At 41.4% G+C, this 72,089-nt stretch overlaps 1 protein-coding gene across 1 annotated transcript; it reads right to left on the reverse strand.

Moving 5' to 3' along the window:
- Positions 1–9,186: 9,186 nt before the first annotated feature.
- On the reverse strand, positions 9,187–47,373 carry LOC124716857 (serine/threonine-protein phosphatase 6 regulatory ankyrin repeat subunit C-like). Its single transcript, XM_047243409.1, has 3 exons — positions 47,368–47,373; positions 29,307–29,405; positions 9,187–10,917 (listed from the first exon to the last, which is right to left on the reverse strand). The coding sequence occupies exons 1-3, from the start codon at positions 47,371–47,373 to the stop codon at positions 9,187–9,189; spliced, it is 1,836 nt and encodes a 611-aa protein (XP_047099365.1).
- Between the last annotated feature and the right edge of the window lie 24,716 nt (positions 47,374–72,089).

The following is a 72,089-nucleotide window of genomic DNA, read 5'->3' on the forward strand; positions in this document are numbered from 1 at the left end:
GGTTTTCATTTGACTCACCCTCGTACAGTTATTAACAAAGTCACCGTTTTATCGCCTTTCTTTATATTGTTTGTTATCTTACCATTGTATATTTATCCCTTCTCTCGGCTGTAGAGCACCGTATTAAGCTGCTGTCAGCCCACCCCGCTCCCCTCTGGGAGGGGAGGGGGCGGGGAATAGAAAATCAATAAAGGAAAAAAAGGGGTCGTTTTTATAAATTCAAAAGTTGCTGTAAAATACATGAAGTTGTGAGAAGTCAGCACTTATGGGGATGAGTGTTTGTGTGTGCCACTAACTTTTTGTCCATTTTTCCTTTGTTATGTAGAGTATACACAAGAAGTGTTGGAGGATGGCAGTATCGCAATTGAACAGATGAACAGCTACGCCTAGCATTGGAGAAAATAAAGAATAGAAAGAATTCCATCACTGAAGCTCTAAAAAGTGCTTCAGACGATATTTTAATTTCATTTTTTCATTGGGGCCCTTATTATTATTATCTTTGAAACACAAGCTGTGACATGGTCGTGAATTGAACAGTGACCCAAATGTAGAATAAATTTCGTGTAGTTCACGTCTACAGTAATAAATTTTTTGTCATCAGACTACCAGTTTCGGTCTATGATGACCATCTTCAGATCTGTTTTAAAAGATGTCCCAATATACTGGAGCCATAGTGGCATCGTCAAACGCTAAACACAAAATCCACGCCAGCATCGTCATATATGAGGTCTGTCTAAAACGTATCCGACCTTTGATTTTCCCGCGCAGAATAGACACGACAGCACGGCGCCACTGTACACAGTAAAGGAAGAGACCTTTATGCGCACGCGTGGATTTCGTCCCTGCCTTGCAGCGCGTCAGTCTCTGCCTGTCGGTCGCTGAGCGAGTTTCTACACAACGTGTTCGTCGGATTGCCGAGTCTCTCAAGGTGACTGAACGTGGTGAGCAAAGATACTGCATCAAATTTTGCCAAAAGCTTGGTGATTCTCAAAGCGAAACAGTTCACAAGATTCAGCAGGTGTTTGGAGAAGTTGCGATGGGTGTAACACAAATTAAGGAGTGGTTCAACCGATTCAAAAATGGCCGCACATCAGCGGAGCGTGACCAACGTTCTGGCAGGCCGCATACTGCTCGCAGAGCAGCTATTGTTGAGAGGGTGCAAAATTTGATGATGGCATATCATCGTTTGACCGTGCGAGAGATTGCCCAAGAGGTTGGAGTGAGTAAAAGATCTGCACATGCAATTTTACGTGATGACTTGAACTTGCACCGAGTGGCTGCAAAATTCGTGCCAACGTTGTTGTTGCCGAAACAAAAACACCTCCGTTTTGACGTTGCACAGGACATTGTGGACACCACCAACACTGATCCTGGGTTTATGAACACCTTGATAACTGGAGATGAGTCATGGGTGTACGGACACGACCCAGAAACAAAAAGACAGTCGTCTCAATGGAAGCATCCCGATTCTCCAATGCTGAAGAAAGTGCGGTAGATGCGAAGCCAAATCAAGGTGATGCTGACTGTCTTCTCTGATGTCCATGGAACTGTGCATCACGGATACGCACCAGAAGGACAAACAGTGACAAAGGAGTACTATCAAGATGTTCTCCGGCGACTCCGTGACGCAGTTCGCCACAAAAGACCAGACAAGTGGACGGCGAAAAACTGACAACTGCATCACGACAACGCCCCCGCACATTCATCCCACTTCATCCAAAATTTCTTGTCCAAACATGGAATTACAGCTTTCGCCAACCTCTCTACTCTCCAGACATGGCTCCTTGCGACTTCTGGTTGTTTCCAAAATTGAAGACGCCACTGAAAGGATCCCGCTTCGAGAGTAGAGAAGAGATAATGCGGAACACGACGACAGAGCTGAACACCATTCCAAAAGAAGACTTTCAGAGGTGTTTCCAGCAGTGGAAGAAATGGTGGGCTAAGTGTGTGCAAGCACAAGGGGCCTACTTTGAAGGGGATTAGGGTCCCAACCCTGTCAGGTATTCGAAATATTGTTTCTGGCCAAAGGTCGGATACTTTTTAGACAGGCTTCGTACATGTATATTTGACGATGCTGGCGTTGATTTTGTGTTTAGCATTTGACGATGCCAATATATTGCGACATGATTTTATAAAACCGATCTGAAGATGGTCATCGTAGACAGAAACGGGTAGTCTGATTACAAAAAATTTGTGACCATAAACGTGAACTAAAGGAAATTTATCTTTGAAACATACTTGTAGGTGCCTAGGTATGTGTGTTATGCGGTACCTATTTTGTTAGATGAATGGTAATGTTAGGTGTGTTCCATTTTCATCTTAAAATTTGCTAGCAGGTACCTATTGCCACTGACAGAAATCATTTTTATGTGTGTTTGCAGGTATGGCGTACACCATTACATCCACAACAATAAAGTACTGAAATAAAAGTAATTTTCGTTCCTGACAGTGAGCTACAAAATTATTTTCTTCCCCCACAATTTCTGGCAAATGTTCAAATGGAAATTGTTTCCTGGTGAGAATGTGCCACTGATTTGCTTCCATTCGTTTAAGTCTTAGATGAGCAGTGGCACAGTCTGACCCCACACTGGGGTGAGAATTTTCCACATCAAAAGCTGTACTCTCCTCGCGAGACAAAAATTTCGTTGACCCACATTCTGCAAGAGGATGTACGTAGCAACGTTGCAGCAAAACGTGAAAGCCATACAATCAATTATTTCGAATGTGTGTAGAAAAAACCATAAAATTTGGCACATTCTGAGCCTATTTGGCGGTACGTAAATCGTTGAGTTTGTAAGTATAGTACACTGCTCGCCATTAGAAGTGTAACGCCGTAAGAAGTAGCAGATAAGTGAATTTCACTTATCCTGTGCAGACATCGAAGCCGGAAAAATACTGGATATAGTTTGTAGCTGATATGGACCCTGTACATCCACAATGTGTCCATACTCTGCAAGCCACTGCGAAGCGGATGGCAGAGGGTACGTCCATTTGTACCAGTTGTCAGGGATTTTTCCCGTTCCTTTCACGTATGGGCCACGGATATAATTACTATTTACATGCCTCTACGTGTGCTGTAATTAATGTAATCTTTTCCTCACAATCCCTGTGGGAGCAATACCTAGGCGGCTGTAGTGCACTCCTGGGTCCATCACTTACGGTTGCTTCTAGAAACTTTTCCAGTATACTTCCACGGGTCGGTTTGCAATTCTCTTAGGACCGATTGTATGAACATCGCTGACTGGAGATCAAATTTGACATTAGATCAGCAACTGAACTACGTACAGGACTAAGCTGCAATGTATAACGCTAAACTTTGGTCCAACGAAGCAGGTTCGGACCTGATCTATGGTAGCACCTAACATGCTTGGCAACAGGGTTCAAATCGGTTATCAACACGATTACTGCGCTTCACGAAGGTGTCGTACTATGAGCATGGAAGCAAGTAAACAGAAAATGGGGCGATCCTCAAACTTTTCTCAGTGCGAGAAAGATTGGGCGACGGAAATTGTGTTTGAGCAGTATAAATATATAATTGAGTGAGAAAAGATAAAGTCACTGCGGCCAACAAGATAAGGACAAGGAGAGAAGTTGCCGTTGACTATAATTCGCGTAAAATCGGGACAAGGAGTGACTGGAAGAGTTTGAAAATGTGTTACGAAAGTTTTAAGAAAAGGACCACAAAGAATTTGCGCATGACAATGTATATTTTCAAGACGTGCTTTCTAAGTATTACGTCCCATTTTTTTGTATGTGGTATGAAAACTGGAGCAAAAACTGAGTCAAAACTTCTCAGAAAATGAAAAGGAAAGAGAAAATGGTTACACTGAGTTAGTAAGAACGGCAGTGCACTAAAATGCTGTACTAACTTTATTCCGACAGTACAACATGGCATATTTTGCACGGAAAATAACCTCTAATTACAGGCAGATGTGCAACACGCCACCCAGGATTCTGTTATAGTGTCAGAATCTCGTCACAAAAACAAAAGAACACGAAATGTTCTCGCTAAGAAACACCAGTTTTACAAGAGAAGATTACAATGCCTCGAGTGTGAACATAAAATCGAAATAATGTGCGTACTTGTAGAACTGAGATAAAAATGAAAACCCTCAAAATATATAAATAAATTAAATAATTGGAACTTAAAGAAATGAAAAGCCGACCAGACTTTTAATCTAATACATTGTAAATTTTTCCAATCCTGAAACTTTTCTCAATCATTGGACTGTGAATGCTATTACCTTCGTTTTCTGTTTGTATGTATCCTACTGCAATTTTATCGTGGACAGATTTTCATCCCGAAGGTATAACAAGTGTTTTGTATTCATTTTAATATTTGATTAAGGTTTTGAGACGAATTTGTCGTGTAAATGGTAGTTTATAATATTATTCGTGGTGTTCTTGTTCTGATACAGAGTTCAATAACCAGGAGACAGAGAAGTAACTAGAACTAAAAGAAAGGAAACTGACACTCTTGTACATTTATTCCAATTTTTTAACTTCTTCTGTGGATACGTTGTTAATGAATGTTGCCCTCACTGCATTATGACCGCCGTTGATGTTCTGGAGTTACTGGAACAGCTACATACACTCTCTTCTCCCAGCAAATACATTGTCATCAATTTCAGGCTCCTCTTCTGACGCGTTGACAGCCATATTGTGCATCACGAATGCTGCAAATATTATAATTATATGCAAATGATTAGCTTTTCAGAGTATTCGCACAAGGTTGGCTCCGGTGGCGACACCTACAACGTGCTGACATGAGGAAAGTTTCCAGCCGATTTCTCATACACAAACAGCAGTTGACCGGAGTCGCCTGGTGAAACGTTGTTGTGAAGCCTCGTATAAGGAGAAGAAATGCGTACCATCACGTTTCCGACTTCGATAAAGGTCGGATTGTAGCCTATCGCGATTGCGGTTTATCGTATCGCGACGTTGCTGCTCGCGTTGGTCGAGATCCAATGACTGTTAGCACAATATGGAATCGGTAGGTTCTGGAGAGTAATACGGAACGCCGTGCTGGATCCCAACAGCCTCGTATCACTAGCAGTGGAGATGACAGGCATCTTATCCGCATGGCTGTAACGGATCGTGCAGCCACGTCTCGATCCCTGAGTCAACAGATGGGGAAGTTTGCAAGACAGCAACCACCTGCAGGAACAGTTCGACGACGTTGCAGCAGCATGGACTATCAGCTCGGAGACCGTGGCTGCCGTTACCCTTGACGCTGCGTCACAGACAGGAGCGCCTGCGATGGTGTACTTAACGACGAACCTGGGTGCACGAATGACAAAACGTCATTTTTTCGGATGAATCCATGTTCTGTTTACAGCATCATGATGGCCGCATCCGTGTTTGGTGACATCGCTGTGAACCCACAGTGGAAGTGCGTATTCGTCATCGCCATACTGGCGTATCACCCGGTATGGGAAGCCATTGGTTACACATCTCGGCCACCTCTTGTTCGCATTGACGGCACATTGAAGAGTGGACTTTACATTTCAGATGTGTTACGACCCGTGGCTCTACCTTCATTCGATCCCTGCGAAACACTATATTCCAGCAGGATAATGCACGACCGCATGTTGCAGGTCCTGTACGGGCCTTTCTGGATACAGAAAATGTTCGACTGCTGCCCTGGCCATCACATTCTCCAGATCTCTCAGAAATTGAAAACGTCTGGTCAATGGCGACCGAGCAACTGGCTCGTCACAATACGCCACTCTTGATGAGCTGTGGTACCGTGTTGAAGCTGCATGGGCAGCTGTACATGTACACGCTTCCAAGCTCTGTTTGACTCAATGCCCAGGCGTATCAAGGCCGTTATTGCGGCCAGAGGTGGTTGTTCTGGGTACTGATTTCTCAGAATCTATGCCCACAAATTTCGTGAAAATGTAATCACATGTCAGTTCTAGTACAATATATTTGTCCAATACCCGTTTATCATCTGCATTTCTTCTTGGTGTAGTAATTTTAATGGCCAGTAGTATATTTCTGCTCATGAGACGACGGATGCTGTAAGCAGTTTCATCGGTGTTTATTTTATTGTAAATCTTTGGAGGCAACAAATGCTTCAACAGTTGATGGACATAAGGTACTCTGTCCTGCTGGTGTAAAAGGTGAGAGGGTCCTATCGATGTACATAGATGCCAGCTCCATAGGTGTTGAGGGCGGGGAAAGCGCTTAATGTATTTTATCCAAACCTAATGCATGTTACATGTATGGCTCATACATTGCAATGAGTGGCAGGGACAAACATCATTTCCCAGAATTAGATGCACTGATATCGCAAGGAGGCAGGTTTTCTTGAAACGTTCTTATCATGTACATCCCTACAAGCAGTAGCTACCTTATGTACCTCTGCCTGTGGAGCCAGTGACACAGTAAGAAGGTGGGCAGCATGGACTGAAGTTGTGATTTTCTACAGTAAGCGCTTCACAGCTGTGAAGACAGTGACGGAGAAATTTTCTTCTGATACTGCAGTGTCTGTCAGTGAATCCTTGCCAATATTGAACTGTTATAAAGAGCTCAGTTCAGTTTCATAGATTGCAAGATCGAAGATGCAGTCTGGAAAGCCAGTGTTGTACCAGCTGAAGTGGGTGGTGTAGTTTCCAGCAAACTGCAACATATGCTGAATAAAACCCCTGATTTTTTTTCTAGTCAAGTTTCTTTAGTGACGAAGTTGTAGAACCCCCTGAGAATATTATTTCTAGCATAATCGCTCTATATAAATATGCACCCTTGATTTCTTGAGCAACTGAGCGATCTTTCTCCATATGAAAACATATTGTCAGAGACATTACTATGCACGGCAACAGAACATTTGGAAAAGAATATTATAGAATGAGATTTTCACTCAGCAGCGGAGTGTGCGCTGATGTGAAACTTACTGGCAGTTTTAATCTGCCAGGAAGTTTCAAGAATATTATAATTAATTTTGCATCCCGTTCCAGTGTAACTTAAATGCTTCAAGAGGCGACACTTCAGTATTTTGTAGCAGAAGTGAAATGGTTAAGAATTAACATACTTATTTGACTAGCCTACCTGCGAACTTGTATTTTGTGGCAAATGAAACAAAATGAAAATTTAGCCTTTACATATAATTTCTTCAATACATGTTTGTTTACATATTTCACAAATTTTAAAAACACATTTACTACATATTACTTAATTTGATACTTCAAAGGTGTTCTGATGAGTCTGGTAAATTCCCATGAAAAAATAGAACATTGTTGTTGCACCTTGATGGTTGATAAGCTTGATATTTCCAAGGATCGTATAAAGAATTTCAACAATGTACAGTGCACAGTTCGTTGTTGGCAGCCATATGAATTGGTCAGTGAGTCGACTGTGACTGAAAATGGAGAAAACCGAGTTTTATGCTGTTTTAAACATTTTCATTTGAAGGGTTGGACTGCTGTACAAATCAAAATAGAACTGGCTAAAGTTCGCACGACCTCTACACCATCATCGAAGACCATTTACTTTTGGATTTATGAACTTAAATGTGGTCGGACGAGCACCAAAGACGAAAGATGCTGTTCAACTGAGGTCACCACAAAGGAAATCACGGACAAAATCCATGATATGGTAATACAAGACCGCCGGATAAAAGTTCGTGAGCTTGCTGAGACTGTAGGTATCTCCACTGAGCAAGTGCGTAATATCCTGCACGGAGGACTGGCTGTGAAGAAGCTGTGTGCGAGGTGGGTGCAGCGATTGGGCACAGTCCACTAAAAGCGTATCCAGTACATTATTTCAACACAATGTCTGACTATTTTTAATACCAGTAAGTAAGATTTTTTTCCGCCTATTGGTCACTGTTATTGAAAGCAGGATCCACCATTTCACACCAGAGTCAAAATGGCAGTCAAAGCAATGGACAAAGGGTGGTGCAAGCGCACTAAAGAAGGCAAAGACAATTTTGTCAGGTGGTGAGGTGATGGGATTCTCAGGAAACAACACTCATAGACCATTTGGAAGAAGGCTGAACCATAACTGGACCCTATTATGCTTCATTGTTGGATCGTTTGAAACTTGCGCTTGCTGAAAAAATATCAAGGTTGGCACGCAAAGCCGGCCGGTGTGGCCGAGCGGTTCTAGGCGCTTCAGTCTGGAACCGCGCGACCGCTACGGTCGCAGGTTCGAATCCTGCCTCGGGCATGGATGAGTGTGATGTCCTTAGGTTAGTTAGACTGAAGTAGCTCTAAGTTCTAGGGGACTGATGACCTCAGATGTTAAGTCCCATAGTCCTCAGAGCCATTTGAACGATTTTGGCACGCAAAAAAGTGGTCTTTCACGAGGATAATGCTCCATCCCACACATCAGCGATGACAATGACGAAAGGGCATTAGCTGGGCTTTCAGTTGGTTGCTCATCGACCCTGTTCACCAGACTTAGCTCCAAGCGATTTCCTACTGGCCCCTAACTTGAAACTTTGGCTTGCTGGGAAGAAATTATCGTCAACGAGTATTTTGCAGAGTTTGACAGAAAATGTGGTGTCACCACCAGACACCACACTTGCTAGGTGGTAGCCTTTAAATCGGCCGCGATCCGTTAGTATACGTCGGACCCGCGTGTCGCCACTATCAGTGATTGCAGACCGAGCGCCGCCACACGGCAGGTCTAGCCTAGAGAGACTCCCTAGCACTCGCCCCAGTTGTACAGCCGACTTTGCTAGCGATGGTTCACTGCCTACATACGCTCTAATTTGCAGAGACCTTCAGCTACGTCATTTGCTACGACCTAGCAAGGCGTCATATTCAGTTACTTTGAATGTATTCTGAACTGATAATATTGTGAATCATGTACCGTCAAGAGCGACGTTCATCATAATGGATTAAAGTTAAGTATCAAACTAATTACGTCCGCTTTCTGAACTCTCATTCATTGTCATGTTCCAGATCTCACGTTAGTATAGTTCTTCCCTCCTCGCGCCAGCCTGCGTGAGCTAAAACGCGTGCATTTCGGCCTCCTCTAGTGTTGGCTCTTCTGCCAACACAACAGAACCTATTTTTCCGATGGGATGAGAAAGCTGGAGGATCGGTGGACCAAGTGTAATACCCCTGAAAGGAGAAGGAAGATAAGTCGGTTACGAAGCAAACATTTTTTGTTGCCTTTTTACCAGGCTTAGCAAACCACTCTCGAACATAAAATCCGGGCTCTACTTATTACCCACTTCTATCTCCAAGATGTCGAATTTGTGGCAAGAGAACGTAGCAGCAGAGTGAAGCATATTGAGTTGTCTGCTCGTACAGCACAGTGCAGCGGTGCATCGCCACTTTTGTCTGTGGCCAGCACATCACAGCCAGCATCAATAAGAAGCGCCACGCAAGCCAAATTCCTGGCAGACACGGCGTAGTGCAGCGCAGTTTTCCCTTGCTCGTCTCTGGTGCCCGAATATGCGCGCGATGCCAGCAACAACTTGATACATTCCGCCGCACCGTCAATTGGTCCATCCTTGCTGAGAGAAATCGCCTTGTCTGACATGGCTGCATAGTGGAGTGCCGTTGCGCCCTTCTTGTCTCGTACATCCACACTCGATCCAGCGCGTATGAGGAACAAAATGCATTGTGGGTTAGGTGCACGCGCTGCATAGTGGAGGGCTGTCAGGCCGCCTGCGTCCTGGATGCGAATGTCTGCGCCGGCGCGGACGAGGAGTGAAGCGCAATCGGTGTTACCGGCACGTGCAGCATAGTGCAAAGGTGTTGCGCCATCCTTGTCTGGCGCGTTCACGTGTACGATATCTCTGATAAGCAGCCGGGCATCTTTTGCGCTGCCCCGAGACGCAGCATAGTGCAAAGCTGTTACCCCGTGCTCATTGCGGCTGTGCGCACGTGCGCCGGACTGAACCAGTAGCTCGATGACGGCCGTGGCGTTTTCCTCCGCCGCATAGTGCAGAGGGGTGGCACCAGCTGTGTCGCGCACGTTCACATCTGCTCCCGCACTGACCAGCACCGAAGCGCACTCTGCCCCACCTTTATGTGCCGCATAGTGTAACGCCGTCTTACCGTGTGTGTCGCGTACCTTCAGAGACGCACCAACATCGATAAGTAACTTGGCGACGCCTGCGGCATTCGCTTTTACCGCGTAATGGAGGGGTGTTTTGCCGAAGTTGTCTTGCTCGTTCACGGCTGCACCGCTACTGACGAGCGACCAAACGCATTTTGCGCTGCCCTTATCCGCAGCATAGTGCAAGGCCGTCATTCCGTCTTCGTCGCGAAGATGCAGTCGCGCCCCGGCCTCGAGCAGTATGTTGACCACATCCGCGACCTTTCCTCCCCCTGCGTAGTGAAGAGGAGTTGCACCAAACCTGTCCTGCCTGTGTACACTCGCACCTTTGCGAACGAGCAACCGAGCGCATTTGACGCTTCCCTGGAGCGCAGCGTAGTGCAGCGGTGACATTCCATCGTTGTCGCGCGCCTTGAGGTCTGCACCAGCTTGAGTGAGCACTCTGGCGACTTCGTCAGCATCTGCTTCCGCCGCAGCGTGCAGTGGTGTCGCGCCGGTGTGGTCCCGAACGTCCAGCCCTGCGCCGCCGCTTACCAGCAGCCGAGCACATGCCCCACTGCCCTGGCGCGCGGCACAGTGCAGAGCTGTCCGTCCACCGTCATCTCGGGCCTCCAGAGATACGCCAGCCTCAATGAGTAGCTTCACGACATTCGAGACTCCAGCTTTCGCTCCGTAATGCAGAGCACTCTGTCCATTTTCGTCCTGGACTTCGAGATCTGTACCTGCACGTATGAGCTTTCTGGCTTTCTCTTCGTCTCCATTATGTATTGCACTGTGCAGCTCTGTCCTTCTTCTCCAAGACTTGCTCTTGTGATCTTTGGAATCCTCAGAGGCCTCATCGTCCACATCTGCACTTCTTCTTTCTGGGCCACTGTAGATATTCCAGAGCATATTCAGCACCTGAAAAACACCATATCTCATAAGACACTTACTACATAAACCACATATCTTTTCCATGTACACAAATTATACACTACTTGACAAACAATGAAGAGTCCGCCAGATAAATGTATACACTCTGTTATGTACATAGTTCCACGTAGTCAGCGCGTACACAACTTTCCCACTAGAGCGCGCCCCGCTAAGCACAACACCACAGGCGCAGTGCTCGTCTGTCTCCGCTCTACGAGATGGCGCTGCCGTAGAGACGGACCAAATTCTGCTTCCACCAATCTGCGTATTAATATGTAATGCAGCCAATGAGATAGCTGCTAATGTAGAACCTTTTCTCCTCGTGGATCACACTTGTGCAGTGACACATGAACGCGCGAGGCATTATAACAAGTGTACAGACCTCTGATTAATCAGTCTGCATTTGTCTGCACCAGTCTGTAGCAGTCTGCATTAGTTTGTACCAGTCTGTACGAGTTCTACATTTGTCTGTACCAGTCTATAGTCAAGCTTCAGTCTGCGCCTAATAAGATTACCATATTCCTGTACATGGCTGTGAAGATAAATGTATAGACACTTTTGGCAAGTATCAGAGATATATGTGAGAATAAGATTAACGTACCAATACTAATAGAACTTAAGATTGTCAATTGTAAACAGCATCCAGAACCAAGTTGAGTAATTTTTATGCTTGTTATTATTTTTAATAAATGTGAGTGAAAATTTTCAAGTTCTGTTTAAAGTTGGTCACCGTCAATCTGCTACTCTAAGCATGCAAGTGGCATTTCTATCGTCTGACCTAATGGCAGAAGATAAACACACCACGATAAGACCACGAGACATATTGCTGACACTCGCTTACTTCATTAGAACGACCAGTCAAATAATCTGATTGTGTGTGTTTGAAGGTCTTACAGTACGCACACCACACACTCTTTGCAGGCTCTATCTATATGTCGATATTGTCATTCGAATTGAGTTACAGCTGTGTTGTAGTATGGTCTTTGGCTCAACAGATGTTAGTACTTTCATCTCAGTATTGAGAAAACAAGATGGCTGGAGCACACATATGAGCAACGAAAATGTACTTTGAAGTGGTTTTTCAAGTTTGATAGTGCAATTGAAGTGCAATGTCAGTGGAGGCGTAAGTTTGAAACGGAACCGCCAACCCGGCTAAAAATTAAACATGTCATTGATAAGTTTGAATTGCATGGAACGCTTTGTGATATTCACAAAGGAAGATTAGGAAGGCAGCGTACAGCTACAAGCCCTGCTTTGTCGGCCCTCGTGTTGGAAACGATCGTTAATTCTCCACAGAAGTCTGCTGTGCAATGTGCATGTGAATAAAGTGGAAAGTTTGCATTCCACAATTACTGCACGCGATTAATGAAGATCCTGATCGCTGAATGTAATTTAGTGAATGGTATCAGCAAATGTTAAATGATGACGAACAATTTGTGACGAAGGTAGTGTGGAGTGACGAGGCAGAATTTAAACTTAATGGAACCGTGAATCATTGTAACAGTGTGTACTGGGCACCGGAAAATCCGCAAGAGCAGGATGATTTTGTATGTTCTGGCTCACTAGCTCAATTTTATAAAACAAAAAATTGCTCATTAGCACTCACTTTTTTATTTTTCAAAAAATTGATCTTATTATCCAGAACATACAAACTCATCCTACTGTCCCTTTCACCTAATAATAATGTAATATAATAAAATATTATAATAATAGCTATAGTAAAAAATCATTTATCTTACATAGATTTCCCATAGATGAACGTAATAACTTAAATAAAATGAATTAGTTAGTAAAGTACATTATTTTAAAAAATCGCATTGTGAACATAAGTAAATAATTAAAATGTATTACTTAACAGAAGTAAATTTCTTTAGATTTATGAAATTCATTATTTCCATTTTTAAGGTTTTTCATTCCTTTATGTTTCAGTTTCATTTGCCCTTTTCTAATTATTTCAAGTTCCCAAGGATCAATTAATTTGTAATATCTATTTGGTAAAATTACTTTAAAATCATTACCAAGCTCTGTACAAATTTTTTCTCCATATCTAGTATTTAAATATTCACAATCAGTAACAATGCATAAAATATTTACCTCTAGATCAGTTATTTATTTAATCTCTTTCGAGACACTAACATCATTGAGTTTGTTGATTATAGTCTCCATTTATATAGAAAATTTTTTATTAGATTTATATATAATATTTATTTATTGAGTAATGACCATATGGTAATGTATCTATTTTACTTTCCAATAGATACATTTTATTATCATTAGGACTTAGTGCTTTTTTGTTTACTTGAATAATATATATTTTATGATTTTCACTTTTAATTAAATTGAATTTTCTGTATTGTTCTATATTGTTAAAAAAACAATCTTCTAAACTTATTTTGTTTTTAACAACACATTTTTTAATTCCTTTTGATTTCTTTTCTATTTTGTCACCAACTTTATAAGCATACATCTTGAACTTTATCCGTACTGATTTTGCATGTTCATAATCTTCGTCACTTATGTCACAATCATTTAATTCACTATAAAATTTATCTTTTGTTGGTAATTGTGTTTCTTCAAATTTTTTCAAGTATCCATGTAATCATATGGATAAACAACTTTTCTAATTACTAAATTATATTATTCTGTAGAAAAATACTATTTAATATTTTTTAGTTTATTTTTCTTTAAGTTTCATGAAAGTATATCAAGTGAAGAAGCCATAAATCTAAATGTATCAACAAATCACAATTTTAATTTTTTGTATATTTCCTAAAACTAAGGTATTAATTTTCATTATTTGGTATTAATTATATTTCTTCATTATCATAAACAAGTTCTTTTACAAAAAGATGTGAATCATAACCAGATAAATTATGTAAATTATGTACTTATGTAAATAAATAGAAACAAAATTAGTTTGTTGTAGTTTTAAATTACAACTATTACATAATGAAGCAATATATTTCCCAGTTAAATGATCATGAAGATGAACCGTTTTATTCTTTTTCGTATAATGACATTTACATAGTGTACAAACTGTAGATTTATGATAAATTTTATATTCATCAAGTGTAAGTGGTTTCATTTCTTCAATTTCAGAATATATTTTTCCAATTTCTTCAACTTCTTGTTTTATACATTCTATAAATTTTTATGACAATTTGGTCCTCTATCAACAACAGAATCATTATAATTTTCATATATATATATATATATATATATAATAACAAAATCCACTTGGTTCATGTCTTTGACAAAAAATTTAAAAGATGGGTTACTCATGAAATTTTGCCATCAATTAGAAGACATAGATAATATAAAACTAAAAGTTTTACAAGGATCAAATAAAACATAAAGATAATTGTATAGAACAACTGAAAACATTAAATAAATTAAACACAGAAATAATTCAACTAAAAGATGTTCAAATTCAAAATTTGATAGTTACACTTCACACGTCTTCTGAAATAATAGGTAAAAAAATGAAGAAATAAATAGTTTATTACCACATGTAGTTCCTAAAACAATTAACAAAAAAATAAGACCAACATTCATTATTTAAAATTATTTGATGATGAATGTTAATATAACTATTATGTCATTAGAATACAAGAAAAAAAATTATAGAAACAACTATTTAAAATCAAAGATAGACATCCTAATTGTGAAGAAATGTTATGATTGAACTATAATCCTAATTCAATAAATCTGTATCAAAGAATGAAAATTTAAGGATTGTCTGTCATTCGAAGTATTCAGTATTTTGAATAACTATACACAAGAACAGTTGATTAATAATATAATTAGTCTTCATCAAACTCAACTATTATAAAATTACTTAATCATTATTTATCCAACTATTGTGTGAATTATCAAAACCTAACCATTTAACATAAACTTTGTTATCTTTCTTTTTTAAAACTTTTCCACTAAGCATACAACTGGATATTTTGTTTTCTGTAGTTCTTGATCATAAAAATTACCTTCTATATGTTTTAATTTATATGTAATTGTATTAGAATTAATAACACCTTCAATGTCAAGTATTTCTGTTGAACAATTAGCTATATATTCTTTTTCAAAAAGACATTTAAGTTTACTAATTCTAACTCTATCACCTTTTTTAAATCTAGCTTCGTCATTAGATACAATATTACCTATTTTTAAATTTTTTTCATTTACTTCTATTGGATTCATTTTTATTGTAGAATGTTTTGCATTTTTATATTTATCAATTAGATCTTTAACTAAATTTAACAATTTATAGTTTCTGTGTAAAGCAAATTTCTTCCACATCTCTCCTTTGAGTGTTCTGTTAAAATCGTTCAACAACAGACGCTTTTAATTCTTTGTTATAGAATTCTGTACCATTATCCATTTGTAAATTATTTGGTTCTCTATCTATAATTTTTTTTTTCTAATGTGTCAACTACATTCTTCCTTGTTTTTTCTTTAGTACGAACAGCAAATGCATATTTTGAAAAAACATGAATTATTGTTAATAAATATTTATAACCTTTATTTATTTTTGAAATTTCTTTTAAATTACCTGAATCCATTTCTACTAGATCAGCTTGCCATAAATCATCTATATTAAAAGAAACAACATTTCTTCATTTAAAATTCTTTCTAATTGGTTTATCTAGTTCATTAATTATGTTTTCACGAATATTATTAGTATTATTCAAACCCTCACCATTAAAAATTTTTTTAAACTAATTTACTTCTTTTGCTTTCACATATTGTACAAAGACCTTCAATTCTTTTTCTTCCATTTTCATTTGTTACTCTGAGTGGATTATGTGTATCAGTAAAATTTTTACACTCTAAACAATAAATATGAGAGTCATATGAAGTATGATTTTCCATTTATATAGATAGAAATTATTAAATTTTAAATTTTAAATTATTTCACCAAATACAATTATATTTACATCTACAGGAACAGTTTAAACAGAATCTTACAATTTTACAGTTATAAACTTTGATTTGTGTACCATTATTGATTGATTATTATTATTTATTTGACATCGGTTTTTCACCTACACTTACTGTTTTATCAAAATCATCAAAGTTTAAAAACTATGTATATGTAATAATCCTTTTAAGTATGAAATCATATTCAAAATTGTATGTTTTTTGTTCACCACCTGTCATAAAAGTAAATTCCATTATTTTTTACCATATACATTTTCTTTAAGATTACTTCATTGTTTTAAGTAAGGAGTTAAATCTACCATTGAAAAATAATCTGAAAAAGCTTTTGCTACTTCTTTTTTGGTAAAATAATTATTGAACAGTGTTAAAAATGCTTGTGTATTCAGTTTTTTAACATATTCTATTTCCAAGTATTAACTACATCTTTGTCATCAGTTGGATCATTTACATTAGCAAGTCTTCTATTTTTGAAACCAATATGTTCTTTAGTTATTTTAAAAATAACATTAAATTCTTTTTGAAATTGTTTAATTGCATTAGTTCTCTTTGGATCTATTGTTGACTGTAGTTGTTTAATAATACTTTCAATTCTTCAATTTTTTCAAATTTTTCTAAATTTGATGTAGTTGTATTAACTACTTGTTCGTTTTCTTTAAATAAATGTTTCGTATTTCCAACAATGCCCATTCATTAAATGTTAAATATTATTAAAATTATAATTATCACAAGGCAATTTTAAAACAAATATACATCAATGACCACATATTAATTCATCAAAATTTTGAATTCTTTCCGTATTGTAGTATAATTTTCTTTTTCCTAAATAGTTAACTAATTGTTTTGGTATATTACCAGAAAATTAATCAAAAACAAATATTTTATATTTATTTTTATAATAACCAATCCAATGAGTACCAGGATTATCAGATATATCTCAATTTACTATACCACGTTGAATTTAAAATGGTTTATTTGGTAATTGATCAATCATGTATGGACCACGAAAGTCTTTAATTTTTAATTCTTTAATAAGTTCTTCTATATCAAAATTACTTAATGCATTACGATATTTATCAATTACTTTTTGAAATTTATTTGTTTTCTTTATTCCAGTTCCTGCTTTCTTTTTCCATTTCTAATTTATGTCTGTTTGCTCTTCTAATTGTATGTCGGCTTTCTTCTTATCATAGCTGCATTTCCAATTGCTGCAGATCCACCAGCCAAAGAACCTATTGTTGCTAAATAAGGTAATGCAGCTAATAATAATGGTAAAAATCCGCCTTCATGTTGTGTTAGCTCTATACTATCTTTCTTTTTTGTTAGATATACAATAATTTTTGAACAACATGAATAGCTTATCTAACAAGTAAATTTCCACCAACTTTCTTTTCTTTTTTCCTTTTTTGAACATCTGTTAAAAATGGTTCAATTCCATTTAATTGTTCATTATCTAACTATAATTTGACTGATGATCTCCAATGTAAGCCCCATAGTGCTCAGAGCCATTTGAACCATTCTTAACTTTAATTTAATTGACTTTTGTTTAGTTTTGCTACTAGGTAGCAAAGTATAATCAATTGTAAGTAATTCATTTATATAGTTAAAAATTTAATAAAGATTTTTTGTGTAGTTTAAAGATTTTTATAATCCCCAACCACTTCTATCAACATCAATTCCCATTCCTAATTTTCGTTTTCCATACATTATCCCACTAACTTTTTCACCAAATGAAGCATCATTTGCATACATTCTTTCTTTTGCAGTTAAGTGTTGTTCTTTATCAGCTTCATGCTTTTTTTGTAAATATTTATTGTCTCTATAAGCAATATCATGTTTTTTACAAGCTTCATCTAATGTATTTATTCGTTTATCACCTTTATCTAATCTTTCTTCTAATTGTGTACCTGTACTTCAATAATTATAACCTGGAAGATGCATTTCAAATGTAAGTTGTTAATTACTTACCATATTAATCACTTTTACAAAGTGTATGTGGAAGATTATTTAAAAATCTAATTAAATAATTAATTAAGTTTTGGATTATCAATAATAAAACCACTAAATATATTTGTTAACGTTTTTGGAATACTAACTTTTCATTATTATAATTTTTATTTCCAGTTAATTCTTCACCATGAATTACTGCTAATCTATCCATTAATTGTCAAATATCATTCATCCAAACATAGTCGATTGGTTTATCTGAATATTTTTGAACTAATCCTTGACCCATTTTCTTAGGATTCGATTTCTTTATTTTCTCCCATATTGGTTTGATTATTCGTTCATATTTCTCACTTCTACTTGACTTACATTTATTAGAATTTGGATCATTATTTTGATATATAGCATTTGTCTTCGTAATCATCAGAGGCATTTGTTTCATATTCATTTTCAACATTAGTTTCAGTCAAGAGTTTCATTAAGTCATCAGTTACTTTATAATTTTTTGGTTTGATTAAGATGTTGTCATTGTTAAATTTAACTTCAGAATCTCCTATATAGTGTTTGCCATTTTCAAACCATAATCCAAAAACTTTATCATTGATAGAACCAATATACTTTGTTATTGTAGGACCAATATATGTCATTTGAGGTAAAATTTGTTTTTTGTGTCAATTTTAGTTTCTCCATTTCTTCTGTATTTTTCAATATTTCTTCAAGTCTTTTTCGTGTTTGTGGAGATGGACTTTAGTATTAAATAATTTTTTTTTCAATTGAAGATTCTGAAGCTATTGATGCAATTGGAAAAATCATTGTAATTTTCTTTATAGTGATAAAGAACCATTTCTTTTTCATTTTCTCTATTTTCTTCTATTGCTTTTCAAACATTATCACCTAAACCTTCAATACCTTATTTTACTTTTCCAATAGCATCAATAACAGGTTGATCTTCCTTTTTATATTTCTCATATTCTGTTCTTGGTTGCTTTTCGCAAAGCTTAAATTGTTCTTTTAATTCTTCAGTTTTCTTTCTATTTCATTTAGCTTTTTTAAAACTTCTTCATCATACTTTGCCAACATTTACTAGGGAAGAAAAACATTAGTTATGTTTATGTTTGATGTTCATGTTTACATTTACATTTGCAATTATGTTTATGTTTAATGTTAAAGTTAAAGTTAATGTTAATGTTTTTATTTAATGTTTATGTTGTTAAGAAATGTATTTTATTTCTAAATTTACCTTCATTTGGTTTTCTAGACATCTATTGTGAAAAATACAAAGTCATCATTCCAGCATTTCATTCACATTTCCTTAAAATTATCAAACTTTAAATCTCCACCAACAAACTCATTGTAAATATGATTTAAATATGCATCATCTTGTCTAAATATTTTTAAAGAATTTAGATTGTCTCTAACTGTTTTGGTATTTCTGAATACGTTTGAGATAAATAAAAACAATCTACTCTTTTATGTGTTCCTCTAGTAAAATATTCTCTTACAATGTCTTGATTTTCTAAAATAAAATCATCAAATACAACGACTGAATTTTCTTCACATTCGTCTACTCAAATAATTTCTTCATTAGTTTCAATAAAACTAACAATAATTTCATTAATTTAGCTTCAATTTTGTACATAGTTTTATAAATTCTTGATACTTTGGTTGATCTAAGGTTTTTGAATGAATATATAAATGTTTAATTTTATTCCAATTTAACGATCCTTGAGGTAAAATATAATTATCAATCATTAATGTTGTTTTTCCACAACCACTTGGTCCAATAATTGCACACATAGTAGAATTTGGTAAAAATTTACAATGTATGTTTTTTAATTTATTTTTTGGAATTCTTACTTTTGATTCCCAATGTGTTTTGTTCATTTATTTAATAATTTTTTTCAGTAGTAAACGAGTAGATTATTTCAACTTGGTATAAGTCTTCAACAAGTATATAAAGATTAACTGTTGCAATTTGAGATATTTATACTAATGTTTCCCTAGTTGCTTTTTTTTCAACTTTTTTTAACACCAAATATTACAACAGAAACTAATAAACTTTATTGTGATGGAGAAACGATAGAAATTCCCATAGGTTCATATAGTTTTAAAAATTTAAAATAATTTATTCATTTGAAAAAACGCAATATACACATTAAAGCAGATGAAACATTAAACAGAATAACTAATGACAATGACGTAAATTTGTATATGGACATGGAAGATAGTATTGGAGGTTTACCTGGTTTTAAAGTCAAGTTGTTTTACCTAATGAAAAAGCTGTAGCTAAAGATGTTCCAAAAACAGTTCCTTTTGAATTAATAAATATAAATTTTAATCTTGGTGATGGAATGTATGTAAAACATAATAATCATTTTCATAAAAAAACTAATATTATTGCTTCATTTAAATTCAATGAGGAGTTCGGTGGACCACTAAGTTATGAACCAAAATATCCTGTAAATGTTCCAATTTTTGATACAATTCAAGATTTAGAAGTGACTATAACTGATGAAAATGATGATTTAATTGACTTTAATAGTGCTACTGAAACAGTTATTTTAGAAATATCTTAATAATTTTTTCCTTAATAAATAAGTAATTGCGAAAACAATCATGAATAAAAATGAAAGTTATCAGTTTTACTCATTCCCTGTGAATGAGAAAACTAAAAATAATTTAAATGTTCCTAACAAAGATACAGAAATTGAAATAAATATTGGTTGGCTTCATGCAAATCATGCAGAATTATATATGAATTTTATTATTATTGGAAATGATGGAACAGATTATTGAACTTATGATGGAAAACCAAACAAAAAATTAATTGATAATTATGTAGCAAAATTGTTTGACTTTGTAACAATAAAGAAAGAAAATAATATTTTATCTAGAATTGAACATTCTTCTATTTCTTCATCAATTTTACTACATCTAACTTCATCTGTTACTGACAAAATAAGTTTAGAGGGACATATAATTAATACAGGAAAAATAAATAGTAAAAGAAATGAAGTTCTTTATCCATTGTCAGATTATAAAGAAATTATGTGAGAAGTAGATTTAACTATAATTTTTACACATAGTTCATCTTCTGGAGAGGTAATTCTTCGTTGGGCTGATAAAAATGATGATGGAATTGAAATAAAAGATACTCTTCCTCAAGATGATAAAATTGTTATAGAATCTATGGAAATTCGTGTACCTGTTGTTAAATATGATCCAAATTATGAACTTGAACAACGTGAAAATATCCTTAAAAATCGGAAAATACCTATTTCTTATTATGAACTTCAAACAGAAGAAGTTGCTGGTTTATATAATAGAAACAGTTCTAAACTAGATTTTAGAAAGCGTGAAAATAATCAATTAGTTGATATACCATTATTTGGTCATGTTAAACTACAGAATATTTATTTAAAAAACGGTAGTTATGATGTTTTGCCTCAAGAAATGTGGAATATTATTCTGCCAAATAATTTTCTAAAAGTATATGATGCATTTTTAGATTTTAAACGAATTACTATACTGTCGTTGTTGTTGTTGTGGTCTTCAGCCCTGAAACTGGTTTGATGCAGATCTCCTTGCTACTCTATCCTGTGCAAGTTTCTTCATCTCCCACTACCTACTGCAACCTACATCCTTCTGAATCTGCTTGGTGCATTCGTCTGATGGTCTCCCTCTACGATTTTTACCCTCCACACTGCCCTGCAATGCTAAATTGGTGATCCCTTGATGCCTCACAACATGTCCTACCAATCGATCCCTTCTTCTAGTCAACTTGTGTCACAAACTTCTCTTCTCCCCAATCCCATTCAATACCTCCTCATTAGTTATGTGATCTACCCAAAAAATCTTCATCATTCTTCTGTAGCACCACATTTCGAAAGCTTCTATTCTCTTCTTGTCTAAACTATTTATCATCCATGTTTCACTTACATACATGGCTACACTCCATACAAATACTTTCAGAAACGATTTCCTGACACTCAAATCAATACACGATGTTAACAAATTTCTCTTCTTCAGAAACGCTTTCCTTGTCATTGCCAGTCTACATTTTAGATCCTCTCTACTTCGACCATCATCAGTTATTTTGCTACCCAAATAGCAAAACTATTTACTACTTTACATGTCTCATTTCCTAATCTAATACCCTCAGCATCTCCCGACTTAATTTGACTACATTCCATTATCCTCGTTTCGCTTTTCTTGATGTTCATCTTATATCCTCCTTTCAAGATGCTATCCATTCCATTTAAGTGCTCTTCTAACTCCTTTTCTGTCTCTGTCATCGGCGAACCTCAAGGTTTTTATTTCTTCTCCATGGATTTTAATATCTACTCCGAATTTTTCTTTTGTTTCCTTCACTGCTTGCTCAATATACAGATTGAATAACATCGGGGTGAGGCTACAACCCTGTCTCACTCCCTTCCCAACCACTGCTTCTCTTTCCTGCCCCTCGACTCTTATAACTGCCATTTGGTTTCGGTACAAATTGTAAATAGCCTTTCGCTCCCTGTATTTTACACCTGCCACCTTCAAAATTTCAAAGAGAGTATTCCAGTCAACACTGTCAAATACTTTCTTTAAGTCTACAAATGCTAGAAAGGTAGGTTTGCATTTCCTTAATCTAGCTTCCAAGATAAGTCGTAGGGTCAGTACTGCCTCACGTGTTCCAATATTTCTACGTAATCCACATTGATCTTCTCTGAGGTCGGCTTCTACCGGTTTTTCTATTTGTCTGTAAAGAATTCGTGTTAGTATTTTGCAGCTGTGACTTATTAAACTGATAGTTCGGTAATTTTCACATCTGTCAACGCCTGCTTTCTTTGGGATTGGAATTATTATATTCTTCTTGAAGTCTGAGGGTATTTCGCCTGTCTCATACATCTTGCTCACCAAATGGTATAGTTTTGTCAGGACTGGCTCTCCCAAGGCTGTCAGTAGTTCTAATGGAATGTTGTCTATTCCCAGGTCCTTATTTCGACTTAGGTCTTTCAGTGCTCTGTCAAACTCTTCACGCAGTATCGCATCTCCTGTTTCATCTTCATCTACATCCTCTTCCATTTCCATAATATTGTCCTCAAGAACATCGCCCTTGTATAGACCCTCTACATAGTCCTTCCACCTTTCTGCTTTCCCTTCTTTGCTTAGAACTGGGTTTCCATCTGAGCTCTTGATATTCATACAAGTGGTTCTCCTTTCTCCAAAGGTATCTTTCATTTTCCTGTCGGCAGTATCTATCTTACCCTAGTGAGATAAGCCTCTACATTCCTACATTTGTGCTCTAGCCATCCCTGCTTAGCCATTTTGCACTTCCTGTCGATCTCATTTTTGAGACGTTTGTGTTCCTTTTCGCCTGTTTCATTTACTGCATTTTTATTTTTTCTCCTTTCATCAATTAAATGCAATATTTCTTCTGTTACCCAAGGATTTCTACCAGCCCTCATCTTTTTACCTACTTGACCCTCTTCTTGAAACTCTGTACAACCTCTGGTTTAGTCAGTTTGTTCAGGTCCCATCTCCTTAAATTCCCACCTTTTTGCAGTTTCTTCAGTTTTAATCTACAGTTCAGAACCGATAGATTGTGGTCACAGTCCGCATCTGCCCCTGGAAATGTCTTACAATTTAAAACCTGGTTCATAAATCTCTGTCTCACCATTATATAATATATCTGAAACCTGTCAGTATCTCCAGGCTTCTTCCATGTATATCACCTTCTTTTATGATTTTTGAACCAAGTTTTAGCTACGATTAAGTTGTACTCTGTGCAAAATTCTACCAGGCGGCTTCGTCTTTCATTTCTTACCCCCAATCCATATTCACCTACTTCGTTTCCTTCTCTCCCTTGTCCTACTACCGAATTCCAGTCACCGATGACTTTTAAATTTTCGTCTCCCTTCACTATCTGAATAATTTCTTTTATTTAATCATACATTTCTTCAATATCTTCGTCATCCGCAGAGCTAGTTGGCATATAAACTTGTACTACTGTAGTAGGTGTGGGCTTCGTGTCTATCTTGGCCACAATAATGCGTTCACTATGCTGTTTGTAGTAGCTTACCCACATTCCTATTTTTTTATTCATTATTAAACCTACTCCTACATTATCCCTATTTGACTTTGTATTTATAACCCTGTATTCGCCTGACCAAAAGTCTTGTTCCTCCTGCCTCTGAACTTCACTAATTCGTATTATATCTAACTTTAACCTATCCATTTCCCTTTTTAAATTTTCTAACCTATCTGGCCAATTAAGGTATCTGACATTCCACACTCCGATCCGTAGAATGCCCGTTTTCTTTCTCCTGATAATGATGTCCTGTTGAGTAGTCCCTGCCCGGAGATCTGAATGGGGTACTATTTTACCTCCAGAATATTTTACCCAAGAGGATGCCATCATCAATAACCGTACAGTAAAGCTGCATGCCCTCGGGAAACACTACGGCTGTAGTTCCCCCTAGCTTTCAACCGTTCGCAGTACCAGCACAGCAAGGCCGTTTTGGTTAGTGTTACAAGACCAGATCAGTCAATCATCGAGACTGCTGCCCCTGCAACCACTGAAAAGGCTGCTGCCCCTCTTCAGGAACCACACATTTGTCTGGCCTCTCAAAAGATACCACTCCATTGTGGTTGCACCTACGGTATGGCTATCTGTATCACTGAGGCACGCAAGCCTCCCCACCAATGGCAAGGTCCATGGTTCATGGGGGGGATTACTTTACTAAAATCAGATATTGACATTAGTCCATTTAGTTTTATAAATATCCAATTTATATAATTAATATGACACATAGAAAGAATGTTGTAACTTCACAAAAAACAACTATGAAACTTTGTGCAACTTTTAATGGTAAAATTCCAAATGATGCACTTGCTTACATAATTATGTATGGTAAAAAGATTCTTACATACCGTGCACAACATAGATTACTTACTGAACATTTTTAATTATTAACATTTGCTTCTATATAAATGAATTAAAAACTTAAAAAATTTATAAAAGTGTTAACTTCATGCTTATACAAATTTCTGAAACATTTTAAGAGAGGTAGAAAAAATGAAAATGAAAATTTTAAATATAATTTACATTCGTTAACTAAGTCATTTTAATTATTTACTTTTGTTAACTAACACATTTTAATTATTTACTTTTGTTATCTAATACATTTTAATTATGTACGTACATTCAAAATGCGATTTTTTAAAATAATGTACTTCGTTAACTAATTCATTTTATTTATTATATTGCGTTCACCTATGGGATATGTATGTAAAATAAATGATTTTTTATTATATACTATAGCTACTATTATATTATTTTATTATGTTATATTATTATTAGGTAAAAGGGAAAAAGAATAATTTTGTATGTTCTGGATAATTAGATCAATTTGTGAAAAATAAAGAATGCGAGTGTTGATGAGCCTTTTTTTATTTTTTATAAAATTGAGCTAGTGATCCAGAATATCAAAATCATCCTACTCAAATGTTTATGTGGAAAAAGTGGTCAATCTACCAGGGGTTCATATGTGGTGTGGACTATCATCTAGGGGCTTAGTAAGACCCTTTTTCTTTGATGCTGCTGCCACTAGAGAAGTGTACCTAGAAATGTTACGCACATCAATTTTTCCAGGTATATGTGCACTTTACGGAGCTGATGAAGAGGTCTTCTATCAGCAGGATGGGCCACCACCACACTACCACCTAGCCATATGAGCTTTCTTGGATGATAATATTCCGGAGCATTGGATTGGATGAAGAGGGCCCATTGAGTTCCCTCTACGGTCGCCAGATCTAACTCCTATGGACTTTTTCTTGTGGGGAACTGTGAAAGTTAATGTCTATCGACTTAAGCCCCCACGCTGGAGCAACTTTGTCAGGAGATTACAGCGACATGTGTAGTGATCTCCACTGTAACATTGACTGACGTACTTGCGATGACCGCACGTCGTTCTGTTATGTGTATAGCCACCAACATGGAACATTTTGGACATTTAAAGTTACCATGTGCTAAACTGAAGACTGTACAACATGTGTGACCAGTTATTAAATGTAAAATAAACACATAAGTAATACTTTTCATTCTTTAAAGTGTGTATATAGTTTTCTGGTAGACTGTAGAAGCACTCAGAGAGAGTGGGGGAAAAGAAATGAAACTTCACGGAATGAGAGGGTATGAATTCTCATTCCAGTCATTATGAAATTGGGTGAAATTTGTAAATTACTTAAATATACTACAATTTTGGAGTTTTCAGCTCAGTTCTTGTTCTTGCAGAAAAATAACAATGAGTTAAGAGCATGGGTCCATTCTTTCTGCTTTCCTTTTTGCATATTATGCAGAAGCTGACATTTTGTTTAAAATAACTTTGACATAGTTAGGAATAACAGTTAACCTGCAAAGACTGTGATTCAGTATACATCAGACAGACATGACACTGAGAACATTTAAGAGCACTGAAAAGTGATAGGACACATTTGACATATGCAGACCATCTCATTATAAACAACTACATACCCTGTGGCGTAGAGACAGGCCTTAAAATCCGTAACATTTTGTACCAAATTTTAACAATAGAAAAAAAATACTACATACAAAAAGCAATCACACAGCGCAAAAAAGTTATCAATGACCAACAACTCTATGTACCAAAACAGTATTCAACAGTCTAAACAAATTATTGGAAAACACAAAATAATATGCACACACACCTACCCATCCACCCATCCACGCACCCACCTCACACACACACACACCACACACGGACCCATACACATACCCACCCACCCACCACACACACACACACACACACACACACACACACACACACACACACACACACACACACACACACACACATACACACACACACACAGATATATATATATATATATATATATATATATATATATATATATATATATATATATATATATATATATAGACATGACTAACCTCATGGCAACTGCACTGATGGGAGGCAGTGTTAGGAATAGGACACTGACCATTTACACACTATTTCCTCCTCCAGCTGGAGGATCCAACAACTCTGTGATATTTCTAGTGTGTCACTTTCATTCCAGCATGTTTTAGCTATGTGTGTTAATTATATACCAACATCACAGCAATGTGCAGTTTGGCTGGAGATGTGTCCACTACCTTTGTTGATGCCAACACCAGTGCATTTGAATTTCTGTGACACGCCTCATCCCTAAAGCAGGGAGGTAAGCATCCTCTGAATGTGTAAATCACCGATGGAGCTTAACGTTTCTGTTATTCAATTTTAACTGTCATAGTCTGTTGTAACACATGATGGCAGTTTTTGCAATTTCTAGATGGGTTTTAATGTTCATTGGTGGACAAGATTAAGAAATGGATACCTCTTTCTCTCATTTCTCCAAATACGCTCACACAAATCCGGTACCATAGCATGCCATACAAAAACACTGTGGCGCTGCTGTTGTGTGGGTGGTCTAGTGCCAGTAGGAGGTATAAAAATATGAGCAGCGACATCCGGTCCACAGTCCATTGGTGATTCTTGTTGCATTGCATGAATAATGGTGTTTTCTCTCTGTTTGTTTTGGTGAAATGAGTACACATCACCGCTTATACGATGGTGTGAGATGGAGAATCGCCAGTAGGTTCGAGGCAGGGCAGTTCTGATTTCAGGTTGCAAGAGAACTGGATATAATAACGAGCTTGATCTCGAATTTGTGGAAGCTGTTTAAAACCAGTGTGACAGTGACCAGAAGACCAGGACAAGGTTGCTGAGAGCAACAATGCCTAATGACGACCGATATTTGAATGATTCCAGATTCAGTCCGCAAACTTATTCTTAGTGAGTCTTTATATGGAGCGAACATGGGACATGACATCATTCCACAACGTCACGAGAAGGGACACATATCAGCATATGTGTACCTTCTCGTGATGTTGTGAGGATGATGTTATGTCCCACGTTCCCTAAATATGAAGACTCGCTAAGGATCAGATTGCATACAGAATCTGGACTCATCCATGAAGAGAATACTAGCCATTTGAGGCTGTGGATATAATATATGCTGATTTGGTCAGGGATCATGTATGATACCCACACTCCACTCCATGCGTTTGACAGTGGTTCTGTGAATGCCCACAAGTGCAGGCAAGAAATCCTAGAGCCCTAAGGGCTATCTCTCGCGGATGATATTGGGCTTCAGTTCATCTTTATAGATGACAACGCTAGATTTTACAGGGCCCAACTGGTCAATGAATATCTGTAAAGCGAGGATTTTCACTGTATGGCTGGGCCAGCTGACTCACCAGACCTGAATGCTGTTTAACATGTTTGGGATGCTCCTGGCAGGGCAGCTGCAACAAGTCACCCCCCCCTCCCACCCAAAATCATTCAGGAGTTAAAAAATGCTCCATAGGAGGAGTTGGTGTGACCTGACCAGGCACTCTTCTACTCGCTTGGTAACAGTATGGCCACTCGTGCATGCTGTGTGTCTCTCCGGAGTGACCACACATCGTATTAGCCACGTTTTCACAGCCATTATGCAACCTCTAATTTGGACAGCATTGGACTCTTGGCCATTACTCATGCTAATTAGTAGCGTTTCAATTGTTGTTATGTACAAATGATTGTCATACAATACATTGAGTCCATACTTATTTTCCTTTGTGTCTCTCCAGTATTTCCCGCATTATTAGGGTAATGATACCCATCTCTTAATTTTGTCCACCATCGTATTGCAATCAAATCTGCGTGCGGTCTCAGCCATCGTCCTTCGCCCCTCACACGAGATTGTGATGCTGATACCTTGTTAGGGTGCTGATGATCATGCTATTGAGCACCCCACATCCGACAGCACCATCATCGTCATCCTGAAGTGCTAGTCCAGCAAAGTATCCAAGAGAAGGTGTGTGAAGTTTGAAAGGCAGGAAAGAGGAACACCCCCATCTCTGAAGTTTCTCTTTCTTAATGGGACCTACAGAACATTATGCACGAATATATGAATGAACTAATGTAGGTAAGTCGTGCATTATGTCTGGATATCTGAATTAGTAAGAGCAGTGCCCTCAAAAGCCAAGAGTTTGTATTCGAATCCTCGCCTGGCACACAGGTTTAATCTCTCAGAGAGTTCCATACCACTCTGCTACGGAATGGGAGATTCATTCTGATGGAACCACCTCGGGTTACCAGCCTAGCACTAGCGTTGTCCTTATCCTGTCACTATTGTAAGAACGACAAATGCTTAGCGGTATCACCTTTTTGAACCTGCAGTGAGTCTCCTTTGCATAGGTGTCTACCATATTTCCAGTTGGCTGATAACCCAAGAAGATGTAATGAGGCGAATCACTCGTTTCACACAAAATGATGCTGTTACGTTATGGGTACTGGGTGCTTCAATCATTCATTTTAATAAAGATCTTTAGTTATTACAAGACACAGCAGTTAGAAGCACCGTGGATCAGCTGTGAGTAAGTTTTAGGAATCAATTGCACTCACCTTCGAATGACCGTATTTCTCTGCAATTCTCACAAGCAAATCCTGTACAACAGCACTGACCCTCAAGCCGCTCTTCAGCAGGAGCAGAGACACAGCATCCTGTGAAGAACAGAAGCTTGCTGTAAACAAAATACCGAATTCTTCATGCTAACAGTACGCAGTTTAAAAATAATGGTGCTAAATGCAGATGGGAAATTGGCTCATACAACAGCAGTGACAAACACTTTAACTACATTCGATTCCATTCTTCAAGTAAAAACCGAAGTTACAGTTAAAAATTTTGTTTTATAGCTTAGAAAATGCTTGAAATCCACTAAAATAAGTGAAACAGTCTGGTACAGCACTAGAACGTCAATGGCGTTGCTGTCGCCGTCATCTTCAGTCCAAAGGCTGGTTTGGCGGAACTTGTCATCCTAACTCGTTCAAGTCTTTTCCCATGCGCATATCGACTGCATTTTACATCCATTTGAATCCGTTTATTTCAGTGGAGCCTTTGCATGCCGTTACGATTTTATGCACCCTCCCCGCCCCCCAAGACATCCCACCATTTCCCAGATATCTATATGTCTCAGAATGTTTACTATCAACCAAGCTTTTCTTTGAATCAAATTGTGCCATAAATTTCTTTTTTCCCCCGTTTGGTTAAGTACTTCCTGATTAGTTATTTGATTTACCCATCTACTCTTCAGTGTTCTTGTTTATCACCACATATCAGAACTTTATATTCTATTTTCGTTTGTGCCATGTATCATTCTCTTTTCACTTCTGTGTAAGGCTAAGCTCCACACAGATACTTTCGACAAAGTAATTTTTATTCGTTGTTAATACGAGGTGTGATTGGAAAGTTTTAAGAATGGGCTTATAATTGTACAATGGTGGTACTTACATGCTACTGTGATGCATCTTCTTCAGAATAGTCCCCTTCTGACCGAACACATCGACTCCAACGGTGTTTCCACTTTTGGAAATATTCCTGGAAATTTTTTCCCTGAAGTGTGTTAAGGACGCTATCCGTATTTACCTGGATGCCTTCAATCGAGTCAAATCGCTTCCCATTCAGTGAAAATTTTAGGTTAGGAAACAGGTAGAGGTCCGCAGGGTCCAAATCACGGGAATATGGCGGTTGTGGAAGCACAGGAATTTCGAATTTGGTCAAAAATTCAATGATGGAGAAGGCATGATGAGCCAGAGCATTGTGCCGGCCGTAGTGGCCGAGCGGTTCTAGGCGCTTCAGTCTAGAATCGCGCGACGGCTACAGTCACAGGTTCGAATTCTGCCTCGGGCGTGGATGAATGTGATGTCCTTAGGTTAGTTAGGTTTAAGTAGTTCTAAGTTCTAGGGGACTGATGACCTCAGATGTTAAGTCCCATGGTGCTCAGAGTCATTCGAATCATTTTGAACAAGAGCATTGTCATGGTGTACCACCCAAGTCCTGTCTCTCCACAATGCAGGTCTTTTCTTCTGCACCTTTTCGCGCAAATGCTCAAGGACTCATTTGTAGTGTTCCAGGTTAATTGTCTGTCCTCCAGGAGTAAATTCATCATGCATAATACCGATAGAATCGAAAAAAGTCACCAACATTGTCTTCACCTTCGACTGACTTCGCCGTGCTTTTTTCGGTCGTGGTGAAGCTGGAGTCTGCCACTGCGAATTCTGCACTTTTGTTTCAGGTTCATATCCATATACTCGCGATTCGTCAGCTGTAATTACCCTATTTAACAAATCTGGGTCATTTTTAGTCCGATTAATGAGTTCCTGGCACACTTCAAGTCGGTATTGTCTCCGGTCACTTAACAACACTTTTGGAATGAATTGGACACTCGACATATATTAAGATCTTCAGTTAAAATTGTCTGGACTGTATAGAAACTTAAATTAAGTTCATCTGCCATCTCCCTAATTGTAAGTCTGAGATCAGAGCGCATTAAGTCGCGAACCTTGACAACATTTTCATTGGTTTTTGAGATGGAAGGGGAGCCAGACCGTGGTTCATCTTCAAATGATTCGCGGCCATGTTTAAATCTGTTGAACCAGACAAAGGCATTTGACTGGCTCATACAATTATCTCCAAATGCTGTTTTTAATAGTTCGTAAGTCTCAGAAGCTGATTTCCCGGTTTTAAAACAACATTTCTCATAAACTCGTTGATCCGTTTTTATGTCCATTTTTATTCAGACAGAATCTGGCAACAAGCCCCTAACAGACCCGCACTCAGCCAGCTGCCACAACGAACTGAATGCAGGAAATACAGTTTCCTCTCAGAGGGCGTTCAAGGACAAGGCACAGACTCACTGCCCACCCTCCGTGTACCTGCCCGCCAAACCAATAAGCAGTAGCGGATCCATTCTTAAAATTTTCCAATCACACCATGTACATTCCTGCTTTGCAGAAAAGATTTTCTTGTTATTGCAAGTCTGTATTTTACGTCTTTATTTTTTTCCATTTTCCTTCCCAATTAATAAAACTCGACTAATACTTTATGTGGTGTCACACACCGTCGACAGCATACCAGGTAGTCAACATCAAAAGGGTGAATGGTTCAGATGGCTCTGAGCACTATGGGACTCAACTGATGTGGTCATGAGTCCCCTAGAACTTAGAACTACTTAACCCTAACTAACCTAAAGACATCACACACATCCATACCCGAGGCAGGATTCGAACCTGCGACCGTAGCGGTCGCGCGGTTCCAGACTGGAGCGCCCAGAACCGCTCGGCCACACCGGCCGGCAAAAGGGTGAAGCAACACATATGACTGCCCTGACAATCTGCAGCTGGCTTTAAGGCCCAGCCTTTGCTGCATGAGCAAGTAGCTACACCATACAGCCGACTCACCAATGCCACTCAGTCGAAAGGTGGAGTTCACTCGATGCCTGCCGGCCGGAGTGGTCGAGCGGTTCTAGGCGCTACAGTCTGGTACCGCGCGACCGCTACGGTCGCAGGTTCGAATCCTGCCTCGGGCACGGATGTGTGTGATGTCCTTAGGTTAGTTAGGTTTAAGTACTAAGTTCTAAGGGACTGATGACCTCAGCAGAGCCATTTGAACCATTTGAACTCAATGCCTCGGAAGCCTACTTTTTCTACAGCTATTTGTAGTTATCTTTTTATAGTTCCCTCTTTGCGTTGTTGTCTACGACAAACTGGCTCCTGTCAAGGGACTGTTGGAATTCAATTGGACCTGCTGAACTGAAGTTAACTAAACCAAATTGACATGCATATTACTCCGGCCGGAGTGGCCGAGCCGTTCTAGGCGCTACAGTCTGGAACCGCGCGACCGCTACGGTCGCAAGTTCGAATCCTGTCTCAGGCATGGATGTGTGTGATTACCTTAGATTAGTTAGGTTTAAGTAGTTCTAAGTTCTAGGGGACTGATGACCTTAGAAGTTAAGTCCCATAGTGCTCAGAGGCATTTTTGCATATTACGTGTGCTTCTCATTATCTCGTTCTCTGTCCCAGCACCTACCTATTCCTCGGCGTCCAGCCCTCGACTAACACAATACTTCCAGTCTCTCATTTGATAATCTACACTCATGTTGTTCAGAGAAAACAGAACACCTTGAACGACTGGAGAGGGGGCGTTCACAGTCACAGGACATGCACATTAGTATGTCTGTAGAAATGATTAGCATTTCAGTAACTATGGTTCAGGATGTGTGCTGTTGCCTCGTAGACACAGGGTCTGCCATGGACCCTGATAACTTGCTCCACGCATGATGGCATCGATGCGTGTAACCTCTGGTACTGCCATCCACGCTGCATTCAGCTGGTTGCAAACTTCATCTGTAGTACTGTCATTAGGTCACAGCACTGCACCTGTCGTTTCACCACATCCCACACATTTTCGATTGGCGACAGGTCTGCTGATCTGGTGGGCCAGGACGAAAGGCTGACATCCTCTGACACCAAGAAGGCATGTGTTCGTGCAGCAACATGTGGTCGTGCATTGTGTTGCTGAAAAATGGCGTCGGGGGTGTTGTGCAGAAAGGGTATGGTTACAGGTTTCAGGTAGTCATTCACGTACGTCAAACTGGTCACAGTGCCCTGGACACGCACCAACTGTGATTTGTGGCTGTGCCCAATAGCACCCCACACCATAAGGCTTCGATTTGGCACTGTACAGGGTTATTACAAATGATTGAAGCGATTTCACAGCTCAACAATAACTTTATTGTTTGAGATATTTTCACAATGCTTTGCACACACATACAAAAACTCAAAAAGTTTTTTTTAGGCGTTCACAAATGTTCGATATGTGCCCCTTTAGTGATTCAGCAGACATCAAGCCGATAATCAAGTTCCTCCCACACTCGGCGCAGCATGTCCCCATCAATGAGTTCGAAATCATCGTTGATGCGAGCTCGCAGTTCCGGCACGTTTCTTGGTAGAGGAGGTTTAAACACTGAATCTTTCACATAACCCCAAATCGCATGGGGTTAAGTCGGGAGAGCGTGGAGGCCATGACATGAATTGCTGATCACGATCTCCACCACGACCGATCCATCGGTTTTCCAATCTCCTGTTTAAGAAATGCCGAACATCATGATGGAAGTGCGGTGGAGCACCATCCTGTTGAAAGATGAAGTCGGCACTGTCGGTCTCCAGTTGTGGCATGAGCCAATTTTCCAGCATGTCCAGATACACGTGTCCTGTAACGTTTTTTTCGCAGAAGAAAAAGGGGCCGTAAACTTTAAACTGTGTGATTGCACAAAACACGTTAACTTTTGGTGAATTGCGAATTTGCTGCACGAATGCCTGAGGACTCTCTACCGCCCAGACTCGCACATTGTGTCTGTTCACTTCACCATTAAGAGAAAATGTTGCTTCATCACTGAAAACAAGTTTCGCACTGAACGCATCCTCTTCCATGAGCTGTTGCAACCGCGCCGAAAGTTCAAAGCGTTTGACTTTGTCATGATATGTCAGGGCTTGTAGCAATTGTAAACGGTAAGGCTTCTGCTTTAGCCTTTTCCGTAAGATTTTCCAAACCGTCGGCTGTGGTACGTTTAGCTCCCTGCTTGCTTTATGCGTCGACTTCCGCGGGCTACGCCTGAAACTTGCCCGCACGCGTTCAACCGTTTCTTCGCTCACTGCAGGCCGACCCGTTGATTTCCCCTTACAGAGGTTCCCTGCTGTTTTGAGGTGGCATTATGTGGGGCCGCTGGTGGTCATGGAAGGCGCCGTAACGGCTGTACGATGCCATCCTCCGACCGATAGTGCAACCATATCGGCAGCATATTGGCGAGGCATTCGTCTTCATGGACGACAGTTCGCGCACCCATCGCGCACATCTCGTGAACGACTTCCTTCACGAGAACGACATTAGAATGGGCAGCATGTTCTGCAGGCATGAAACCTATCGAACATGCCTGGGATTTGCATCTTCATGCTTTCGCAGCCTAAAGACTGTTCCATTGCTGTACACACCGGTACCTCCAATGCCCAAAGCACGTCCTCTTTCATTGATGCATGCCTGTATTCGTCGTGGCATGCTATCCACAAGTTCATCAAGGCACTGTTGGTCCAGATTTTCCCACTCCACAACGGCGATACGGCATAGATCCCTCAGACTGCACGCCCGAAATTTTGTGGAATCCCTGGGATTGATTGAAAAGGGCTGCTCATGGCTGACGTGACCCACCAATCACTCTGACGGATCTACGCCGTCGAGAGGGATTAGCCGAGCGGTCAAGGGCGCTGCAGTCATGGACTGAGCGGCTGATCCCGGCGGAGGTTCGAGTCCTCCCTCGGGCATGGGTGTGTGTGTTACGATGATTTAGGTTAAGTAGTGCGTAAGCTTAGGGACTGATGACCTTAGCAGTAAAGTCCCATAAGATTTCACACCTTTTTGGATCTACACCGAATCGTTGTTGAGGAGTGGGACAATCTGGACCAACAGTGCCTCGATGAACTTGTGGATACTATGCCACGACAAATACAGGCATGCATCAATGCTAGAGGACGTTCTACTGGGTATTAGAGGTACCAGTGTGTACAGCAATCTGGACCACCACCTCTGAAGGTCTCGCTGTATGATGGTACAATGTGCAATGTGTCGTTTTCATGAGAAATAAAAAGGGTGGAAATGATGTTTATGTTGATCTCTATTTCAATTTTCTGTACAGGTTCCGGAACTCTCGGAACCGAGGAAATGCAAAACTTTTTCTAATGTGTGTATGTTCATCCTTGTAACAGATGGTTCAGTTGTTAACATTGAAATGAAAATTAAAACACCTGTAGCCATATCCTTTGCATTTAATTTATTAATTGGAGCAGTGTACCATTACACCATCTTCAGGGCCCCTGGGAACGTAAATTGGGAGGAACCCAGTCGCATGTGCAGCGGTAAGAGGAACCAATATTAAATAACCGGTGTCCATTTATCTCTGGTTTATGTGACACTATCCACTTCATTCACCAACTTTCATCTATGGATGACTTTCATCTATGGATGTTCCTGTTTGAATGTTGTCATAGCAGTGGTCTTTTGGTGAACGAAGCATACACTGTCATATAAATTTGAGATCTATGGACTTCCTAAGACTGTGAAAACTCTCTGAACAGTTGTCAGGTGAGCGAGAAAGTGAAAGAAAGTTTGTCCGTCTCGGAGAATTGTTTGAGATATTCTATTCTACTCCAACAGATGAATACACTAAGCAGATTCAGAAGGACTTAGGTTCCAGCAGCTACTCGGAGATCAAGAGGCTTGCACAGAATAGAGTAGCATGGAGAGCTGCTTCAAACAAGTCTGCGGACTGAAGGCCACATCAATAACAACTCATTTGTCACGGTGGAAGCGCCAGAATCATCAAACGATTACATACACTTTGGAAAACGTAACTCAAGTCCAAATAAAATTGATTTTGGATTTATGCGAACCTTGTAAACAAAAACACAAAAGTGCCGAGAAAGGGATTGTTTGTAAAGTCGATTATTTCATCGCATTTCAGTAGCAGATGCCAGATGGATGTAACTGATTACCAATCTCAGCCAGATGGAAAGTTTATGTTTCGTCTCGTATACCAAGATCTCGTAACAAAATCTATTGAAGCTGCTCACATGAAAACTGGCGGATTAAGTAGCCTATAATTTGCCTGATACTTTTCTCCTCTTGGGTGCTCGAAGTATTTTGAATTCTAACAACGGACGCGAATTTTGTAATAAAATCTTAACGAGTGTAGCATAGTTCTGGCCAGGAATCAAAATGATACATGGCAAACCTAGACACGGCTAAAGTCCAGGTAGTGTAGAAAGAGCGAATCAAGACCTTGAAAACATATCTCGTACTTGGGTAGCTGATATCCAAACTAACAAGTGAGTGGGGGCGTACGATTTATAAAGATTCGTGCTCATCATTCTGTAACTAAAGAAACTGAATACGAAGCCACATTCGACCGGCCCCCAAAAATGAGATTGTCTTCTTGTATTAAACCACAATGTGTATTACACTCGATAAATACTTAAGTGACCGTGAAAAATCAGAAGATTGACAATAGGCTGTGATTTTGGGCCATCAGTCAAATATTACTCAAGAGAGCATTTCTTTATCCCCTGCTTTAACAGAATTACCTATACAAATAGAAGAATTTTTCAACAGTGATCTTAAACTGCCTTCTACAGCGTTGATTAACGATGCAGCCATGAAGAATATTCAGTTACCCTGCACCTTCAAGAAATCGCTTCTACATGTTAAAGAAGTCATCACAGACTTACACTCAACTTCAGCAGAATCGCCATCACAGTTTCGCTAAGAGCCTGGAAAGAGGACTATACAAGAAATTGTCTGTATTGTTTGCTCAAAAGCAGCATCAGGTGCCAACAAGTGTAAATCGTGTGTTCTTTTTGTTCAAGTGCTTTGTTGTGAAATACGTGCTAAAGAGGAACGGTTTGGTAAGAATGTGTTGTGGAACAGCTTTAAACACAGTTGTTGTTGTAGTCTTGAGTCCAGAGACTGGTTTAATGCAGCTCTCCAAGCTACTCTATCCCGTGCAGGGTTCTTCATCTCGAAGTACCTACTGTTACCTATATCCTTCTGATCCTGTTTAGTGTATTCATCTCTTGATCTCCCTCTACTATTTTTAACCTCCACGCTGCCCTCCAATACTAAAATGGTGATCCCTTGATGCCTCAGAACATGTCCTACCAACCAATCCCTTCTTCTAGTCAAGCTGTGCCACAAATTTCTCTTCTCTCTAATCCTATTCAATACCTCCTCATTAGTTATGTGATCTACCCATCTAATCTTCAGCATTCTTCTGTAGCACCACATTTCGAAAGCTTCTATTCTCTTTTTGTCTAAACTATTTATCATCCAAGTTTCACTTCCATACATGGCTACACTCCATACAAATACTTACAGAAAAAACTTCCTGACACTTAAATCTATAATCGATGTTAACAAATTTCTCTTCTTCAGAAACGCTTTCCTTGCCATTGCCAGTCTACATTTTGTATCCTCTCTCCTTTATATCCTCTTTGCTCCCCAAATAGCAAAACTCATTTACTACTTTAAGCGTCTCATTTCCTAATCTAATTCCCGCAGCATCACCCGATTTAATTCGACTACATTCCATTATCATCGTTTCGCTTTTGTTGATGTTCATCTTATATCCTCCTTTCAAGACACTGTCCATTCCGTTCAACTGCTCTTCCAGGTCCTTTGCTGTCTCTGACAGAATTACAATGTCATCGGCGAACCTCAAAGCTTTTGTTTCTTCTCCATGGATTTTAATACGTACTCCAATTTTTTCTTTTGTTTCCTTCACTGCTTGCTCAATATACAGGCTGAATAACATCGGGGAGAATCTACAACCGTGTCTCACTCCCTTCCCAACCACTGCTTCCCTTTCATAGCCCTCGACTCTTATAACTGCCATTTGGTTTCTGTACAAATTGTAAATAGCCTTTCGCTCCCTATATTTTACCCCTGCCACCTTCAGAATTTGAATGAAAGTATTCCAGTCAACATTGTCAAAAGCTTTCTCTAAGTCTACAAATGCTAGAAACGTAGGTTTGCCTTTTCTTAATCTAGCTTCTAAGATAGGTCGAAGGGTGAGTATTGCCTCACGTGTTCCAACATTTCTACGGAATCCAAACTGATCTTCCCCGAGGTCGGCTTCTATCAGTTTTTCCATTCGTGTGTAAAGAATTCGTTTTAGTATTTTGCAGCCGTTGCTTGTTAAACTGATAGTTCGGTAAACACAGTATGGAGAAGAAAATACGGGGTGATGAAGCTTAGAAAGGTTTGGAAAAGCTAGAAAATAATACCTTAGCAGTCTTTAATGCAAAGCACCTAAATGTTGTAGAAGGTGTCGCAGGAACATTTAAAGTTCCCGAAGCCGACAGAGGAAAAACTGATGCCCTCTAGATTGTACCTGTATTTCCTAGAAAAACAGAGGCTGTCTTTAATAAACTTGGTACTAAAACGGTTATTTTAAACTAATTTTACGCAAAATCTGGGCAAAGCGAGAGATTTTTAACGAAAGAAGATGTCCCTGCTGTAGAAATATCTTTACGTCAAACAACAATAAAAGCACGGTTTAAGAAAATGTGACTGCAAATCTAAATTACCACAAACAGGTGTGCTTGTGGAAAAAACCAATTGCTTCATAAGCCTAATTCAAAGTGTCACCACTCTTTAGAATGCACTAATAAATAATAACGTTCTGCAAAATCATTTCCTTAATTGCAATGATCGACGGGAGGCCCTAGTCACACGACATTTCCATTTCCCAATGGCAATAATATTTTAAAGCATTTTATTCTACACATTATAGCTTTTTAATTGATTGAAATTGGAATTATATTAATGCTTTCAGCTGCTGACGGGCGTTGATACACATCAACGGGGGACACGTGAATTGCGTGCCCCGACCGTGACTCGAACCTGGGATCTCGTGCTTACATGGCAGATGCTCTATCCATCTGAGCCACCGAGTGGACAGAGGATAATGCGACTACAGGGACTACGTCGCACACGCCTCCCGCGAAATCCACATTCTCACCTCGTATGTCCACACACTACATTCGTAGTGTCCCACCCCAACACACACATTACTCGTGGAAGACATTCTTACCAAGTCCCGTAAGAGTTAGGGGAATATGTGTGCACCCGCATAGAAGAAGCAGTGTGTGGACATACAAGGTGAAAATGAGTCTCGCAACAGGCGTGCGAGAGATAGTTCCTGCAGTCGCACGCTCCTATGTGTCCTCGGTGGCTCAGATGGAAACCGGCACGGTAGCTCAGCGGGTTCGGTCAGAGGGTTTAGTTACCCTCTGTAATAAAAAAACTGAGTTAATAGATCAACAACGAACTTAAACGGATGTCTTACTACGTCCGCCCCGAGCAGATGCAACGAACAAAAGTGAAGAAAACGAGATTAAACAAAAAAAAAAAAAAAATGGACAGAGCGTCTGCCACCTAAGCAGGAGAACCCGGGTTCGAGTCCCGATCGGGGCACTCATTTTGACCTGTCCCCGTTGATGTATATCAACGCCCGTCAGCAGCTGCAGGTATTAATACATAATTCTAATTTAGTTCTAGACAGCTGCTGGTCATGTCCGAAGGAACAGACACCATATCCAAATTAGTATATTTTAATTGAATGGTGGTTGATTCTGTGAACTAATTTGTTGATTCTTTGATCGTATTAACTTGATTCTGTAGATACCGAAAAATAAATAAATAATATCATGTTAATTATGCGTACAAAAACATTGCTGTTGTTCCCACAGAGATCTCATTTCCACTTTAGCGAAATAGGTAATGTGGAAATTACCTGTGTAATAGGAGAACAGTTTCGCTTTTACTATATTGCAGTGCGTGTGTTATTTTGAATTAGGATGCAGAATTCCTTTGGACGTACGTGCATGTCTGAAGGCCATTACGAAATACATTAAATGTTTTCACAGTTGTGAATATGGACTGTTTAATTGAATGAGGACAGTGGAAATTTGTGCGGACCGGCGGTGTACCCGAATCTCCCGCTTATCGTGAGCGATCGCCTTACCATTTGGATACCCGAGCACGACTCGAGGCCAGATCCATGTCGTCAGCCGTGTGTCTACAACCTGGCGAGACTTCAGAATTAGAGAGACAAATGATGGAAGCGGAAGAAATGAATTAAAATTTGTGCTATGTCCAGGACCTGAACCCAGGGCTCCTTGCTTAAGGGAGGTACGTCAGACATAACACCACCACAGCATTATACACCAAAAAGCCAAAGAAACTGGTACAACTGCCTAATATCGCATAGGGTCCTTTCGAGCACGCAGAAGTGCTGCAACGCGACGTGGCATGGACTCGACTAATGTTTGAAGTAGTGCCGGAGGGAACTGACACCATAAATCCTGCAAGGCTGTCCATAAATCCGTAATAGTACGAGGGGGTGAAGAAGATCTCTTCTGAACAGCAAGGCATCTCAGATGTGCTCAATAATGTTCATGTCTGGGTGTTTGGTGGTCAGCAGAAGTGTTTAAACTCTGTAGCAATTCGGGACGTATGGGGTGTGACATTTTCCTGCTGGAATTGCACAAGTCCGTCGGAATTCACAATGGACGTGAATTGATGTACGTGATCAGACAGGATGCTTACGTACGTGTTAGCTGACAGAGTCGTATCCAGACGTATCAGTGGTCCCATATCACTCCAACTGCACACGCCACACACCATTACAGAGCATACACCAGCCTGAACAGTCCTCTGCTGCCATGGATTCATGAGGTTGTTTCCATGCCCGTATCCATCCGCTCGCTGCAATTTGAAACGAGACTCGTTCGACCGCGCAACATGTTTACAGTTACCAACACTCCAATGTCGGTGTTGACGGGCGCAGGAGAGGCGTAAGGCTTCGTGTCGTGCCGTTATCAAGGGTACACGAGCGGGCCTTCGGCTCCTAAAGCCCATATCGATGATGTTTCGTTGAATGGTTCACACGCTGAGATTTGTTGATGGTGCAGCATTGAAATCTGCAGCAATTTGCTGAAGGGGTGCCCTTCTGTCACGTTGAACGATTCACTTCAGTCGTCGTTGGTCTCGTTCTTTTTCCAGCCTCTGCGATGTCGGAGATTTGACGTTTTACCGGATTCCAGATATTCACGTTACACTCGTGTATTGGTTGTATAGGAAAATCGGCACTACATCGCTATCTCGGAGATTCTGTGTCCCATCGCTCGTGCGCCGACAATAACACCACGTTCAAACGCAATTAAATCTTCATAACCTCCCGTTGTAGGAGCAGCAACCGATCTAACAACTGCGCCAGACACTTGTTGTCTTATATAGGCGTTGCCGACCGCAGCGCCGTATTTTGCCTGTTTACATCTCTCTGTATCTGAAGACGCATGCCTGTACGTTTCTTTGGCGCTTCAGTGTAGCTAACAGAGCTGCACGCACCACCCCAACATAAACTTCAGCTCACATCTTCAGTTTACTTTCCCCTTCTTAGATCCTCACTATTGCTGAGGCTCTCCAATACTGGAATAGTAGCCCGGAGTTGGACGTAATGGCAAAATCCTGCCTGTACCTCAGGTGTGGGTGATCTATAGATCTGATATAATTAAATTTTCCTTGAGAAATTTGTGTCCCATCTTTATCTGCGATCTAAGAAGGGGAAAAGTTGAAGAAGCTAATTTAGGATTGTGTTACATTGGACTAAAGTAGTCCGTGTAGATCTGTAAATTGTAATTGTGTGGTGGTGTAATGGATAGCATACTTGCCTACTAAGTAAGGAAAAGTGGGTTGAACTCCTGCCCAGAGCAAAAACTTTAATTCACTTCTTTCACTTCCATCATTATTGTACATAAAGATGAAACTCAAATATTTAAAGAAAATTTCATTATATCGGGTCTAGAGAGATGACTTTGAGAAAAGCGTTCTGGGATACGAGTTCGGTGGAGAATACGTTCAGGTTTGGGTACTGGTGTAAACGGCTTAGGGGATCCAACTCGGGTGCTGTGAAGGATGCTACGTTTCCTCTTAGTTGTTTGAAATTAACCGAAACTGGCACTGTCTGAACTTAAGAAGCGTCATAATAACGTTAGATGTTACTTAAACGCGTATTCGTGACTTTTATCCTTGTTATTTCAAGTCTTCCGCGATTTGGGAGCGGCAGTTTATTACAGCGAATCTTATGTTACCGAGTCTTGCTTGTTGGCATGCCAAGTGCACGCATTAGCTGCTGCGTGTGTGTGAATACCACCTCTCCTCATACAAGGCGTTTCACAATGTTTTGACGCTGGGACCGATGACCGTGCTGTTTGGTCCCCTCCCACACATCAACCATGCAACCAACCAACCAATGTTTTTTGACGATTTCAAAGCCGAATAACGCGAATTAACCAGATACAATGACGGTGGAAGCATAAGCGGCCAAAGACACTACTAGCTAGGGTTATAACAGCCTTTTTTTTTCTTTTTGGACATCAGTCTACTGACTGGTTTGATGCGGCCCGCCACGAATTCCTTTCCTGTGCTAACCTCTTCATCTCAGAGTAGCACTTGCAACCTACGTCCTCAGTTATTTGCTTGACGTATTCCAATCTCTGTCTTCCTCTAGAGTTTTTGCCCTCTACAGCTCCCTCTAGTACCATGGAAGTCATTCCCTCATGTCTTAGCAGATGTCCTATCATCCTGTACCTTCTCCTTATCAGTGTTTTCCACATATTCCTTTCCTCTCCGATTCTGCGTAGAACCTCCTCATTCCTTACCTTATCAGTCCACCTAATTTTCAACATTCGTCTATAGCACCACATCTCAAATGCTTCGATTCTCTTCTGTTCCGGTTTTCCCACAGTCCGTGTTTCACTACCATACAATGCTGCACTCCAGACGTACATCCTCAGAAATTTCTTCCTCAAATTAAGGCCGGTATTTGATATTAGTAGACTTCTCTTGGCCATAAATGCCTTTTTTGCCATAGCGAGTCTGCTTTTGAAGTCCTCCTTGCTCCGTCCGTCATTGGTTATTTTACTGCCTAGGTAGCAGAATTCCTTAACTTCATTGACTTGGTGACCATCAATCCAGATGTTAAGTTTCTCGCTGTTCTCATTTCTACTACTTCTCATTACCTTCGTCTTTCTCCGATTTACTCTCAAACCATACTGTGTACTCATTAGACTGTTCATTCCGTTCAGCAGATCATTTAATTCTTCTTCACTTTCACTAAGGATAGCAATGTCATCAGCGAATCGTATCATTGATATCCTTTCACCTTGTATTTTAATTCCACTCCTGAACCTTTCTTTTATTTCCATCATTGCTTCCTCGATGTACAGATTGAAGAGCAGGGGCGAAAGGTTACAGCCTTGCCTTACACCCTTCTTAATACGAGCACTTCGTTCTTGATCGTCCACTCTTATTATTCCTCCTTGGTTGTTGTACATATTGTATATGACCCGTCTCTCCCTATAGCTTACCCCTACTTTTTTCAGAATCTCGAACAGCTTGCACCATTTTATATTGTCGAACGCTTTTTCCAGGTCGACAAATCCTATGAAAGTGTCTTGATTTTTCTTTTGCCTTGCTTCCATTATTAGCCGTAACGTCAGAATTGCCTCTCTCGTCCTTTTACTTTTCCTAAAGCCAAACTGATCGTCACCTAGCGCGTTCTCAATTTTCTTTTCCATTCTTCTGTATATTATTCTTGTAAGCAGCTTCGATGCATGAGCTGTTAAGCTGATTGTGCGATAAATCTCGCACTTGTCAGCTCTTGCCGTCTTCGGAATTGTGTGGATGATGCTTTTCCGAAAGTCAGATGGTATGTCGCCAGACTCATATATTCTACACACCAACGTGAATAGTCGTTTGTTGCCGCTTCCCCCAATGATTTTAGAAATTCTGATGGAATGTTATCTATCCCTTCTGCCTTATTTGACCGTAAGTCCTCCAAAGTTCTTTTAAATTCCGATTCTAATACTGGATCCCCTATCTCTTCTAAATCGACTCCTGTTTCTTCTTCTATCACATCAGACAAATCTTCACCCTCGTAGAGGCTTTCAATGTATTCTTTCCACCTATCTGCTCTCTCCTCTGCATTTAACAGTGGAATTCCCGTTGCACTCTTAATGTTACCACCGTTGCTTTTAATAACAGCCTATGGCAAGCTATCGTACACCCACAAGAGACAAACGTCGGCAAGCCGCTGCATATAAGCAACGTTGACTGGATATGCCAGCTGCCATTAAAGCCGACCAACAGGCTACAGCAGGGAGACAGGCAAGCTCGCACACTGACGCGCAGACAAACCGCCAACATTACCCTAGACTGTGAATCTGATATATGGCCTATCGGACACAAAACGAAGACGGACTTAACTGTTACACTGACGCTGACCGAGAAACCAAAACCGGCACGCAGCGGCAGCCGGCGAGTAACAGCACTGCACAACGTCAAAGGCATCGACCTGCATGGTACCCACTACTAACAAAGCATGACCTATCGCATACAGCAACAAAAACGCTACTGCTCTTACAACCAGACCCAACTACGGCAGAGGTTTTTTTCCCCTTGCTCTTGCCTTGGCACTTTTTCCGCTCTGCCCTTCAAAGCACTAGCCTTCGTTCAACTTTCGGTCAAATCTATCTCCAGATGAAATGGCCCTGAGCACTATGGGACTTAACTTCTGAGGTCATCAGTCCCCTAGAACTTAGAACTACTTAAACCTAACTAACCTAAGGACATCACACACATCCATGCCCGAGGCAGGATTCGAACCTGCGACCGTAGCGGTCGCGCGGTTCCTGACTGTAGCGCCTAGAACCGCTCGGCCACTTCGGCCGGCTATCTCCAGAAGAGAGCGTATTAATGGTTAACCTTAACCAGACGTACGCAAACATCTCAGTACCCACCCCACCTTATTAGCAGTGCGGAGTTTCATCCCACATACAGATCAGCAATCGTGTCGTACTGGTGGCAGCAACATCGTCCGCTCGCGGTGGGGTGTTATTTTCTCTGCGGCGAATCTGTCGTGACCGTGGGACGTGCCTGTCGTAAGCATTTCGAGATTCAGCCGCGATGTCCTGGATAAGAAACTTTCGTGAAACTGTCAGTGCATCGAATCGAAAGTTAACTGGCCCTCGTACAGCCGTCCGAAAACGTGCGCAAACGACCAGCCGAGAAGCTTCCAACAGTCAGAACATCTAATTCACGACGAAATTTCGAAAAATCCTCCAGTAGTTACGAAAGATGTGTTCAAAATCTAGATGAAACAGCTCGAGTATTGTGTAGCCGCGAATGATCGTCGTTTATCCCGTATCGTACTTCATAAGTAAATTTGGATTAATGTTGCACCTTGTGTAATGTTTAACTTAGTTTCGCGATTAGTTTGTGGGTTATTAAATTGGAAATTGTCAAAACATTATGAAACACCCTGCACCATGGAGCCGGCCGGTGTGGCCGAGCGGGTCTAGGCGCTTCAGTCTGGAACCGCGCGAAAGCTACGGTCGCAGGTTCGAATCCTGCCTCGGGCATGGATGTGTGTGATGTCCTTAGGTTAGTGAGGTTTAAGTAGTTCTACGCTCTAGGGGACTGATGACTTTGTCATTATGTTAGTTAGGTTTAAGTAGTTCTTCGTTCTAGGGGACTGATGACCTCAGATGTTAAGTCCCATAGTGCTCAGAGCCATTTGAACCATTTTTGCACCATGGATGAAGTAATTATTTCTGCTACATCATTTAAAATCAATTCAGTTCTGCCTTCTGAAAGTCACGTCTCTTTCATATTATGTTTTCCATTACTTTGCAGGCCAGTCATGTGTACGAGTATATTACGAGGCTAAGTCAGTTATTATCCGCAATTTAGTTACATTTTTGTTTATTTTGGTAGTACTGTCGTTTTACGTTGATGACGCGGGATTGGTTTATTTGTTGTTATATCTTTGCAATTTTCAAGCTGCTAGGTTAGTTTCGTTATCGCTGCCGTGCTGTTAATCATGGCTGCTCCTCTTTTCATTTGCACCAAAGAAGAGCAACGTCCAGTGATACGTTTTTTGTGGTCGGAAGGCGTATCAGGGGCCGAAATTTATCGAAGACTTTTGGTACAATACGGGAACAGTGTTTTGTCACAACGGAGTGTCTACGAATGGATTGAAAAATTCCAAAATGGTCGCACAAGTGTTACGCACGATGAAGGACTCGGACGACCGTTTACCGCCACAAATGAAGAAACCATTGAGCGTTCACGTGAAATGATTCTCTTAGACAGACGATTGACTATTGACGAAGTGGCACACCGTCTGCAAATTAGTCACGGCCTGCCTACGAAATCATCCACAACAGACTTGGGTTTCATAAAGTTTGTGCAAGGTGGGTCCCAAAACAATTTACACAGTTGCATAAACAAACGCGCTTGGACATCTGCACATCAACGCTTGGATCGCTATGGTAACGAAGGGGACAACTTCTTAGACAGGATCATTACTGGTGACGAAACATGGATCCATCATTAAGAGCCGGAGAGTAAACGGCAGAGAATGGAATGGAAACATCCAAATTCGTCGTACAAGAAGTTCAAGGCCTAATCGTCTGCAGGAAAACTGATGCTTTTTTTGGGACGCACAAGGTCCAGTACTGGAACATTATGGGGAAAGAGGCACAACAATAAACAGTGTACGTTACAGTGAGATGCTTACTGCCAGGCTTAAGCCTGCAATTCGAAGCAAACGCCGAGGATTGCTGTCAAAAGGTGTTGTGTTGTTGCACGACAATGACCGTCCGCATTCTGCCGTCCACACTGATGAAACGCTCTAGAAACTCAAATTTGTAGTACTGGATCATCCTCCGTATAGTCCCGATCTTGTCCCTTCTGACTATCACTTGTTTGGTCCACTCAAACAGACATTAAGGGGCCGTCGATTTGCCTCGGACGAAGCAGCAAAAGGAGCGGTGCATTCCTGGCTCGCACCTCAAAAGAGAACCTTCTTTCATGAGGGCATCAGGAAGCTTGTACAACGATGGACCAAGTGCGTTCAAACGCAAGGAGACTATGTCGAAAAATGATGTTCTTGTAAGTTTCCTATTTGGTTACAATAAAATTGTATAACTACTTTGCGGATAACAATTGACTTACCCTCATATGTATAACTGAGACAGTTCAATGCTTCGCGGGCATTTTTATTGATTTTGAACGAAGACTTCGGTTGTGTTCAGTTTCTCTCCGTGTGTGTAGATTCTTGTGAAATAAATGTGCACTAAGTGAATTCCTTTTGTGTAGTTGGCAAGCTCTGTCGCTCTTTTGAGTATGGATTAAGCGGGGCCATAAGCTATGCTTAAAAGTGAACGACATTTTTCTTTGACAGTTCCGTTGTGCAAACTATTCTGTAAATGAGACACAGAGTTTCAATCAACTTTCCTTGTAACACTAACCAAAACGGCCTTGCTGTGCTGGTACTGCACACGGCTGAAAGCAAGGGGAAACTACAGCCGTAATTTTTCCCCAGGGCATGTAGCTTTACTGTATAGTTACCGAGCGAGGTGGCGCAGTGGTTAGACACTGGACTCGCATTCGGAAGGACGACGGTTCAATCCCGCGTCCGGCCATCCTGATTTAGGTTTTCCGTGATTTCCCTAAATCACTCCAGGCAAATGCCGGGATGGTTCCTCTGAAAGGGCACGGCCGACTTCCTTCCCCATCCTTCCGTAATCCGATGAGACCGATGACCACGCTGTCTGGTCTCCTTCCCCAAAACCAACCAACCAACCAACTGTATGGTTAAATGATGATGGCGTACTCTTGGGTAAAATATTCCGGAGGTAAAATAGTCCCCCATTCGGATATCTGGGCGGGGACTACTCAAGAGGATGTCGTTATAAGGAGAAAGAAAACTGGCGTTCTACGGATCGGAGCGTGGAATGTCAGATCCCTTAATCAGGCAGGTAGGTTAGAAAATTTAAAAAGGGAAATGGATAGGTTAAAGTTAATATACTAAGCAGATTCAGAAGGATGTAGGTTGCAGTAGGTACTGGGACATGAAGAAGCTTGTACAGGATAGAGTAGCATGGAGAGCTGCATCAAACCAGTCTCAGGACTGAAGACCACAACATCAGCAACAAGTAATTCAGCTACTGAAATGAGGTAGACATAACAGAACCCTCAGGGATCCCTAGTCAACAGTGAGACAAGACTTTACTTTAGCCAAAGGAAGTAAATCTATTGCAGATACCATATGTGAGCCTAAAGCAAATGTGGTGGGATATTCATATTATTTTGCACAAGTACTGTACCTACCTGAATGTTGCCCAACTGGTCGAGGTCAGCGCCAGCCTGTAGCAGCACCTCCACTGCCCCCCAGTGGCCTCTTTTGGCTGCGTACTGCAATGGTGTCCAGTGCATGAGTCTATCCTCCTCTGCCAGGACCGACGTCATGTGCTCGCACAAGAGCCGCAGCAGCGACGACTCGACTCCCTGGGCGGCTGCCAGGTGAAGTGCATTGCGACCGCACGTGTCCCTCTCTGCCAGTCCCTCAGGGTCTCGAAGCAGGGCGCTCACTCTTCTCTCATCACCATCCAGCACTGCGCTCAGCAGGTGGCATCCCTGACTCACCATGCGATCGAAGACATCCAAGAAAAACTCCAGGCTCCTCCCTGAATGTGCACTACGGTACACTGTTGCACACGCATTTTGGCTGACATCTGAGAAATACCACTTGGCGAGAAAATATTCGCCGAAAGACCTGTGAACGAACAGTGGCATTTCTCCAGTGACTCGACGCACTATTCCAGCTTTCACAGAGATATCATAGATAGGCGGCCACTTTTGCTGCAACAAGGTTTCCTCATTTCGCGCCAGAAGTAAGCGTGCTAAACGCTTGAGCTCGGCCTCGAGGAACCTGCATATCTTTTCCAATTCCTCTCTCTCTTCAGCATCAGACAGGTTACCCCCAAATTGTTCCTTGTTCAGTTTTCTAAGCTTATTGTAGAAAAAGGCTTCACATAAAGTCACAATGTCATATGATCCAGCCTCCACCAGCTCCATGTATATTTCAGCCAACAGGGGGATTCGGAGCAGATTGTTGAGTGGCTTTGTGAGGGTATCGATTCGCATTCTGGGCGCCCTATATCGGAACTGGTCAAAGTATTTCTGGAGTTGACTGTCACTGAAGGCAGGTAGCGAGTGTGCCAGCGATCCCAGATGATCCTCTAGCAACCTTGCAGCGGCCGGCCGCGTCGTCACCACCAGCTTCCCTCGACGAGGTGAGAGCAGCCTCAGCGCCTGAATAAACTTCTCTGCGTAGTCTGGACACACTTCCTCGAAGCTGTCCACCAGACACACCATGTTTTTGTAATTCTGAAGGCAGTGCTGGAGCAAGCCGATCTCCAGCTCAGCCAGTTCCCCTTCATTGGTCACCACACTCTGCAGGAGAAGTTGCCTGACTTCCTCAGCACTCATATGCTTCTCAAACTTCTCGTAACATTCTCTCAGATTTATCTGCACGACCCAGCTGCTTGGGTTATTCTGTTTCACTTCTCTAGCCAGATACAACAGCATGGCTGACTTACCAACTCCAGGTCTTCCTTCCACAATTAACATGTTGTTGCTGGAATCCAGTGCCTCCAGAACCTGTAATTTCTGCTCTCTGGCATAGCGTCGAATCCTACCACTTCCAGCAAGAAAGTTCTGTACATTCCACCCACGTTCATTGTGCTTTACTACATACACATGTAGTCCTTTGTATTTTCTGCGTATCTCCTCAGGAGTGATAATATCAGTCCTTTCAACTTTAGCCAAAATGGGCATTAATGTAGGTGCAGCAAGGTACTCCTCCAATTCCTCAAAGCTGCACTCTTTGTAATGCTTCATAAGGTGGCTCAGTTTGTCAGAAAATATGCTATAAGTACTATTATCCATAATGCATACATCTCTTACAGCCAGAGACGAGAAGAATTCGTCCTTCACATACCGTCTTGTAACCAACTGCTGTGGCACATAGTTAGCTGGTAGGGGATCAAATGTTTGGCCCAGCTTCACATAGCCTGAGTCCCTGGCGAGGGCAACCAAGCAGGGCAGCCTGTGTTTTAGCAGGTTCTGGAGCTCTGCTCTACTGGACACGAGCTCACCTAGCTGGCATTTACGCTTAGCCCCATTGAGCCTGATTTTTGTAAGCAGGAGATCGTCCCAGCTCTCATCACTGACGTCAGCACACCAGAATGAGTCCTGAGAAGATGCCTCTTCTCTCATTGACACAACAATCAGACGGCGGACACCTTCTAGCTGCCGTCTCACCTTGCTAAGCAGGTTAGAGAATTGTCCACCTTCCTCTGGATCGTCGTCCACAAGGACCTAGACATAAAACACATACAATCGATAGACTATGTACATTCGTTACAGATGATAATACAATCAACTTACACTGAGGCGACACGAGTTACGGGATAGCGACATGCACATGTTCAGAGGGGGCTAGTATCACGCACACAAGGTTTCTGATGTAGAGAAACATCTGCAGGACTTGAAAGAAATACACTCATGCTCATAAATTAAGGGTAATCCTCATACATGGTGAAGCAACGCTCTGTTTGGCGGTTTGCGGCGCTAAATCACCTCGGGGCATGACCATGTGGTGCATTTGACCTGCGGTCGTCACACGGTGGCGCTGGCAGCAGTCCACATACGCAGGGGTGTGTTGGTGCGTGGCAGAGTACGGTGCAGCGAGTAAGTGTGCAGACGTTTTAAGACGTGCTAATGGTGACTGTGTGTTGAAAATGGCTCAAAGAACACATATTGATGACGTTATGAGGGGTAGAATACTAGGGCAACTGGAGTCTGGTCAAATACATCAGGTCGTAGCATGGGCCCTCCGTGTGCCACAAAGTGTGATCTCACGATTATGGCAACGATTCCAGCAGACAGGAAACGTGTCCAGGCACTACAGTACGGGACGTCCACAGTGTACAACACCACAAGAAGACCGATGTCTCACCATCAGTGCCCGCAGACGGCCACGGAGTACTTCAGGTAGCCTTGCCACTGGGACAGTTGTCTCCAGACACACAGTCTACAGACGACTGAACAGACGTGGTTTATTTGCCTGGAGACCTGCAAGGTGCATTGCACTGACCTCTGATCACAGGAGAGCGTGTAAAGCTTGGTGTCAAGAACACAGTACATGATCATTGGACCAGTGGTCCCAGGTTTTGTTCACGGACGAGTCCAGGTACAGTCTGAACAGTGATTCTCGACGGGTTTTCATCTGGCGTGAACCAGGAACCAGATACCAACCCCTTAATCTCCTTAAAAGGGACCTGTATGGAGGTCGTGGTTTGATGGTGTGGGGTGGGATTATGATTGGTGCACGAACACCCCTGCATGTCTTTGACAGAGGAACTGTAACAGGTCAGACGTATCGGGACATCATTTTGCACCAGTATGTCCTCCTTTTTAGGGGTGCAGCGGGTCCCAACTTCCTCCTGATGGATGATAACGCACGGCCCCACCGATCTAAACCCCATCCAGCACGTTTAGGATGCTCTCGGTCGATTTATCGCTGCATGTCTTCAAAGCCCTACGTCACTTCAGGAGCTCCGGCAGGCACTGGTGCAAGAATGAGAGGCTATAGCCCAGCAGCTGCTCGACCACTTGATCCAGAGTATGCCAACCCGTTGTGCGGCTGTGTACGTGTGCATGGTGATCATATCCCATTCTGATGTTGGGGAACTTGCGCAGGAAACAGTGGCGTTTTGTAGCTCGTGTGTTTCGGGACGGTTTTCTCAACTTATCACCAATACCGTGGACTTAGAGATCTGTGTCATGTGTGTTCCCTATGTGCCTATGCTATTAGCGCCAGTTTTGTGTGGCACCACGTTCTGCAGTTATCCTTAATCTATGAGCATGAGTGTAAATCACCAGGTCCGGATTGAATCCCAGTTCGATTTTACAAAGAGTACTCTACGGTATTGACTCCTTACCCAGCTCGCATTTATCGTGTATCTCTGGCCCAGTGCAAAATCCCAAGCGACGGGAAAAAAGGACAGGTGACTCCAGTACGTAAGAAAGGTAAAAGAAAGGACCTGCAAAATTACAGACCAATATCCCTAACATCTGTTTGCTGCAGAATCTTTGAACATATTCTCAGTTAGATTATAATAAACTTTCTTGAGATTGAGAACCTTACGTGCACGAATCAGCACGGTTTTAGGAAGCATCGCTCGTGCGAAACTCAGCTTGACCTTTTCTCACATAATATACTGAGAAGTATGGAAGAAGGGCAACAGGCAAATTCCATATTTCTATATTTCCGGAAAGCATTTGACACGGTGCCCCATTGTAGGCTGTTAACGCAGGTAGGAGCATGCGCAATAAGTTCACAGATACGTGAGTGGTTCGAAGACTTCTGAAATAATAGTAGCTAGAATATTGTCAGAGACAAGGGTATCGTCAGAAGTGCCCCAGGGAAGTGAAATAGGACCGTTGTTCTTCTCTATAGACATATATGATTTGGCTGACAGGGTGGGCAGCAGTCTGGGGTTGTTTGCGGATGGTGTCATGGCGTACGGTAAGGCGTCGAAGTTAAGTGACTGCAGGAAGACGCTAGATGACTTAGACAAAATTTGCAGTTGGTGTGATGGCTGGCGGCTAGTCCTAAATATGGAAAAATGTAAGTTAGTACGGATGAGTAGCAAGATCAAACCTGTAACGTTCGGATACAGTATTACTAGCGAGGTGGGACGAGCATTTGGGAACTGTTCTAGGGAAGGAGAACGGTCGACTTCGGTTTCTTGCGAGAATTTTAGGAAAAAGAGGTTCACCTATAAAGGAGACAGAGTATAGAACGCTGATGCGACCTAGTCTTGAGTACTGATCGAGTGTTTGGGATCTGTGCGGGGTCGGATTCAGCGAAGACGTCGAACAATTCAGACGTCGAATAGCCGCAGGTTCGAACAACATCTGTGTGTTGTGGAGTTGCTTCGGGAACTCAAATGGGAATCCATGAAGGGAAGGCGATGTTCTTTTCGAGAAACACTGTTGAGAGAATTTAGAGTACCTTTGTAGCTGACTGCCGAACTATTTTACTGCCACCAACATACATTGCGCTTAAGGAAGACGAAGATAAGATACGAGGGTCACTCCAAAAGAGATGCACACTATTTTTGTAAAAATACAGTTTTCATTCTGCCTGTGTGAAAGTTTTACAGTGTGTACATACATCCTTCCCGCTTGTTTTCAAACTTAGTTCAACCTCTTCCCCCGAGTGGCGCCATCACAGCACGTCTTCGAGATGGCTGCTGCACTTTACGTTTGTCAGAAGCAATGGACTGTCATAGAATTCCTGTGCTGTGAAGACGAGACAGTGGGAAACATCCACAAGAGGCTGAAAAAGGTGTATGGAGACGCTGCTGTCGATCGCAATACAGTTAGTCAGTAGGCAAGCAGGTTACGTGATGAAAGTGGGCACGGAAATATTGAGGATTGTCCTCGCAGCGGCAGGCCTGGTACTGCACACACTCCAGACAATGTGCTGAGAGTTAACGAATTGGTGACTGCTGACAGACGCATCACAGTGAACGAATTGTCACTGTACGTTGGGATAGGGGAAGGAAGTGTTTGCAGAATACTGGAAGTGTTGGCATTAAAAAAGGGTTGTCCCAGGTGGGTTCCCAGGATGTTGACAGTGGCTCACAAAGAAACAAGAAAAATGGTATGCAGCGAACTTTTGGAACAGTACGAGAATGGTGGACATGAATTTCTTGGAACAATTGTCACAGGTGATGAAACATGGCTCCATCATTTTTCGCCAGAGACGAAGAGGCAATCAATGGAGTGGCATCATACAAATTCACCCAAGAAAAAAAAATCAAAACCACACCTTCTGCTGGAAAAGTTATGGCTACGGTGTCTTTCGATTCCGAAGGACTCTTGCTTGTGGACATCACGACAAGATGAGCCACCATAAATTCTGATGCATATGTGACGACACTCCACCGGGAAAAGCAGGATGCACGACAATGCACGACCACATGTCAGTCAAAAAACAGTGGAAGCGATCACAAAACTCGGATGGACAACACTGAAACACCCGCCTTACAATCCTGACCTGGCTCCATGTGACTATCATCTCTCTGGGAAACTGGACTCTCTTCGTGGAACAAGGTTTGAAGATGATGACTCCCTTGTGCACGCTGCCAAACCCTGGCTCCAACAGATTGGTCCAGAATTTTACCGTGCGGGTATACAGGCGCTGGTTCCAAGATGGCGTAAGGCAGTTGAGAGGGGTGGAAATTATGTGGAGAAATGAAATTATTGTTCCTAAAGGATGTATATACACACTGTAAAACTTTCAAACATGTAGAATAAAAGACGGATTTAAAAAAAAAGTAGTGTGTATTTCTTTTGGAGTGCCCCTCGTAGGAGAAATTAGGGCTCACACGGAGGCATACAAACAGTCATTTTGCCCTCGCTTTATTTGCGAGTGGAACAGGAAAGGAAATGACAAGTGGTGGTACAGACCATAGCCAACCACGCACCTTACATCGGCTTGTGGAGTGTCTGTACAGATGTAAATGTAGATGGGAAAGGTCAATGCATTGGCGGACCTGTCGTTTGTACTCAGGACATTCATGTGAAAAGGTTTCCGACGTGATTATGGCCGCACTAAAGGAATTAACAGATTCTGAACTCCGAATAGTAATTTAGATAGACCCATGGTACATACCTTTTCGGAAATCGTTAGGGGATTCAATATTCCGAGAATTACAGCGTCAATAGTGTGCCGAGAATACCAGATTTCAGACATTGGCTCTGAATACAGAGAACGCAGGGCCGACGGCCGTCACTTAACGACCAACAGCAGCGACGTTTGCGTAGAGTTGTCGGTGCTAACAGACAAGCAACACTGGATGAAATAGCCGCAGAAATCAATATAGGATGCTCGCCGAACGTATCCGGTTTGGACGATGCGGCAAAATTTGGCGGTAATGGGCTATGGCAGCAGACGATTAACGAAAGTACCTTTGCTGACAGCACGACATCACCTACAGCACCTCCCCTGGCCTCATGACCATACTGGCTGGACGCTAGACGACTGAAAAACCGTGGCCTGGTCAGATGAGTCCCAATTTCAGCGTCGGTGGAGGGTGAGGCAGACCCCTCGAAACTATGGACTCAAAGGCAGTGAGGAAGCTGGTAGTGGCTCCATATTGGGGCGGGCCGTGTTTACGTGGACTGGACTGCGTCCTCCGGTCCAACTGAACTAATCATTGACTGAAAATGGATATGTTCGGCTTCTTGGAGACCACTTGCAATCATTCATGGACTTCATATTTCAAAACAATGTTGTCACGTCACCAGGCCACAATTGTTCACTATTGGTTTGAAGAACGTTTTGGACAGTTCAAGTGAATGATTTTTCCACCCAGTTGCCCGACATAAACGAGATGTGAGTTTGTGCACAAAACCCTGCAACAACAATACTTTCGCAGTTATGCATGGCTGTAGAGATAGCATAACTCAATGTTTCTGCAGAGGTCTTCCAACGACTTGTTGAATCTATGCCACGCCGAGTTTCTGGACTGTGCTGGGCACAAGGAGGCCCGACACGATATTAGAAGGTATCCCATGACTTTTGTCACCTCAGCATAGCATAAACATTTAAGGCCAGTTGTTGTGATTTATGTACTAATATTAGCTTTTTATCTCCTACAGTACTCCTGTGTTTCTGGTAGTGTTGTTCGCTATCTTGGCTGCTATTGCAGTTCTGGACTGATGTTCAATCAGGCAGAACTTTATATGCTTGCAACGACTGAAAACTGCCAGCGCTCGATCAGATAATGCAGCATCTGAATATGTACAAGCCACAGATACAACTATTTCCTCTGGTATCCTGATGGCATTCAGTGTTTGGGAGCAAAAGTCATCCACTTGGTAGAGGAGCAGAATGAATCACAACTTCCATAAAGAGAGCTGAAGACTGTAAACCAATGGAAACTCGTAATGTGGTTGACTCTGTTCTCTTCTTCTGGAAAAGTTTGCACATGCAGAACACCGGGGAAAATGTACAATCATGGACTCCCTTCTTTGAATGATGAAGCATGATGGTGATCTGTGGTTCTCAGAGTTCGTATACTGAGATTCAAGAGAAATTGGAGTGCCATATGAAATCATTTCAGGCGATTACGTTCATTCAGTGTGTGCTGGATGATAATGACCATAGTGATACAAACTGCTCAAAAAATACGCACATCAAAAAAAGGTTTTGCATTTTCTCGGTTCCGAGAGTTCCGGAACCTGTACAGAAAATTGAACCAGAGATCAACATAAACATCATTTCCGCCCTTTTTACTGCTCATGAAAACCACACATTGCATGTTGTACCACCATACAGCGAGACCTTCAGAGGTGGTGGTTCAGATTGCTGTACACACCGGTACCTCTAATACCCAGTAGCACGTCCTCCTCCATTGACGCAAGCCTGTATTCGTCGTGGCATACTATCTACAAATTCTTCAAGCCACTGTTGGCCCAGATTGTCCCACTCCTCAGAGTGGTTTGTGGGCCACATCGTCCATAAACAGCCCTTTTCAATCTATCCCAGGCATGCTCCATAGGGTTGATGTCTGGAGAACATGCTGGCCACTGTAAGATTAGATTAGATTAGATTAGATTAATACTAGTTCCATGGATCATGAATACGATATTTCGTAATGATGTGGAACGAGTCGAATTTTCCAATACATGACATAATTAGGTTAATTTAACAACATACTTAAGTTAATATAACAACTTTATTTTTTGTGTTTTTTTGTTTTTCTTTATTTTTTATTTTTATTTTTATTATTTTCTTAATATTTTTTTTTCTTAATTTATATCTAAAAATTCCTCTATGGAGTAGAAGAAGTTGTCATTCAGAAATTCTTTTAATTTCTTCTTAAATACTTGTTGGTTATCTGTCAGACTTTTGATACTATTTGGTAAGTGACCAAAGACTTTAGTGCCAGTATAATTCACCCCTTTCTGTGCCAAAGTTAGATTTAATCTTGAATAGTGAAGATCGTCCTTTCTCCTAGTATTGTAGTTATGCACACTGGTATTACTTTTGAATTGGGTTTGGTTGTTAGTAACAAATTTCATAAGAGAGTATATATACTGCGAAGATACTGTGAATATCCCTAGATCCTCAAATAAATGTCTGCAGGATGATCCTGGGTGGACTCCAGCTATTATTCTGATTACACGCTTTTGTGCAATAAATACTTTATTCCTCAGTGATGAATTACCCCAAAATATGATGCCATATGAAAGCAATGAGTGAAAATAGGCGTAGTAAGCTAATTTATTAAGATGTTTATCACCAAAATTTGCAATGACCCTTATTGCATAAGTAGCTGAACTCAAACGTTTCAGCAGATCATCAATGTGTTTCTTCCAATTTAATCTCTCATCAATGGACATACCTAAAAATTTGGAATATTCTACCTCAGCTATATGCTTCTAATTAAGGTCTATATTTATTAATGGCGTCATACCATTCACTGTACGGAACTGTATGTACTGTGTCTTATCAAAATTCAGTGAGAGTCCGTTTACAAGGAACCACTTAGTAATTTTCTGAAAGACAGTATTGACAATTTCATCAGTTAATTCTTGTTTCTCAGGTGTGATTACCATACTTGTATCATCAGCAAAGAGAACTAAATTTGCCTCTTCATGAATATAGAATGGCAAGTCATTAATATATAATAAGAACAACAAAGGACCCAAGACTGACCCTTGTGGAACCCCATTCTTGATAGTTCCCCAGTTTGAGGAATGTGCTGATCTTTGCATTTTATGAGAACTACTTATTTCAACTTTCTGCACTCTTCCAGACAGGTACGAATTAAACCATTTGTGCACTGTCCCACTCATGCCACAACACTTGAGCTTGTCTAGCAGAATTTCATGATTTACACAATCAAAAGCCTTTGAGAGATCACAAAAAATCCCAATGGGTGGTGTTTGGTTATTCAGATCATTCAAAATTTGACTGGTGAAAGCATATATGGCATTTTCTGTTGAAAAACTTTTCTGGAAACCAAACTGACATTTTGTTAGTACTTCATTGTTACAGATATGTGAAGCTACTCTTGAATACATTACTTTCTCAAAAATTTTGGATAAAGCTGTTAGAAGGGAGATTGGACGGTAATTGTTGACATCAGATCTATCCCCCTTTTTATGCAAAGGTATAACAATAGCATATTTCAGTCTATCAGGGAAAATGCCCTGTTCCAGAGAGCTATTACACAGGTGGCTGAGAATCTTACTTATCTGTTGAGAACAAGCTTTTAGTATTTTGCTGGAAATGCCATCAATTCCATGTGAGTTTTTGCTTTTAAGCAAGTTTATTATTTTCCTAATTTCAGAGGGAGAAGTGGGTGAGATTTCAATTGTATCAAATTGCATAGGTATGGCCTCTTCCATTAACAGCCTAGCATCTTCTAATGAACACCTGGATCCTACTATATCCACAACATTTAGAAAATGATTATTAAAAATATTTTCAACTTCTGACTTTTTGTTCGTAAAGCTTTCATTCAATTTGATGGTAATACTGTCTTCCTCTGCTCTTGGTTGACCTGTTTCTCTTTTAATAATATTCCAAATTGTTTTAATATTATTATCAGAGTTGCTGATTTCAGACATGATACACATACTCCTGGATTTTTTAATAACTTTTCTTAATATAACACAGTAGTTTTTATAATTTTTGATACTTTCTGGGTCACTACTCCTTCTTGCTGTCAGATACATTTCCCTTTTCCGGTTACTAGATATTTTTATACCCTTAGTAAGCCATGGTTTGTTACAAGGTTTCTTACGAGTATATTTGACTATTTTCTTGGGGAAGCAGTTTTCAAATGCATTTACAAAAATGTCATGAAATAAATTATATTTTAAATTGGCATCAGGTTTACGGTACACCTCATCCCAGTCTAACTGCTGTAGGCTTTCCCTGAAATTTGCAATTGTTAAATCGTTGACTGAATGTACTACTTTGGAGGACTGTTTAGTATTGCTGAATGGAGCTATGTCATATATTGTAACTAGCTGTGCACCATGATCAGAAAGACCATTCTCAACAGGCTGAGCATTTATCTGGTTAAACTTATCTTGGTCTATAAAGAAGTTATCTATCAGTGAGCTGCTATCCTTTACCACCCAAATAGGAAAATCAATAACAGGTGTCAAATTGAAAGAACCGAGTAATACTTCAAGATCATTTTTCCTATTACCCTCTTTCAGAGAATCTACATTGAAGTCCCCACAAATAATAATTTGCTTCCCCCTGTCTGACAGATAGCACAACAAGGAGTTCATATTTTTCAGAAATAGATGAAAATTTCCTGATGGGGACCTATATACAGTTACAATTATAAATGTGCCTTTATTTAATTTAAGCTCACAAGCACATGCTTCTATATGTTTCTCTACACAAAACTTCTTTGTTTCTATACATTTTGCACAATGATAACTTTTGACATATATGGCAACTCCTCCTTTCTCCATATTTTCTCTCATTACATGTGCAGAGAGCTTATAACCACTTACATTTACCTTATCCATATCAGTAACAATGTGATGCTCAGACAGGCATAGTATATCTACACTCCTGGAAATGGAAAAAAGAACACATTGACACCGGTGTGTCAGACCCACCATACTTGCTCCGGACACTGCGAGAGGGCTGTACAAGCAATGAGCACACGTACGGCACAGCGGACACACCAGGAACCGCGGTGTTGGCCGTCGAATGGCGCTAGCTGCGCAGCATTTGTGCACCGCCGCCGTCAGTGTCAGCCAGTTTGCCGTGGCATATGGAGCTCCATCGCAGTCTTTAACACTGGTAGCATGCCGCGACGGCGTGGACGTGAACCGTATGTGCAGTTGACGGACTTTGAGTGAGGGCGTATAGTGGGCATGCGGGAGGCCGGGTGGACGTACCGCCGAATTGCTCAACACGTGGGGCGTGAGGTCTCCACAGTACATCGATGTTGTCGCCAGTGGTCGGCGGAAGGTGCACGTGCCCGTCGACCTGGGACCGGACCGCAGCGACGCACGGATGCACGCCAAGACCGTAGGATCCTACGCAGTGCCGTAGGGGACCGCACCGCCACTTCCCAACAAATTAGGGACACTGTTGCTCCTGGGGTATCGGCGAGGACCATTCGCAACCGTCTCCATGAAGCTGGGCTGCGGTCCCGCACACCGTTAGGCCGTCTTCCGCTCACGCCCCAACATCGTGCAGCCCGCCTCCAGTGGTGTCGCGACAGGCGTGAATGGAGGGACGAATGGAGACGTGTCGTCTTTAGTGATGAGAGTCGCTTCTGCCTTGGTGCCAATGATGGTCGTATGCGTGTTTGGCGCCGTGCAGGTGAGCGCCACAATCAGGACTGCATACGACCGAGGCACACAGGGCCAACACCCGGCATCATGGTGTGGGGAGCGATCTCCTACACTGGCCGTACACCACTGGTGATCGTCGAGGGGACACTGAATAGTGCACGGTACATCCAAACCGTCATCGAACCCATCGTTCTACCATTCCTAGACCGGCAAGGGAACTTGCTGTTCCAACAGGACAATGCACGTCCGCATGTATCCCGTGCCACCCAACGTGCTCTAGAAGGTGTAAGTCAACTACCCTGGCCAGCAAGATCTCCGGATCTGTCCCCCATTGAGCATGCTTGCTACTGGATGAAGCGTCGTCTCACGCGGTCTGCACGTCCAGCACGAACGCTGGTCCAACTGAGGCGCCAGGTGGAAATGGCATGGCAAGCCGTTCCACAGGACTACATCCAGCATCTCTACGATCGTCTCCATGGGAGAATAGCAGCCTGCATTGCTGCGAAAGGTGGATATACACTGTACTAGTGCCGACATTGTGCATGCTCTGTTGCCTGTGTCTATGTGCCTGTGGTTCTGTCAGTGTGATCATGTAATGTATCTGACCCCAGGAATGTGTCAATAAAGTTTCCCCTTCCTGGGACAATGAATTCACGGTGTTCTTATTTCAATTACCAGGAGTGTATTTCATTCTCAGCTTCTAAATCTTCTAAACAAGCCAGAAGCTCATCTACTTTATTCTTTAAACTCCCAATATTTTGATGAAATATACTTACATTATTTTTAATTATACTTTTATGAGAACCTTTCCTTATTCTAACATTTACAGTACTCTCCTGTCTGAGTTTCTCATTGTGCTTAGTCCTAGTTCCTATACCAGTGGTCACATGGTGTTCAGAGAGGCAGATTATGTCAACTGGGTTGGGTGACTTTAATTCATCAATGCAATTACCTAGGACTGAGATACAACTTGGTGGAGATAAAATTTCTGGTGATTGGTGAAAATTTATAATTGGTAACTGTGATTGGTGATCCAATGTGCTAGAATTGTGCTGATTAATTTCTTTCCTAAACTGAAGATTTGTTTCAATCCTGACCTCTCGTGGAACTTGACATCTTTCTGTCTTACCTATCCTAAAAAAGGTGCTGCTCCAACACTTGTAACCACTGGTATTTTACCATTCATGGCAGTGCCTCCCCCCCCTTAAATTTCCTGCTATTACCCTAGCCAGTTTCCCCTTCCCTTTCCTGTTGAGATGTAGGCCGTGCCTGGTATAGTCCCACCTACTGAGATAATCAACAGGAACCACACCAATATGAGCCCCCGCACCCGACCCAAGCAGCCGTTCCAACTCTAAATTAACTCTCCCAACAGAAGAGTTCAAATGAGGCCGGTCATGGCGTCTCAGGACAGATACAAATTCAACATTGGTGTGTCTCGATGCCGACGCAATCTTTACCAGGTCACACTCTATACTGTACCCAGGATCTCTGTCGATGCTGTTCCCTGGCCCTCCCACAATAACCACGGTGTCTTCCCTGGTAAATCCTTTACAGAGTGAACCTAAATCCTCTGTCTCCTGATCCAGACTAGCACTTGGTTTGAAAAAATTTGTGACCTGGTATTCTGGTCCTAATTCCTCCTGCAGAAGTTGGCCTACACCTCGGGCATGAGAACTGCCTAACAACAAAACTTTCTTCCTTTTCGATGACTTTCCTACATTCTTTCTCAATTTCCTATTGAAAGTTTGTTGTGTCCTGTCTACACCTACCTTTGCTTGAGGCTCATTAGTTTCTAACTGAAGCAACAGGTCAAACTTATTTTTGACATTCACCACAAAACTGTCAGACTTAGTTCTAGGCCTGTTCCTTCTGCTACCTGTTGCCACTTCCCACCTCTCTTTGCCCTTCTCCCTCCTTAACCTGTCCAGATCTTCCCTAGCCTGATCTAGCTCAGCCTGAAGGGCAGCAATTTTCCCCTCCTGTTCCACTATCTTCCTATCTCTGCTGCAAATCCTACATAACCACTGATGAGCCTGATCCACTTTCCCGACACCCACGCCACTGCAGTCCCCCCAGTGAAAAAAACTACTGCATCCATCACACCAAACCCTGGAACTAACAATTCTACGGGAAGTCAGGCACTTCTCACTCATGGCATAAATAATACTTTAGCTAGAATAAATCAATTAAATTACCGAAAATCAAAAAAGACGTTACAAGAATTAAGCCTATTCACAAATGTATAGAAGCAAGTTTCTGATTTAAAATTCAGCTGTTTTTCTGAGATCTGTATTAAAACAACGAAGGTATACGCTATGTATTATATATTTCACTCGATGGAATGAAAAAAAGGACAATTAAACGAGATACTTTAACTTTGATTCTCCAAAAACGTTACGAGAATTAGGCCTATAAATAAATGTATATAGGCAAGTTTCTGATACAAAGTTACGCTGTTTTTCTGAAATCTGTATTAAAACAATGAAGTTATACGCTATTTACGGTAGTTTACTTATTTGTTACCGAGAAACTAGTTAAATTACCGTGAAACAAGAAACAAACACGTTTACAAAATTTAAGCCTAAGCGCGACTTCGTGAAGTTACGATCTTTTCGTGTTTTCTGAAAAAATACGCAAAGAAAAGTCAAACCTTTAACGGCAAGACTAAACGATACACTAATGCACGTATTTAATTTGTTGTCGGCGTTAAACTAAATTATATCCTGTCTAAATCACTTAACTTTCTGGAAATGGTTTCTGGCGTCACTTACTCGGCGGCCATCTTGGAACAATAGTGATGTCGTTATCCTGACGGTAGTCATTCACAAGATGCGCACGATGGGGGCGCGAATTGTCATCCATGAAGACGAATGCCTCGCTAATATGCTGCCAATATGGTTGCGCTATCGGTTGGAGGATAGCATTCACGTATTGTACAGCCGTTACGGCGCCTTCCATGACCACCAGCGAAGTACGCCGTCCCCACATAATACCACCACAAAACAGCTGGGAACCTCCACCTTGCTGCACTCGCTGGTCAGTGTGTCTAAGGCGTTCAGGATGACCAGGCTGCCTCCGACGATTGTCTGGTTGAAGGCATATGCGACACTCATTGGTGAAGAGAACATGATGCCAATCCTGAGCGGTCTATTCGGCATGTTGTTGGACCCATCTGTATCGCGCTGCATGGTGTCGTAGTTGCAACGATGGGCCTCGCCATGGATGTTGGGAGTGAAGTTGCGCATCATGCAGCTTATTGCGCACAGTTTGAGCCGTAACACGACGTCCTGTGGCTGTACGAGAAGCATTATTCAACATGGTGGCGTTTTTGCCAGGGTTCCTCAGAGCCATAATCCGTAGCTAGTGGTCATCCACTGCAGTAGTAGCCCTTGGGTGGCCTGGCCGAGGCATGTCATCGACAGTTCCTGTCTCTCTGTATCTCCTCCATGTCCGAACAACATCGCTTTGGTTCACTCCTAGACGCCTGGACACTACCGTTGTTGAGAGCCCTTCCTGGCACAAATTAACAATGAGGACGCGATCGAACCGCGGTATTGACCGTCTAGGAATTGTTGAACTACAGACAACACGAGCCGTTCACCTCCTTCTTGGTGGACTCCCTCCGTCTAATAGGCCCTGCTCATGCATGGTTGTTTACATCTTTAGGCTGGTTTAGTGACATGTCCGAACAGTAAAAGGGACTGTCTCTGTGATACGATATGCACAGTCAACGTCTATGTTCAGGAGTTCTGGGAACTGGGGTGATGCAAAACTTTTGTTGATATGTGTAATTGCAGTCCCAGCATATTTACGAATGTGCATGTGGTTCGATCTAAGGGGGAAGTGGGGTAAGGAAACAAAGAATATTCACTGCTATATTCTTCTGTTTTCGCATTCTGTAAGCAATGTGATCAAGATGTTGCTGCGAAATCCTTTCCCACTCTTTAACGTCCATCCTCTAGAGTTCACCCAAAGTGTGGACTGGTTTCAGGTGACAATGCACTGCAGGTTTTAACTGGTCCCAATCTAGTCCAGTTAGGTACCTGTCAGAAGATATTGCAAGACATTCTATCCAGTACCTGCTTGAGGAAGGTGTTCAAGAGGTAGTCTTAAAGTTCTCACGCATTTCATCATGTTGATTGTAGGGTTGGACGGTACGCTAGAAGGTCCTACTCTGATACTATCCACCCCACAAATTACTCTCGTTAATGATGAGTGACATTAAAGATTTAAATGCCGCCACCCAAAGCGTGACTGTTCCCGCCTCAATGGTGAACCAGTAATACTTCATACATGGGATGGCTATTGGTACCCTGCGGATGCACACCATTCTATGACGATCATGAGACATCAGACAGTTCCTCAATTCACTGGTAAAGAGGACAAACGTCGTTAACCCTGGTTCCAATTTAGGAGTTCCCTTGTCCTTCATGCACCACGATGGGTAAGACAGGAGGGGGGGTGTGATAAGTTGAATTGTTGTTTGTGTTGTTCGTCATGTACGCCTAGAAGCCAGACTCATCAGGAGAAGACTGTGGTATAGTGTCACCTTGACGCAGAATTGCTAGGTAATTCCAAAAACGCATTACACAGTTATTTTACCACCTCCCTAGGTCACATACGAGCCATAAGTGGTCATTAACTGCTGCTTTTCACCCTGGGAGAACAGTATGATGTGTGCCTTCAATGTTTTGTGTTTCACGATAGTGATTAAATGATCAAATGATGCCGCCTTCGTACAAACCAGTTTGACAGAGTTCTTCCCATATTAGCTACTTGTTTGAGAAGTAGGGGCTCCCAGGTTAAGAAAGGAAGGAAGGAAGATTGGGTTTAACGACCCATCGACATCGAGGTCTTTAAGATGGAGCACAAGTTCGGATCGCGTCAAGGATGGGGAAGGAAATCGGCCGTGCCCTTTCAAAGGAACCATTCTGGCATTTGCCAGGAGCGATTTAGGAAATCACTGTAAATCTGGATGCGTGTTTCAACAGCCGTCCTCCTTAATGCGAGTCCAGTGTGCTACCACTGCGCCACCACACTCGGTCAAGGTCAAGAAAGCTGACAACTACCGGGAAAGCGGTGTGCTGACCATAACCCCCCCTCCCACCGCCCAGCCCCAAAAGTGCACCCAAATGACGCCATGGGCAGAAGATGACATGGCTGTCTTCAGTCCCAACTGGTCCGTCTTGACCAGAACGTGGAGCTTTACTTGCTGCACTGATAAACATTCTTGCTATAAAGTGAGAATGTGTGCACATCTTAGTTTGAAAAGACCATTAGAGGCGTGTCAATAGACCTTTGCACAAAGGTAGCATTGTCCAGTTCACGATTATAGACACAGCCTACTCTTGGGTATTAATAAACCGCTTCAGCTGTGTTTAGTCCACTTGCTGAACAGCACTGAAAATGCAGGCTTGCTTTTAAATAGAGTTTACTGTAACAGAAAGAGTACTAAGGTGGAGGTTTCCGATCGAAAAGACTAACTACACAAATCAAGAAGGTGGGCAGACCAATTTTTAGCAGTTTTGTTGTACCTATCCTGGACTGTTTCGATAAACATGATTTATGTGGTCTCTCTAATGCTGGAGAAGCGCAAACGGAAGGCAATTGTACCATCCAGAACCAACCACTACATATGCAACTTACGCACGTGAGTACTTGACTAAGACACACATATCTAACCAGCTTAGCGCCCACTGCTCCGCTCGAGTGGACCGCATGGTCTACACAGGCTTCTTTTTGTATTTCTTAATCGATTTTTAATGTTGTTCACATATAGCAACACCTTCCAAACTTTTCACTCTAATTAAAGTCACGAAAGAATGGTCTTTTCCGAAAGTACTTCTGACCAAAAAGCGATTCTGTTAGCTGGAGTGTAAGGTCTTGTTAATCATGCCTTTTGAATTCTTGTGGTGATACTTTCATAGATCCTATTATGCCTTAACATTTATTTCTTTATATCTAACTGAGAACTGAAATACCAATTTTCGTAGGGCTAACTTTAAATTTTTTAATGTAACGAAATATTGTCTTGAAAGTTTTCATTCCCTAGTTCATCCCTCTGGGGGTTAAATTCCGAAAGCAGTGCAAGATGTATTTTTGTTTTTCTAAGGAACAAACCAAATACTAACTGTCATAGATGTAGCTTTAAATATCCTTTAGTATTCATTTAATAATGATTTATTTTCAAAAAATTTTAGCCCACTGTTTTACTGCCTTAGGGGTTGAATTTCCAAAAATGCTAAAACAAGTCCTTCTTTCTGTCTGAGAAACGGCCTTAATAACGACACATTTTAAAAAGGCTTCCATCCGATATTTCACCAGTTTAGGAGTGGAATTTCGAACAATCCCTTCTTATACAATGCGTAAGCACAAGACGAACACTGTATGCAAATTTCAAGTTTCTGTCTTTAGCGGTCTGGGCTCGGGGATGATCAGTCAGTGAATTGGCTTGGCTCCATTTCGGCCTCACAGGGACTGAATTTCCAAAAAGACAGTGAAACACGGATTTTTCCGTTCTAATCTAAAAGCCAAATAGCAGTTCTCAAAGAGCTAACTTTAAAAATGCTTTCACAGGCACACATTTTCATAAAACATTTGACCTCCTACTTCAAGCCGTTAGGGGTTGAATTTTCAAAAACAGTGAAATGTGTGTATTTTTTAATTCTGACACAGAATCCAAATTAAAACTTTCATCGATTTAGCTTCAAAAATGGTGCCGAAATGAAGTATTTCCATAAAAACTTCCATCGTCTATTCCACCAATATTGGGATTGATATTTTTAAATCCAATCAAGAAGCTGGATTCAGATTTTGGTAGATTTAGCATTAAAAATACTTTCATAATGAAATATTTTCATAAAACATTTCATTCCATATTTCACCCCCTTGGAGGTTAAATTTCCAAAAATACTGAACCACGTTTCTCACTTTTTATTTTTTTTAACTGAGAAACCAAACACCAATTGTTATAGCTTCGAAAATACATTACCAGTTTTTTAACAATGATTTATTATCAAGGAAAAAAGTTGACCCACTGCTTCACGGCTGTAGGAGTTAAATTTCCAAGAACGTTGGAACATATATTGCTTTATTTCTGACAGGGAAACCAAACACCAGCTTTCGTAGGTCTAGCTTAAAAGTTGCCTTAATAGCGACGTATTTTCAAAAAAACCTTTCATCGCCTATTTTACCACGTTATGGGCGGAATTTTGGAAAATCACTTCTTAAATAACGCCTGTAGTATAAGATGGACACCCTCTCCAAATTTCAACTTTCTATCCTTAGTGGTTTGGGTTGTGTGATGGTGAATCAATAAGTCAGAACATTGCATTTTATGTAATTGTTTAGACACCATGTGGCTCCAGGCGCTAAGTCATTATAGTTTGCCATCTGTTAATGTCGTGTATGTCAGCAGAGTTCTCCATATACAGCCTGTCTCGTCGTTAGACCGATTCCCTATTTCTTTTCTTCATTGTTACCTCAGTTGTCGACGGTGGGAAAGACTGTCAGCCAAAGGCCATACACGGGGCGATCAGTAAGTAATACTACACATTTTTTTCTGAAAGCAGGTAGATTTTATTCAGGATTCCAAAACACCGTATTACTCCCCACTCTTTTCACTACAAATCTCTATACTTCAACATAGTACCCGTTCAATGTGATGGCCTTACGCCACCTTACTGGTGGGCGTATGTGCGAGCATGATACCACTCTACTGGTCAATGTCAGAGCGAACGTCTTGCTGCATCGATAACCATACCATCATCCACGTATTGCTCCCCTTGGAGTGCATCCTCCATTGGGCCAAACAGGTTGAAGTCGGAGGTCCGGGCTGTAGGCTGGATCAGGAAGAACAGTCCAATGAATTTTTGTGTTCGGGTGCGCAAATTGGTGTGAGGCCTTGTGTTGTCTAGAGGAATGGAAGGTTCCAAATGATTGGAAAAGAGCACGGGTAGTCCCAGTCTTCAAGAAGGGTCGTCGAGCAGATGCGCAAAACTATAGACCTATATCTCTGACGTCGATCTGTTGTAGAATTTTAGAACATGTTTTTTGCTCGTGTATCATGTCGTTTTTGGAAACCCAGAATCTACTCTGTAGGAATCAACATGGATTCCGGAAACAGCGATCGTGTGAGACCCAACTCGCTTTATTTGTTCATGAGACCCGGAAAATATTAGATACAGGCTCCCAGGTAGATGCTATTTTCCTTGACTTCCGGAAGGCGTTCAATACAGTTCCGCACTGTCGCCTGATAAACAAAGTAAGAGCCTACGGAATATCAGACCAGCTGTGTGGTGGTTTGAGGAGTTTTTAGCAAACAGAACACAGCATGTTGTTATCAATGGAGAGACGTCTACAGATGTTAAAGTAACGTCTGGCGTGCCACAGGGGAGTGTTATGGGACCATTCCTTTTCACAATATATATAAATGACCTAGTACATAGTGTCGGAAGTTCCATGCGGCTTTTCGCGGATGATGCTGTAGTATACAGAGAAGTTGCAGCATTAGAAAATTGTAGCGAAATGCAGGAAGATCTGCAGCTAATAGGTACTTGGTGCAGGAAGTGGCAACTGACCCTTAACATAGACAAATGTAATGTATTGGGAATACATAGAAAGAAGGATCCTTTATTGTATGATTACATGATAGCGGAACAAACACTGGTAGCAGTTACTTCTGTAAAATATCTGGGAGTATGCGTGCGGGACGATTTGAAGTGGAATGATCATATAAAATTAATTGTTGGTAAGGCGGGTACCAGGTTGAGATTCATTGGGAGAGTCCTTAGAAAATGTAGTCCATCAACAAAGGAGGTGGCTTACAAAACACTCGTTCGACCTGTAATTGAGTATTGCTCAACAGTGTGGGATCCGTACCAGATCGGGGTGACGGAGGAGATAGAGAAGATCCAAAGAAGAGCGGCGCGTTTCGTCACAGGGTTATTTGGGAACCGTGATAGCGTTACGGAGATGTTTAGCAAACTCAAGTGGCAGACTCTGCAAGAGAGGCGCTCTGCATCGCGGTGTAGCTTGCTCGCCAGGTTTCGAGAGGGTGCGTTTCTGGATGAAGTATCGAATATATTGCTTCCCCCTACTTATACCTCCCGAGGAGATCACGAATGTAAAATTAGAGAGATTCGAGGGCGCACGGAGGCTTTCCGGCAGTCGTTCTTCCCGCGAACCATACGCGACTGGAACAGAATAGGGAGGTAATGACAGTGGCACGTAAAGTGCCCTCCGCCACACACCGTTGGGTGGCTTGCGGAGTATAAATGTAGATGTAGATGTAGACGAAGGAGAAGTTGTATTTTTGTGGCAACGCTAAAGTCTAACATTGCAGGAATCACAGCTACGGTATGTGTGCCTGGCTGGAGATCGGACAGCTTTGCACGACCTTGCTGCAATGGTGACAGACACTTCGCCCAACGACTCACTCTGCTTTTGTTCTGTGTCAGGTCTGTGTGAAGATTCTCCAAGTGCCTGTAAGTATCTGCGACGCTCTCATTTACCACAAGAGCAACGTCAACGACAGCTCTCTGCTCTGAACGCATCTCCATTACGAATGGTATTTTGAAGGCTATGTATAGCACTCTCACCTGTTTGGAACTATGTGAAACTATAAGCGCTGAACCGGGAATATTCCACGATGTCCCACAACAAATTCCACATTTTATCAACCCAAAATGGCCGGGAAATAAATGTGTGCATTACTTAGTGAACGCCGCCCGTGAAAAAAATCTTCCACAAAGGACCCGATCCAATGTTCCTCCTGTCACCGTCCTGCATTCTTTCCACTGCACCAACCGCTGCTTGCAAACTACGCTAACACAACTGACTCGCGTCTCGCCCAACCCGGGCCAAAACCTTGAAGGTCAAAAAGAGGACAAGAAAGAAGATTACAGTTGACAGAGAACACGAAGAAAGGGTTCTGCCTGCGAAGCCAATGAGTCCGCACATAGGCATGAGACACATGTGGAATCAACCAGACGAGTCTCATTCGTATTCTCTGTAAATGCTTGGCCATCTGGAGCCCCCACAACTGTCACTTTCATTTCTGGCCAAGCCCTGCATGTACCATAAAACAAGACGAAATTGCTGATGAGGAGTAGGCGCGGTCCAGTTGATAGCTACAATGTTCCAGAAGAGTGCGAAAGTATGCAAAGTGTGCCAGCAGCTATGTCTGTAGTCAGCACAGTGAGATTTCCGAGTGTGAAGCTGTCGCAACTGGAGAAAACACACTAACAGTGCGAGAGGCCCTTCTTGACCTATGTCAAGTTCCTCACTCAACACACATCTGTGCTCAGACATCAAAACTCCAACTGTGTATACTCTGAGATGACAAAAGTCAGCGATGTGCACATACGCAGACTGCGGTAATGTCGCCTACACAAGGTATAAAAGGTCAGTGAATTGGCGAACCTGTCATTAGCACTCTGGTTACCAACGTGATTATGGCCACAGGACGAGAATTAACAACAGACTGTGAACGTGAAATGGTAGTTGGAGCTAGACGCATAGGACACTCCATTTCGGAAATCGTTAGGAAATTGAATACAGGGTGTTACAAAAAGGTACGGCCAAACTTTCATGAAACATTCCTCACACACAAATAAAGAAAACATGTTATGTGGACATGTGTCCGGAAACGCTTAATTTCCATGTTAGAGCTCATTTTAGTTTCGTCAGTATGTACTGTACTTCCTCGATTCACCGCCAGTTGGCCCAATTGAAGGAAGGTAATGTTGACTTCGGTGCTTGTGTTGACATGCGACTCATTGCTCTACAGTACTAGCATCAAGCGCATCAGTACGTCGCATCAACAGGTTAGTGTTCATCACGAACGTGGTTTTGCACTCAGTGCAATGTTTACAAATGCGGAGTTGGCAGATGCCCATTTCATTTATGGATTAGCACGGGGCAATAGCCGTGGCGCGGTACGTTTGTATCGACCCAGATTTCCAGAGCGAAGGTGTCCCGACAGGAAGACGTTCGAAGCAATTGATCGGCGTCTTAGGGAGCACGGAACATTCCAGCCTATGACTCGCGACTGGGGAAGACCTAGAACGACGAGGACACCTGCAATGGACGAGGCAATTCTTCGTGCAGTTGACGATAACCATAATGTCAGCGTCAGAGAAGTTGCTGCTCTACAAGGTAACGTTGACCACGTCACTGTATGGAGAGTGCTACGGGAGAACCAGTTGTTTCCGTACCATGTACAGCGTGTGCAGGCACTATCAGCAGCTGATTGGCCTCCACGGGTACACTTCTGCGAATGGTTCATCCAACAATGTGTCAATCCTCATTTCAGTGCAAATGTTCTCTTTACGGATGAGGCTTCATTCCAACGTGATCAAATTATAAATTTTCACAATCAACATGTGTTAGCTGACGAGAATCCGCACGCAATTGTGCAACCACGTCATCAACACAGATTCTCTGTGAACGTTTGGGCAGGCATTGTTGGT

This window comes from Schistocerca piceifrons, chromosome 9, assembly GCF_021461385.2.
Source record: "Schistocerca piceifrons isolate TAMUIC-IGC-003096 chromosome 9, iqSchPice1.1, whole genome shotgun sequence".
Classification (NCBI taxonomy): Eukaryota; Metazoa; Arthropoda; class Insecta; order Orthoptera; family Acrididae; genus Schistocerca; species Schistocerca piceifrons.

Coding starts and splice junctions, on each gene's coding strand:
- LOC124716857 (XM_047243409.1), bottom strand. Junction 10,918..29,306: donor AGAAATACGGTCATTCGAAG/GTGAGTGCAATT, acceptor GGTGTTTTTCAG/GTGCTGAATATGCTCTGGAA.